A 72,089-nucleotide genomic window follows, 5' to 3' on the forward strand; every position below is an offset into this window, starting at 1 on the left:
GCTTACCCGAGCTCTCTCCATTAGTCATAGTCCTATGAACTTGCAAATCAAGGAGGAATCCTTAATATATTGTGTTCAATCCTTTAATATTCAATATCTAACTTCGAGTTTAGGGTTTTTTGACAATTCTTTGGGTAGGCATCTACCTTGGTTATGGTTATACTAGCAGGCCCCCATGGGAGTTTTGTCTCCACCTCCATAACCAATTATTCAACATGTGCTTCTGAGTCTGATGGTGATTGACGAGGTGTGGTTGATGCATTATCGTTGGTGGCACTATCTCTTGAGACAACATCTCAATAGAAGGGAGTTGCGACCCATCCAAACAGCTGTGTCATTTTGACACTCAAGAAAAGGGTGACATGGAAGATTGTGTGAAATCCCTAAGAGGAACATGAAAGTGAAGAGGGAAGGCGTTGAAAGAGAATACCAACATGCATACATGCCAATATGCTTTCATTACATGATATATATTCTTTTGATTACTTTTTCAACAAATATTAATATAAAATTAAATATGTGCAAGTATGTTCATGTGAATGCAGGGTGGGATCTTAAGTATTATTGCAAATTTTGGTAGGAAAGAAAAATAAGGAGACTTATTTTCTTATATGTTTTGATAAAATAAAAGTCATGTCATTGAGGTTTTTATTGAAATTGTTGTTTGAATGTTTAAATTAGTGTAATTCTTCATGAAGAAAAATTAAAAATGTTTTTCAGTTTATATGCGTTGGTGTTTATTGCATTATTTAATTAGATAAGGATAGTGAAACCGATACATAACAAAGAAATTTAGTTTACGAGATTCATACCAAATTTTTTATACAAAATTCAAAATGTTTAATTATTCAACTTAACTTTCACCAAAAAATTATTATTATTATTATTATTATTATATATTTATATTTTATATTCCTTATTTTTTATTTAAAATAATATATATGAAACATTATATATATATATATATATAGATAGATATAGTTTAAATGGAAGTTTTATATTCCTTATTTTTTATTTAAAATAATACTTTTGATATGAAACATTGTATTTTTATTGATATTAATTTAATCCTTTTGTTATTGGTGACATGTATAATATTTTTTATTCTATTTTCAAAAGCACAAATTTAAATGATGTTGAGATTTTCTTTCTTCTTTTTTCTTAAATAGAATGAAGTTTGTAACACTTATGAATTCAAAATAAAAAAATCATTGCCATAAAATAAAATAACCCTTATTATGAACCATATAATTTTAGAACCTTTCAATGAATTCATTTTTGGCCTCGAGTTCAATAAAATATCAACATGAAAATTTAATAACACTTACTTTGTTTTCATTTTGTACTCAATGGAATATGTGTCATAAACTTACGCGGTTAACTGGATTCTAATCACATCATTTTGTAAGCCAAGTTATGATTGTGGTACTACTGTGCTAAAAAGCAATATTATGTGCACTTAATATCCTTTACGGGTGTTAGGTGGGCACTAACTATCCCGTGGTATAGTCATCATGAGGAGCTTCTCAAGGGTTCTATAGATCAGACACCTGGAACAATGCTTGTCATTAATCATGTAGGGTTACCATCCTATGGTCACAATTTCACAAAAGGTGATAAGGGAAAATTACCAGGATTTCCCTCAGATTATGTTGCTCATTTGAAAGGAAAATGAACCATGAGCACTCTACAACGAACTCTTCAGGTAAATCATTCTTTGTTTCATTACATGACTCATTCTGGTTTCTTCCGTGAGGTTGGCCACTTCAATATTAAGCGAGGGAAAGTTGGTGGAGTTTTGGTCTGGAAACTACATGGTTTAGAATTGCGAGAATCCATTCTATTCAATTCCACACATATTTGTGAGAGATTTCGTGTAAGATAAGTTAAAGTTTACATTTCAAAGTTGGATTTTTATCTCTCATCTATCTTTGCCAATTACGAGGGTTTCTTACGGTAAGGGTTGCAAATTTAAGGTTGTATAGGTCTGGTGAGGGTTCAACATTAGACAACTCCCCGGTGATGCAAAATGCCCAAGGCATACTCAATTTATTTCTTTTATTATGATTTTCGTATCCAAATGAATTAATTATTGTACCCACTTTATTTACAAGTTAACACTTAGGTAATACTTCTGAAAAACTAAATCGGTTTTCTTCAGACGTTTTCTTTTTGCAAGGGTTTTGATGTCGTGATGCCTTGAATTAAGGTTTCCTTTTGCTACAAGTACTTATGCATCTGAGCTTCTCTTTGATGGAGTAGGAAACCTGTTTATTGTTCTGTATGTATCTCAATTAGGTTGTGGCAGAAATTTCATAGGTATATTTATGTAATTTTCTCTTTTAAAGACGTTGGCTTCCTTTAGCAAAGTTGTTTTGGTGACTCGACCATGCGTTCGTATTTTTGTTCTTGGTTATTTCCCAACACATTTGGTACATCCCTAGTTATCATTATATGTAATTTGTTCTTAATTTTCAGAGAAGGGTTTGATATGTTCTTCCACTTAATGTATTTGAGAGGAGTTGGAATTAATTCAGATTTCAGTCTTTCTTTGTGTTGCATTCAAGTTTTATTTTCATGGGTGTATGGAAATATTTTCTTTGTGTATCTGGTTAGTCATAGATTCTAGATATTTTAGTTAATTTTATGTGTGACTCTAGAAAGGTATTCGCAATTCTATATTTAAGAATTTTTCTTTTGTCTTGACCAAAAATTTAAAATACCAAAGTTTGTTTAGTTGACGGGATTCACTTAGGATTGTACTCAGGTGGCCAGTTGTTTCTGACCTAGCCAGGGAACTAACCTAAAGAGAAATTCCATAGTTTTGTCTTCTTCAATCTTAGTAGAATACACACAACTATTTACAACCACCCATTTTCCCAAGAACAATAGGGTCTGACCCTTGTAGCATTTTTAACTTATTAGAAGGGAACAAACCCACCCATTAAATCCTAACCCTATGAATAAATTCTTGTGCTGAGTTTAGTTTATTCACAAATGTCCCAAATATCACCTTCTGTAGTTACTCAATTGCGAAATACATTCACATTCACTTATCTTATTTTATTAAGGTTACTATTTAGTATATATGCTAGAGCCCAACTCTCTTAATTCAACTGCATACATACGATTTAATAATGAACACACATAGAAATAAAACATCCTTACAGATACAGTGTGTTAAATACTTATCCGAAGTATTGGGTTATCTAAGAATCCATGAGGTAACCACGCCACCCAATCCGTGAGAAAGGTAATTACATCCTTTTCTCTCCCCCGAGTATCTTTGAACCAAAACAATTTCATTCCATCAGTACCCCAACAACGTCAATTCTTAGGCACTAGAAACCCTTAGGCTTGACCTGGAATTGCTTCCACTAGCCCTTGGTACAATTCAGGAATACCTCGTGGCACTGTCCTCCCTTCACCCCACACCGTCCTATGTAGGCATTCAATCTAATTATTATTTTCCTTTCCTCTTGTTGCCTTCGGCTCCATTCTGATTTCCTTCCTAGGCTTCCTCGTTTGAGATAATCGATTTTTTGTCAAATGAAAATAAGGTAACTTATTTTGTAATTGTCTTGTAAAAGTTGTTGTTGTTGTTTTTTTTTTTTAAGGTTCCCTCTATGAATTCCAAGATTACCTTCACTATTATTTTCATATAAGTATATGTTTTAGAAATAAGCATAAGCATAATTTAGTTATCAAAAATTCACATTAGGCTTCCACTTAGCCTTTAAATCTTTTGTTTTGAGAAATAAAAAAATTAAATTCAAGTAACTCATAGATTCAAACTCTCTAGAGGGATGTTACATCTTCCCCCCAGAGCATAACATCATCCCCAGTGTTATCTTGTCACTTGAATAAATCAGGATAATCTTCCTACATAAAATGCTCATCCTCCCAAGTAGCCTTTTCAAGGCTAAAGTGCTTCCACTACACTTTAACCTGGGTGATGGCTCGCCTCCGTAACATTGTTTCTCTCTGCTCAAGAATAAGTTGAGGCTCTACCAAACACTCTCCATTCGGCTCGACCTATCACATAAACAATCATCATAGTTAGCTCATATTAATCATCTTATCATTACTACTTATACATTACTGATTTTCCTTTATTTTAAACATTACGTGGATATCTTTCTAATGAATAAGATGTCTAAGATCATATACATATTTCTTCAGTGATGAAACATAAAATACATTATGAACTCTTATGTGACTACGAAATGCTAAATGATATGCTATTGGTACAATTCTCTCTATTACTTGAAAAGGGCCACAAAATTGAGGGGCAAGTCTTTCACTGCTACCCCATCTTAAGGTACTTTACCTTAGCTTAATTCATACATATACATGATCCCTGACGCTAAAATCTAAATAAGTTCTTTTCTTACCAGCATAAGTCTTCTTCCTATCTTGGGAAAATCTTCAATTTTATCGGAATATTTTCATTGTTTGCTTCATCTCCATCAACATATGCAGTCCTAGTATTATTCTACCTTCAGGACTATTCTAGTTAATATGCGTTTTTCATTTCCTCCCATACAACACCTCGAATGGGCTCATCTTGAAAAATTCATGATAGCTATTATTATATGAAAATTCAATGAGATGTAAATATTCTTCCCACTTGTTAGATTGTTGCATAACATACATTCTTACCATATATTCTAGTACTTGGTTCACACGTTCAGTCTTCCCATCCATTTGAGGATGGTGTGTTGTGCTGAACTGAACCTCACGTGCCAATCCCGTTAATCTGAACTGAACCTGAGGTCCCAATCCTGTGAAGAGAGTCTTCTAGAACGTTGAGGTGAATTTTACATCTCTCGCAGATATAACTATTTTAGGTACCCAATGTCATTGAAACACTTCCTTCATAAAAATATCAACAATTTGTGTTGTTTTATAGGTAGATCGTACTGGAATAAAATGAGTTGTTTTACTAAGTTTGTCAAAAATCACCATGACTGAATCATTGTGCCTCTTGGATATGGGTAGTCTTTTTATAAAATCGAGCGTGATGAGTTCCCATTTCCATTCATGTATAGGTAGTGGATGGAGAAGGCCGACGGGGTGTTGATGCTCAACTTTTACTTTCTAACACTCTAAACACTTCGTTAAATATTCAACAATGTCTCTTCTCATTCCTAGACAAAATTAATTCTTTTTAATAGCTGATCATTTTTTTTTGGTAACAAGGATGGGCGATGTATGGACTTCTATGAAATTCATCTAGAATCAACTGCCTAAATGAAATATGGTTGGGAACATATATCCTTCCCTTAAAAGTTAACAACTGATCTTCATCAATACCATATTTAGGATTATTTTCATAATTGTTAGTCTAATGGGCTTGCTGCCATAGGAATTCATATTTTAGGTCCCTTTGGCCTACCTCTTTAATCTGTTCTAAAAATTTAAATTCCATTTGATTATATAATTAAGTTCATATAGACAATTCAACCACCCGCTTAGTGCATCTGCAACACAGTTTTCTCTTCCCTTTAGATACTTGATGTAAAATTCGAATTCTCTAAGGAGTGCATCTCACCTCACTTTACAAACATTCAGATTGGGTTGCCTAAAATAACTTGTTAGACTATTATGATCTATCATCAATAAAATATCTTTCCTAATAAGTAATGTCGCCAAACGTTCAATGCATGAATTACAATAGTTAATTCCAAATATGCATAATACCTCTATTCATGCTCATTCAACTTCTGTGACTCATATGCTATCACTTCCCCCTCTTGCATCAACACTGCTCCTATCCCTTCTTGACATCAGTCCGTGCAGACTACAAATTCTTTATTCGAGTCAACAATTTTTAATACGGGGGTAGTGGTTAGTAAATTCTTTAGGTGCTCAAAAATTTGCCAACATTCATTATTCCACTTGAAAACTCTCGATTTCTTTAGCAAGGAAGTGATAGGGTAGGAAATTCAGGAAAATCCCTCAATAAAATAGTGGTAGTACCCCACCAGACCCATGAAGGATCTGAAGGATCATATGTCTGTGACATTTTTGGGCACAGGTGAGTCCATGATGGTTTTGATGTTTTTAGGATCAACAATTATACCTTCAACTGAAATGACATTCCCTAAGTATTAGATTTGATCCTTATAAAAACCACATTTTCTAAATTTAGCATACAATTAATGTTCTAGTAAAACTTGAAGTGCTATTTTTAGATGTTCCTTATGCTCCTCAACATTTCTGGAATAAACTAGAATGTCATCTATGAATATTAGGGCAAGCTTATCCAGAAATAGGTGAAAGATACCATGCGATGAACTCATAAGTGTTGTTGGTGCGTTGGTCAGTCCAAAGGGTAAGACCACAAACTCATGATGTCCGTAACAAGTTCTACACATTGTCTTACAAATTTCCTCCTCTTTTACCCTAATCTTATGGTAACCAAATCGTAAACCAATCTTAGAGAAAGTCATGGTGCCTTTGACTTGATAAAAAGGATCGTCCATTCGGGGAAACATGTACTTATTATTTATAGTTAATTTATTAAGTTGCATGTAATCAATATAGAGTCTCAAAGTGCCATATTTTTTTCTTACAAAAAACATCAGATCTCCCCAAGGTGACACACTTGGACGAATGTACTCTTTTTCGAGCATCTCCTGTAAAAGAATTTTGAGCTTCATTAATTCAGGTATGCTCATACAATATGGATCCTTTGACACATGGGCTACTCCAGGAATCAACTCAATTCTAAAATCACTTTCCCTCCTCGGGGGCAGTCTTGGGATAGACTTGGGAAACACATCAACAAAATCTTGAATTACTAGTATCTTATCTAAGGTAGTTTTTTTCATCTTTGGAATTAGAATATCCTACTTGAACAACATATGTCATTAAGCCTTTGCTAACACATTTCTATAATTGAGAGGCAGTAATGGGACGTAGTTTTACCAGCTTTTTAACACCCTAGATTTCTCGTCTACAGCACCTTTTGCGAGGTAGCTGATAGGACGATAAACATATGTTATGATCTCTGCATCTAGAACTATTGCACAAACCACTGATTTGGTATGACCACTGTTAATAGGATGTTAGTTGCTCTAAAATGCCCAATATTGAGGAGCTATGATAAAACACAACTTCTAAAAGGTCCTAGCAATGTTGTTTTAATTTTTCAATGTGTATATGGAGGTTTAGGCCGAATCAACAAAATCATACATAGTCTCTTGGTTCTATGATTGCATCAATTTTTTCTTGATTAATATGATGGACTTTACATTTTTATAATGCAAGTTTGGGGGGCTAACAATTGGATTGGTTGTCAGAAATAAAGTTTAGTTCATGAGGTAAGTAGATCAAGGACAACATTTTGATGAATTTGAGCATGTATTGAAGATTTCATTACTCATATGGCAACTCTACTAATGAGCAAAGCCTATTTCTTATAAATTTAAGTGTTATCTTCCTAGGGGTGACATAAGAAGATCATCATCCTGTGAAAACTTCTCTAAAGTTTAAACCACTTCTTTAAAAGTTGAAACCACTTCTTCTGCGAAGAAATGAATATGCACATGAGTTAAAGTGGCAATGACCTTACCTAAATTAAATGGTGTATATAACGTTCCACTAACAATGAAACAACCACAAACATTGTCAAAAAAGTGACCAACACTCTTCTGTTGAATATTTTCTTGCCAAAGTCAAGATATTCCTCCTGTCTATCTATTTCATGGGCCATGGTCTACTAATAGCATGCATCATGATAGATCCATAAGTCAAACATACAATGTTGAAAGTCTAGTTGTAGGAAAAGAACTATATTGAAGAAGAAGCTTATCAACAATAAGTTTGCAATCATTAGATGCAAAGGATGACAACAATAAAACACCAAAAATCAAGATCAAATAGACTGCCAAAAATTGCTCTAGAAATTCCAAGCTCAGGCATCCATCATTAAGTCCAAACCACTAGATGAAATGCAAACATACACATAAAGAAAACTTTACGGCATTGGTCACTAATGTCTAAACCGTTGAGGCCATACCCCACACAGTAGCACCCTTAGTGAAGTGTAGACATGAACACAAATTTGCTTGATTCAATGATTTAGGGTTTTTACAAATTTTGATGCCTCACCCTATGCCATCAGTTTGATGGAAAATTGGAGATAGATATGAAAAGAATGTGCGTAAATGAATTAAAGCAATATTAAAGGCATGGTGGATGACTCCAACACATCAACCATCATGGAGTGTCAGGGAGGCCTTGTTGCATTACATGCAGAGAGATTGCAGGGTCTTTCCAGAAGAGAATTTATACCAGATTGCATACCACCCACAGGTGTAAAACATCCAACAAAAGGCAGGATTTCGGCACTTTTCAACAAACACCATTACACAAAGTCTAAAAAATAGTCATTTCTTGAATGAATTAATAATAGGCCATCGATTTCCAACCAAGAAGAATCTGCTTGTTTGTAAGTGCTTATGAAAGTCTCTTTCAGAAGGAGGATTATTAGTTGTGGCAAATGTTTCTTTCAAGATAATATTGTCATATAATTTCATTTCCAACACCTACCTTAGAGCAACAATTTCAAAGAAGGAATTAAAGAATCATATATCCCTTCTTTATTTAATTAGATGTTGGAAATGCTATAATAATTATGTTGAAAAAGCTAATAGCCCTCCTTATCAAAGGGATTTTGATACCCACTTATCCACCATCATATTTTGCAATGGTCATTGGAAATTTATTATCTAATTCCTTGTAAACTGGGGTTGATCATTGTTTCTTCCCTCCTATGTGAATTATTGTTGTTTGACTAGAAAGATGAGGGTCGAATTCCATTGATTCTTATTCCTTTTGGGTTGAACCTTTTGATTTTTTAGAAGATGATCTTATGGATTGAAGCCATGATGAGCGCCATGTATGTTAGGGAGAGGAAAAAATAGGGTGCTCAACTCCCACTCACAACCACCTTCAAACCTATTAAAGTAAACAATTGCGGCTCCTCAACGGTAACATTCCACCCACACTGAATGTAGAACCTATGAGATCCAAAGAAATAGGAGGGTCAATGGCAGAATGGACTTCTTTCTATAGAGTAGTGAGGATCTTTAGAGTGCCCAAAAATACATGCTTGTCTATTGAATCTATATGTGGCTGGTGAGTAAACTTTCCCATCTCTGCCTCGTTCACTTAGCAAACTGCTAGCGTACAGTAGGCCATTTGTCCATACAACAATTCATGCATGGATGAAGAGAGAAGCTGCTCAACAAAGGAAAAATAGCTTTGGATGTGGAGAAGCTATGGGTTCAGGAAAAATAACAGTGTTGGGCCCTCGTTTGGGGGGAGAGGGGATACATGTGAGTAGAAACACACTTCTTTCCTCGTTTGGGGGGAGAGGGGATAAATGTGAGTAGAACCACACTTCTTTCCTCACGATTCCATTACCCCTGTTGCTATTGCAAGATGAAACTACCCACCTGTATTGAAATGCTCCTGGACCAACCTAGTTATTGATATGGTCCAACCACTAATAATATACACACAATATACATGCAGTATTGTTTCTCGCAAAGAGAACCACAATTGTTTTACCACAATATTCTTTCTTGAAATGAGAAACATGATTATTTCACTACAATATTCTTTCTTGCAATGAGAAACACGATTGTTTTACCACATTATTATTTCTTGCAATCAGCAGCACGATTGTTTTACCGCAATATGCTTTCTCGCAAACCAGGATATTAAAACAAGCAAAGGATTAAGGTGTGGTGAAAATATGAGTGTGCACTTAGGGTTCTGCCAATTCCAATACTGTCACCAAAATCAAAATAACTGATATTGCCAATATTGTCATCAAAATCAAAATAATAACTAATATCTGGGAACTTCCCTCCCTTTTTAACATATTTCTGCGAGGGAGCCTACTCCAACGTGAGCCTTTCCAACATTTAATATCTAAATAAGATAGTTGCTCCCAAATTAAAATAGTCTATAAAATTTGATTTTAATTTTTTCACTATATATTTACTTATTTTAACAATAATGTAATTTTATGATATATCATATATTTTTACCATTCTTGAGAAATAAAAAGAAAATAAAATCCTTGAATTCATTGCAATAAAAAGAAACTAAAAGCTTTGAATTCATTGCAATAATAATAATGTTAGTGTAGCCATAGGCATCCATACAATAGAAAAATCATATGTGGAGAAAGAATTGGTTTCGACTCTAAAAAACGTGCACCTTTGTAACATATGGAATTGGTCTCCACTCTAAAACATGTGCACCTTTGTAACATATCCCACACTGATCATGCCAATCACGCTAATTTAATTTTATGTATAATTTTTATTAATGCACATTGGGCAAAGTTCGTTAATTCAAGGACTATGGGTCATCGTTAATGATATAATGCAATAAAGCACTGGTCATTAATTCGATGGTGCATTACCTAACCCATGCAAATGCAATAAAGCACTGGTTAATGTTTATTGTTATGGTGCATTATCGAACCCATGCACTCTTATTTGAATTAATATAGCAGGAGGGTTTTACTCTTACCACTGAATTCAATCCTAATATGCTGGTTAATGTTTATTGTTATGGTGCATTACCGAACCCGTGCATTGTTATTTGAATTAATATTGCACGAGGGTTTTACTATTACCATCGAATTCAATCCTAATATGGTGCTTAATGTTTATTGTTATGGTGCATTACCGAACCCATGCATTGTTATTTGAATTAATATTGTAGGAGGGTTTTACTCTTACCACTGAATAATCCTAATATGTTGGTTAATGTTTATTTTTATGGTGCATTACCGAACACATGCATTGTTATTTGAATTAATACTGCAGGAGGGTTTTAATCTTACAACCAATTCAATCCTAATATGCTGGTTAATGTATATTGTTATGATTTATATATATGTTACCTGGGTCACAATAAATGAATGCTAACACCAAGGCCAGTTTACATCAACCAAACCCTCCAAATATCCCAGCTATCATTCATTTGGAGCCCTTGGGAAACCCACCTGGAGATTGACGGTGTAGAAGGAATTTGCAGATCCTACGGTGAGGAGGCAAGCGGGTAGTTAGCGTAACCGCCGCCTCACTGTTGCGGCCTCCTCCTCTGATCATTTGCAACACACTGCTAGAACCATGGCTCTCCGGACCTGCAACACACTGCCAAAATGATGGCTCTCCGGTGCTGCAACACTTGTGCCAGAACCATGGCTCTCCGGACCTGTAACACACTGCCAGAACCACCACGGCTCTCCAGATCTGCAACACTTGTGCCAAAGCCATTGCTCTCTAGACCTGCAACAAACTGCCATAACCACCATGGCTCTCCTACAATGCTTGTGCCAGAACCATAGCTCTTCGGACCTCCAACACACTGCCAGAACCACCATGGCTCTCCAGAGCTGTAAAACTTGTGCCAGAACCATGGCTCTCCAGACCTGCAACACAGTGCCAGAACCACCATGGATCTCCAGAGCTGCAACACTTGTGCCAGAACCATGGCTCTCTCGACGTGCGACACACTGCCAGAACCACCATGGCTCTCTAGAGCTGCTCACTTGTGCCAGAACCATGGCTCTCCGGACCTGCAACACAGTGCTAGAAACACCATGGCTCTCCAGAGCTGCAACACTTGTGCCAGAACCATGGCTCTCCGAGCCTGCAACACATTGCTAGAACGATGCTACAAATAATAAGAATCTAGTCTTACTGTTTACTCAGGGTTTTCATGTACTTAGGAGGAAGGGTGTAAATGCCAGTGCTATTAGGGTCTCCAATCACTGATTAGCATTATGGTTACAGGGGCGCAGTAGTACTGTTTTTCTATAGTATTTTATCCTCTGGCCAGGCAGCACTACAGGTTGCATCACTAATCATTCAATTTGTAGTTACAACTTTGATATTTTCCATATCAGTACAGTACTTGTGTCGTTCGCATTTGTTTACGAGATAAATCCTTTGCTAGGCCAGGCTACCAGTGCGACTAGCGGCTTATTAGTGACCATATCCAAGTATACTCCTTAATCACAGAAAGGAAACTGATATCTCAGTTAATTCGTTAGGGTTTTTAAAATTCCTTATCTTTGAAAACGATGGTAATCAATTTTCTTGGCTTAGTTACAGGTGGGTTTCACATAGCTGTCCACTTCACGCTATTGCTGCTTGACTTCTCCGGAATTTGGTACTCACCAAGCTGGAGTTCGTAGCCTTCACAGACCCAGGTTCCAACTGCATATTTTTCTGTTGTTAGCTATGATTTTGGGTTATGGATGTTGGTTAGCATTTTAAACCCAGCCTGCACATGACAGGGTAGTTGTATTTATTCTTTGGTGGATGCCTTTTTCTAAATTTAGAACTAAATTTAGGCTAGAATATATCATACCCTAGTACCTTGGTCGGAGGATAACTCTAGTTTCCTCGAGGAGTTACTACCCAATTTGCCTTCTATTCCCCATGAACTCTCAATTTTCCCCTTATTCATCACATGATCAGCCTTTCCTTTAATATTAAGTTTAATCAAACAACATTTCTATTTAGTTGATTCTATTTCTATTTACCTGATTCTATTTCTATTTCTATTTACCTGATTCACTATTTACCTGATTTTATTTCTATTTCTATTTACCTGATTCTATTTCTATTCTATTTACCTGATTCAGTACTCTAAACATAACTTGTTTATATAATAAACAGGAAGACCAACATAATTATAATTAGTAGAAGTCGACATAACAAATCATCGTCTTGGGATCTTCAAAAATAAATAAGTAGAAGTAGATATAATCATAGTTTTTGGATGTTGAGAAATATAACGAACTAAAGGAAATATGTAGACAATATGAACAAACACAAAGTAGTTGAAGTAAGAGAAGTAAAGAATTGCGTATGTAGCCATGATAGATTTCACAGGTGGCCTATCAAAGCGTGAAGAGAAGGATGGTCCAAACAAACCAAAGCTTTGAATTCATTGCAATACTGTTGAATTTGTAATTTCAACGCAAGCGAACAATGCCCGAAACCGTTCAACAAACCCGCCTGAAATATTTCGCACCAGCTTTCCAGCGAAGGGATATTCCGGTGACCAACCCCGATAAAATTTCGAGTTGACGCGTGGCTCTCCCCATACGCCAGCCAACGTAATATTTCGGGAGGTAAAGTTCAACCCAAAATTGGCTTCCGAAATTGATCTCCGTCGTCCGATCTGCTCCCGCGCTCTCCGCCGTCGATCGCCTGAAGATGCATACGAGCCAGCATTTAAATGCTTTGCGTGGAGTAAAAACGAGTTTGGTTGACCGCCGAATTGTCAGTGAATGAATTGACCGTCCTGTCTGCAAAGGGAATTAAATCGAAATTAAACCTGGTTCGTAAGTTTGGCAGAACATTAAATTTCAACCACACGGCGGTATGGGCACATATATTATATGTGTTATGCTTTATAAATGCGTTGACCATTTTTCATTTTTAAGTGTATTACAATGAAAATAAAAAACGTGTGGAAGTGCGTAGAAAATGGAATACGTGAAGCACATATGAGTGTGTAAAAATATGTAAAGAGCATATATATATATGTGTGTGTGTGTGTGTGTGTGTGTGTGTGTGTGTGTGTGTGTGTGTGTGTGTGTGTGTAATGCAAAAAATGCATAGGTATGGTTACGCACAACAGTGCTAATTGCAGGTGCGACAGCAGAAGCAGAGATATTGCACAGCAGTGCAAGATAACAAAAAGAACAGGGGCAGAGTAAAAAGAAAGAGGGCAATACGCAGATCATGGAATTTGTAACCATAGCAGAGTGTGGTTGAATGTAAATGGAGAGAACCCAGCAGCGAATGAAGCAAGGAATTAATTTTTGCACAGCAGTGCATATAGATATATAAAAACAGGGAGGAGTGCATGTGTTTTGAGTAAGTTTTTTTTATGTATTGGATTTGCATTGAAATGCAAAAGAAAAGAGCGCACAGGTATTTTTGAAATTGTGAATGTAATGTAAAAGTTTACTGCATATGTAAAAATTTGTTTTACAGCAGTATGTGTAAAAATAGTTTTACACCAGTAAAGTAAAAAAGGGGTTTTACAGCAGTAAACCCAGCACAGTGAATTCTCAGGAGGAGACAGAGTAGTTTTTGTTGGTTGAAATGTTTTGGTAAATCCCTCTGAGTAAAAGAGGATGAATGTTGCTTCAGGCATTTTATATTTTAATGAATAGAAATGTTTTTATGGTTGTGTAATACTCTGTTCTGAGAATTTTATTAAAAGCTTCCCTGTGCACAAAAGATCCTGGAAAGGTAGAAACAGAGCATTGCCTCTGTGTGGTGTTTTTTTGTTTGGTTTTTGGTATTTTCCCATGAAAAATACCCAACAGTGGTATCAGATCTAGTCCAGGCTCTTTGATGGTGACAGAGCTGATTCAGGCTCTTTAAAAGTGTCAAAGAAGCTGAAGGAAAGATTCTTGTTGCAGCAGAGAAAGCTTCTCCAGCAGTGTGAAGTTTCAGCCAAAGGGATTCAGGTATTTCTCAAGTTTTTGAGTTATTATTGAAGACAGTCAGTTGTTTTAAAAAAAAACACAGTCAAGTATTTAAAGCCTAGTTAAGAATGGCAAGGTCAAAGAAGAAAGCCTCCAAGCCTGCTAAAAATGTGTCTCCCTCTTCTACTAAAATAGAAGACAATCTATTTGAAAGTATTCTATTTGAGGCTTCAAAGTTTAATGGAGATTTTGATATGTGGGAAATAAAAATGAGGGCTATCTTACAGTCTCAAGGGATTGAAATCTGGGAATCAGTGATTGATGATAGCAAGAAGGATAAAGAATCCAAGGAGTATAGTGCACAAGCAGCAAAAATAATCTTGGATGGACTGCCTGATTCTATAAAGAAGAAATTAGGAAAATATTCATCAGCAAAGGATATATGGGATAGACTTCATGACCTTCATGCAAAGGGAGCACTGACCATGACCATCAGTGAAGAAGAAAATTCTGAACCCATCATAGAAGCTGAATGTGAGAAGGTTGACCTCATCAAGCTTCAAGTAAAAGAAAGGGATGAAGAGCTCGTCAAGCTTAAGAAGGAGCTTGATCAATGCAAGAGGAAACATCATGAAGAAGTCATATCCATGACAAATCAGCTGAATGAAGCAAAGAAGCAGGAAGACGCCTTGTCAATTCAACTTGAACAAAGGCACAAGAGAGTGAGCAAGCTTGTAGAAGAGATTGAACAGTACAAGGTAGAGGTCTCCTCCGTTAAGTCCGAACTACAAGAAGCCAGGAAGCAGGCACAAGGAGCTGAAAAGAAAATGAAGAGCAGTCAAGCAAAAGATGAAGAAATCTCCAAAATGAAGTCAGATATCATCTCCCTCAAAATAGTAGCAGCTGAAGCTACTCGTAGCAAAGAAGAGACTGAGGAACAACTTACAAAGAAAAATAATGAGTGTGAAAGATTAGAAGAAGAGATTGTTCTCCTCAGGAAAAATGTTGAAGGGATGAACAAAATCATGAAGAGCTCTCAAGCCTTGGATGACATGCTCAGCTATCACAGATCTCCATCTGATAAATCAGGACTTGGGTATGTAGGTGAACCCTCAAACAAGGATGAAGATGCTTTAAGCAAAGGAGATGTGAAGAAGCCAGAAAGAAGTTGTGAAGATCCTAGTTCCAGCGAAGGCAAGGAGAAAAATGAAGGCTACAATAGAAGAAATCCTGCTCCAAGAAGAAAACCAGCTCCAAGAAGAAATGTAGCTGATGTCAAAGAGGCAAGATGCAATGGTTATCATCAAAGGATCTCAAGGCATCAAGGCTTCAGAAGTACATCAAGGAAACCTCCATCTCTCAGGTACCAAAGTTCATTTTATGGTTATTGTTACTCTTGTTCAAACTTTGGTCATATGGCAAAAGACTATAGAGCATTTCATGGAGATAGATGTTGTAGTCTCCGACAATCTCCAAGCAACAATTTTGCAAGAAGAAATCATGAATTCTTATTCATGAAAAATGTAGAATGTTTCAAGTGTCATAACATTGGGCATATGGCACGTGACTGTAACTTAAGATGGGCTGCTATGCAAGCTAGACCCACACAAAAGAAGAAAGTTACACAAGTATGGAAAATGAAGGAAATGCAACCTGAAACCCCCCTAAACTGCCCAGCTGATCTAAGTCTCTTTTGAGAAAACCTTGTTGAAAGAAGATAAAGCATACACTAAAGGGGAGCTTGTAATTTTTTTTGCTGAACTGTATTAACAGTCACTCTTTGATGAAGACCTTTTCATAAGGGAAAGATATGAAGTTAAATCTGCCATAGAAGCAGAGAAGAAAAGTATGCAAAGCAAGAAGACCCTCACAGCAGTGGGAAGACAGAACATAAAACAGCAGTTTGGAAATTTTTTTTGGAGCACATGCATTGAAATGCATAGCAATGGAATGTAGTTTTCCTTTTATGTAATATGAGAGAATATACTCACAGCAGAGTGAGTATAATACACAACAGATGGAAATGTTTTGTATTGGGAATGAAAATGCAAAGCAGTGAGAAGAAAATGAGAAGAAGGCAAAACGCAGCAGAGCGTAAATGCCCAGTGGCTGAGAATGCAATGAAATTTTTCACACAGCAGTGAAAAATGTAATATTTTTTTTGTATGCAATGCAACATGCACAGAAATGGCTAAAGAAAAACAGGGGCAGCGTATATTTTTAATGCACATGGGATGAATGAGAATGTGTATGGCAGCAGAAAAACGAAAGGAATTGCACAGCAGTGCATTGTGTAAATAAAAAATGAAGACAAAGACTGTGTGAAGCAAGGGAGTAAAAAGGAACAGGGGCAACCACAATGCAAATTGCACAGGCAACGCAGCAGCAAGTAAAAACCCAGGGGAGACAAAGTCTGTGGTTATGGGTATGGACAGCAGTGCATAAGGAAAGGCAGCAGCGTGATGGCAAGAAGGAGAAGCACAGTAGTGCGAAGAAAATGAAACCAGAACTAAGAGAGAATGAAGAAATGTGTTTTTACTCAGCAATGCAAATAAGAAAATGCAGCAGCATGAAGTTTTTTGTTGAAGAAATGAAAGGTAATGGACAACAGCAGATGTAAAAGAATTTTTTTCTTTATAGCAGTAAATGTAAGTATAGTGAATGTGTTGTTCATTGAATTGAAACGCAACATATGCAACAGCAGTGAATGTAAGAAATGTTTACACACAGCAGTGTAAATTTGTAAGGTGGGACAGAGTAATTGTTCCAGAAAAGACAAAGTATTCTGTCTTTGAAGAATGCACAGCAATGCAAAGTTTGCAAAGAAATGTAAGTAAAGTGCAGCAACACAACAGCAAGTGTAGACACAGCAGTGTGGGGTAGACGCAGCAAAGAAGATGGCACAACAGTGCAATGAATGTTTTGTTTTGAAACTGCATCTAAAGCAGTGTTTGGCAGTAATCCCTCCGTGAGAGGAAGTGAAGTTCTTAGTGAATCCCTCTGTTAAAGAGGAAGGTGCTTTTCAGCACAGTGTCATGGTAAATCCCTCTGTCAAGAGGAAGATGCTTTTTAGCATACACATGGTAAATCCCTCTATCAAGAGGATGATGCTTTTCAGCATAGTCACAGGTGAATCCCTCTGTCAAGAGGAAGGTGCTCTTCAGCACATTGTTATGGTGAATCCCTCTGTCATGAGGAAGGTGCTCTTAAGCACAGTTTCAGGTGAATCCCTCTGTTAAGAGGAAGACTATTTTAATTGATTGTGGAACTACATCAGAAGCAGTTGGTGAATCCCTCTATGTGAGGAAGATGTCTTTGTAACAGCAGTGTTGGTGAATCCCTCGATGTGAGGAAGTGTTTGGGTATGTTTGAATGCCCAGCAGTTGAAATTAAAGGGGAGTGTTGAATTTGTAATTTCAACGCAGGCGAACAACGCCCGAAACCGTTCAGCAAACCCGCCTGAAATATTTCGCACCAGCTTTCCGGCGAAGGGATATTCCGGCGATCAACCCCGATAAAATTTCGAGTTGACGCGTGGCTCTCCCCATACGTCAGCCAACGTAATATTTCGGGAGGTAAAGTTCAACCCAAAATTGGCTTTCGAAATTGATCTTTGCCGTCCGATCTGCTCCCGCGCTCTCCGCCGTCGATCGCCTGAAGATGCATACGAGCCAGCATTTAAATGCTTTGCGTGGAGTAAAAACGAGTTTGGTTGACCGCTGAATTGTCAGTGAATGAATTGACCGTCCTGTCTGCAAAGGAAATTAAATGAAAATTAAACCTGGTTCATAAGTGTTTGGCAGAACATTAAATTTCAACCACACGGCGGTATGGGCACATATATTATATGTGTTATGCTTTATAAATGCGTTGACCATTTTTCATTTTTAAGTGTATTACAATGAAAATAAAAAATACGTGTGGAAGTGCGTAGAAAATGGAATACGTGAAGCACATATGAGTGTGTAAAAATATGTAAAGTATATATATATGTGTAATGCAAAAAATGCATAGGTATTGTTACGCACAACAGTGCTAATTGCAGGTGCGACAGCAGAAGCAGAGATATTGCACAGCAGTGCAAGATAACAAAAAGAACAGGGGCAGAGTAAAAAGAAAGAGGGAAATACGCAGATCATGGAATTTGTAACCATAGTAGAGTGTAGTTGAATGTAAATGGAGAGAACCCAACAGCGAATGAAGCAAGGAATTAATTTTTGCACAGCAGTGCATATAGATATATAAAAACAGGGAGGAGTGCATGTGTTTTGAGTAAGTTTTTTTTATGTATTGGATTTGCATTGAAATGCAAAAGAAAAGAGCGCACAGGTATTTTTGAAATTGTGAATGTAATGTAAGAGTTTACTGCATATGTAAAAATTTGTTTTACAGCAGTATGTGTAAAAATAGTTTTACACCAGTAAAGTAAAAAGGGGTTTTATAGCAGTAAACCCAGCACAGTGAATTCTTAGGAGGAGACAGAGTAGTTTTTGTTGGTTGAAATGTTTTGGTAAATCCCTCTGAGTAAAAGAGGATGAGTGTTGCTTCAGGCATTTTATATTTTAATGAATAGAAATGTTTTTATGGCTGTGTAATACTCTGTTCTGAGAATTTTATTAAAAGCTTCCCTGTGCACAAAAGATCCTGGAAAGGTAGAAACAGAGCATTGCCTCTGTGTGGTGTTTGTTTGTTTGGTTTTTGGTATTTTCCCATGAAAAATACCCAACAAATACTAATAATGTCAAAGCTCTGAATTCATTGCAATAATAATAATGTCAAAGCTCTGTCAAAACTCTGAATTCATTGCAATAATAATAAGCCATAGGTATATAGAAAGAACTGGTCTCCACTCTAATTAAAACATCATGTGCACCTTCAATTCAGGGTGAGCTTTTTCGGAGCAGTGCATTATTATTTACAGTTTTACTTCATGAGTCCGGAGAACTTCAAATATGAATAAACATAACGATTTACAGTTACATTATAAATGGCGGCCACCTCAAACCAAAGAAAGAATTAAGCACTATTAGCGTGCACAATTGAATTTAACCAACCAATTCCAATTCGGCCCGTTTCATTTTGTTTGAAAAGACTATGCAGGAACATTTCATCGCTGAAAAAAGCATTCTAAAGAATGGGGCTGGGGCCGCCGATGGAGTCTATTGATTCTTTTACTATGGCTATGGAGGCGCCGCCGATGGAGTCTGTTGATTCTTTTACTATGGAGGCTCCCGCGGGACAAGCCAATTCTCCAATATAGCACGGCTGTCTCTTCGTGATCTTTTGTAGACCAACAATAATGTCACGACCTCCAGTACTATGAGTAGTACTAGAGCGAGTGACACACTAATGACTACCGTCCGAAATTTGAATGCATTCTTGAGGCAGGATTTTATTGCATTGTTGCAGAGTCCAGAATTAAAGAAAGCCGCCAGACCAAATTTCTTGACGTCAGCGTCATTGGCTCTTCCCGAGAAGTTATTGTAAGAAATATTCAGAAATTGCAACTTGTGGCCAACATCAATTGTGAATGGCCCAGAGAGATTATTACAGGAAAGATCGAGATAGAGTAAGGAACTAATTCGAGCTAGAGAATCAATAGTTCCATTCAAATTATAGTGGGATAGATCCAGGTATTTAAGCCTGCTTGAATTCTTCTTTCTTGACAGCACTAGTGGTGAAGTAATTGAAAGCAAATTATTTCCAGCCAGAGAAATCTTGGTGACGCTCTACAAAGTGGGCAGTTGAGCAAGTACCTTGTTACCCATAATCTTTTTGTGGGATAGGTCAACAACCTTAAGCTTTCGAAAACTTTCAAGATTCAGCGTGTTGTAGAATGTACGGAATCTGTTATAAGACACATTCACCGTATGTAACGCTGTAACGCTCGCCAAATTTAGGGATGTGAGCGTTGTCATCTTCAATAGGTCGTCTCCTAAACGCCCCGAGAGAGAATTGTGTGAGAGGTCGAGCATTTTAAGATGGGGTAATTTAGAGAGCACCCACCAGTTCACCACTCCTGACAACTTCCGTGAATCATAGTTACCAAGTTCGAATTCAATTCGATTCGATACGTTAAAAATTCGAATCAAAAATATTTAATTCCAAAAAAATTCGACAATACACATCCTAAATTTTTTTTTTTAAACAATATTTTTATTCATTTTTTTCTGAATTTATTTTAAATTAAAAATCACACAAAACTTCTATATCTTTCAGACCTTACTTTTAAAATATATTCCTAATTCAAACAGTTATTTATCTAAAATATTCATAATAGTAAATACAAATACATTTAACAAATATATAATAATCTACCAAATTTATCACTCTTTTTTTCCAGTCTAACAAATTCTTTCTTTACCTATTTTCTAGACTCTTAAATGGTAAATTGGTAAACTTTCACATTTTACTATGATTTCTAGATTTTCCCATTCCTGATTGAATTTTAAACTTGTAAATTTCCCATTTCAATATGCTTTTTAATGTTCTTTCCTTAGGCGTGGACGCCATACAAGTCCCAAGCTTCATAAATTAAATCGGATGCCACAGCCTTCGAAAAACAAGTAATGATGCAGAGTCTTTCTGATTTTAGCAAAGGTTTATATGAAGGTGGAGATTTACTTCTGGAAGATCTCACAACAATCCCCTCATCATGTGGGCTTGTGATCCAATCAGACCTGTTAACAACATCTTCAAATTTACAAGCTGTGGCCAGTGCCATCACTCTGTCCCTGGGAGGTCTTGAGCATTGCCTACCCATTCACCTCCCCAGTGCATTCCCCTATTGGACTTGGTACGCTGAGTACATTCCCCTATTGAGCTTGGTACGCTGAGTGACAGAATGGGAGAAAGCGCTGCACTGGTCCACCTCTTTTCTGAATCTCTCCGAAAGCATCTCTCCAAAAGCATTTCTCCAGGAAATCCCGGATCTAAGGTGAAAGCCATGCAGTATCTCAGACAGCTCCTCCGTGCATCCATGATGTCAACCTGCTGATAGTTCTTATTGAATGAGCATCCATGATCTCAACCCGCTCATAGTTCTTATTGAATGAACAATCGTCCGTCTGGGTAAACTATGTAATCTTTATCAATTAAACCCGAGAAACGAATCGAATTTGGACGAATAATACGGTATTCGTACCGAATCCACAAATTATCGTACTTTTTCATCCGATTCGGGCAAATTTGGTAACTATTCCGCGAATTTAATTTAATTTCTCGGATACTACTGCCACACCTCCTCGCGCTCCCGCAAACGTCCGAGACATTCAATCCTGACACACTCTAAAAAGCCATTTGGATGATGTCAATGTCTGAATCTTTCGCCGAGACGTTGAATTTAGAGTCCATTTTTATGATTTGGATGTCGGAATCGTTGGCCGAGGCGCGTCCACGAAGATTAGACAAGAGAATCATCAGTAACAACCAAAGGGAAAACCTTGCAATTTCCATTGAATATTGCAAAACTTTAAATACAGCCATTCCTTAGCTTTCGGATGTAAAGGTTGTTCTGCAAACAGCATCAACATGATCAGGATTATTTATTTATTTATTTATTTATTTGTGTGCAATTAAAGAAAGATGTTGACAAAAAATAATGGTGCCTACGCCTACCTCACTATTCTTTCTCACAAACAGTAACACGATTGTTTCACCGCAGTAGTATTCTTTCTCGCAAACAGGATTATTAAACAACCACAAGAACAGTAACAGGATTATTAAAATAGCCACAGGAACAGTGGTATTCTTCTCGCAAACAGGATTGTACAGCACAAGAGGTTTATCAAAACAGGAACGAAAATTTGAGTCCACGCTTAGGGTTCTGCCAATGCCAATACTGTCATCTCCTAACTTCCCTCCCTTTTTAAAATATTTCAGCTTAGCGAGCTACCCGTTCCAATTGTGGGCCCGCCACCAACGTTTAACATATTTCAGCCCAGCCAGCTAGCCGTTCCAATTGTGGGCCCACCACCAACGTCTGGTCAAACTTATTAAGGATGGTCAAACTAACCTATTTTACTAACGTTTAATATCTATAAAATTTCATTGTAATTTTTTCATCGTATATTTACTTATTTTAACAATAATGTAATTTTTTTTTTATTTTCCTAAAGTTTAATAGTTATAAAATTTCATTGTAATTTTTTCACTGTATATTTACTTGTTTCAATTTCTCCAATAACATATTCTTGTTTTTATTAATCATATATATATATATATATATATATATATATATATATATATATATATATATATATATATATATAGTTTTAATGTTTTTTTTTTATCGTTAATACTATGCTATTTCTATTATTTACATTAACAAGAGAAAACAGTTACAGCCAAGAGTTCATGTCGCCAGAGGCCAAGGATGGCATTCTGGATTGATAGTGCTCACAAAAAACTACCCGCGCAGGGGCAACCTCATCGACACTGAACGCCCACGCAGGGGCAACACCATTGAGACCAAATACCCATGCAAGGGCACCATGACTGAGACGGGTTACCCACGCAGGGGCCTTAGACCTTTGGGGAACAGAAAAAGCAAAATTATCTATCCCACGCAGGGGCAAAAGAGATAAAAGGAATTTCTTCATCGATATCCCTCGCGAGGGCGTAGTCAAACACAGAACTACGTAATTATCAAGCCAAACAAAGACATTCACAACATACATTGAGCACTTGTGATAAGAGTAACAGTTCACAAAAAAACCTGAGCATTGTCTGAGGGCAGGAGCTTGATTGAGCGGACGCCTATTCGTCCGACTCTTCTTCATAAATCCAGTACTCGCCTTCCGGGGGAGGTCCCCAATCAACCTTGGCCTTGCCTGAAGCATACACCGGTTGAGTCGATGGTGGAATGACCTCCGGCTCAGGTTGTACCTCTGCCCTTCCCTCAGCAGCCCTGGAGCTTTCAGCAAGATGAACTTGGGCGCGGGGTTGCTCCCCAACCTCCTCTTTCGGTTCCTCCAGGAATAGGACCGAGACATGAGCATTAATGTTAAAATTGCCCTGGGCGCTGTTGAAGGAGAATACCGTTGTTCCAAATGCAGGTAGTGGGGTAGAGCGCGAATCTGGAGTCCTGGCGTCCATAAACTGGTTCGACTGAATGGGGTGTGCTTCAGCCACTTGGTGGCACAGACAACGGCAACAACTTGAGGGTGGATTGGCAACCAGGGGGCGTGAAGTTCCACCTCTTCCAGAGCCTCGACGGCTAATGATCCGCTGTCTTGGCCGAACCATGCTTTCCTTAATGTCCGATGAGCGTAACAGAGCAGGGGAGAAGGATATGGAGGGTGTGAAACCGCCTTCACCCACCCTTGCAGCCTTGTGTCCACCTCCAATTGCCGAAGGGAGCTCTTGAGCCTGAGCTCGGAGAACTGACGTCCAGAAACCCAATTCCAGAATTCGAACTTGATCCGATGCATAACATTCCATATTCTTATCATATTTATGCTGCGCTGGTCTGCCTCGATCCTGGTATGCCATAACTCCCCTCTGAAACAGTTAATGGAGCTCAGACCCGGCAATGAATTGCCGTCCTCTCGCGCCTCTGCTCTCACGCTTGCCATCCAGGGTGGCGGAGTGCAGTTAATAACCCTTCCATACTTGAGGCCGCCCATGGTTACCAGGTGGCGTACCCTCCTTCTCATTCGTGTCACCCGCATCCGGGTAGGCATTATCACTTTGGATCAGCTTATCTAATTCCTGAGCTTGAGCATTGTCTGTGATAATGGTCAGGGTTCCTGTAAGGAGAATATGATCATTATCTGCCCCTATGTTGGCGACAAGGTCGGCGACCTTGTTGCCTTCTCTTTTTGTGTGAGAAAAGGAGATTGCCCTGTTGCTGCGAAGGGCTTGTTCAATGGCTTCTAATCTGGCTGCCAGTCTCCAACTGTTTGAGATTTTTTTCACTTGAGAGCCATTCTGCATTCTTTTAGCCATGTTTATAAGAATCTGGGAATCTCCTTCCACGATCAAGGGCTGTAGATTGAGGTTTCCAGCTAAAAGGAGTCCTTGCCATAATCCTTCAATTTCCGCCGAGTTATTGGTGTCCCAGCCCAAGGATCCCAAGTATATCTGCAAGGGTGTACCTTCATGATTCCTGAGGATGCCTCCAAAGCCTGCCTTCCCCGGGTTACCTTTGGAGGCTCCATCAAAGTTGAGCTTGTAAGAGTACTTAGGGGGGGCGCTCCAAGTATCTTTGATTGTACCGCTGCTTGTGGAAGTACTGTTCCTGTGTTGGGTTTGAGGAATGATCAATTGCCAGTTTCTTAGAATACCTTTTTCATTATCTAGAGAAGGAAGATCTTCCGTTGTCCAGGAGTGGAGTATCAACGTCTCATTCAGGTTCCCACATAGTTTGGTCCAAACCTCTTCGATCCTAGAGCTCTGATTTTTGAATATCCGCTTGTTCCTTTCTTTCCAAATACTCCAGGAAATGAGACCAGGGAAACGGTTCCACAAACAATTGAGGAGTTCGCTCTTATAAGGGTTCTGCGGCCAGTGCCTTAGGGAGTCAGTAATATCGTTCTTTGTTCTGCATCTTTTTTGACATCTGAAGCCCACTTTTTCCCATAGTTGATTGGCTAGAGGGCAGGAGTCCAAAAGGTGTTGAAGAGTTTCCTCATTTTGACAACAATTGGGGCATAACGATGGTCCATGGAAATTCCTTCTTCTTAATTTATCCCAAGTAAGGATTCTTTTGTGACTGACCAGCCACAGGAAGTAGGAGATTTTGGGCCATGAGCCAAAACCCCATATTTTGCTCCATATAGGATCAGATGGGATATTATTGTTACAGATTATCTTGTGAACTTCTGAAGTGGAGAAGTCGCCTTTTGGTCAGTATCCCCATCTCAAGATGTCGTTGCCTTCGTCATATCAGATTCTTCTTTTATCCAACTCCTTCTCCAAATCCCCTGTATCCTGCAAGTTTGTGGTGATATCCCAATGATTTCCTTGTTTCCATTTCCTGAATCCATGTTCCATCTCTTGCCCCCAGTAGTAATGGATCTTTTCTTGCTGCTGCTCCTGCCTGACATGATCCAGTGGTAATTGGAGGGTGTGGATGAGCTTTGGCATCTGATTCCATGCATCTGTCCAAAATCTTGTTGTTTGGCCATTCCTAACCTCCCAAAAGCTGTGTTGCTGTATTAAGTGGTAGTGCTGTTTGGCCGCATTCCATATTAGCGAGCCTTTTTCCATGGGAGTAAACCGGATGAGCTCCTCCTGGGGTCTGTTATTGGCATATTTAGCTGTCCAGATTCTTGCCCAAGGCTTTTCCGGATTAGTGATCCAGTGCCACCAAATTTTGGCACTCATGATGGCGTTACTATGCTCTGGGTCCCTCAGCCCAATACCCCCTTTCTCCTTTGGATGGCATACTATAGGCCATTTGACCAATGCCCATTTCCGATTAGTTGCCGACCCTCCCCAGAGAAAGCTGCGTTGAAGCTGCCTGATTCTCTTTAGGACCCATTTGGGTGCCGCAAGGATTGAGAATAGGTACAGAGGCATTGCCTGAAGGACTGATTTAATGAGCACAACCCTGCTGGCTAGGTTGAGAGATCTGTGTGTCCAAAGGTTGAGACGAGATTCCATTTTCTCTATGAGGGTACGCCAAGCGGAATGCTTTAGAGCTGAGGCCGTGAGAGGGGCGCCAAGGTATTTTGAGGGAAGGGAGGCGGCAGGGAATCCGAGGATGCGAGTGACAGCTGATTTGACAGGGGGAGGCGTATGAAAAAAGAATATCTGCGATTTGGCACAATTTACATCCGTGCCAGAGGCTTCAGCAAAGTCATTGAGCAGGGATTTGAGGCAAGTGGCTTCCTGGGCTGAAGGATAACCAAAAAGAATGGTATCATCAACGAATTGCTGGTGGGAAGTGGCAGGGGAGTTATGAACTGAAAGACCCTTGAGTTGTTGAGATTGAAGAGCTTGTTTGATGTGACGTCCTAGCCCTTCTGGCATGAGAACGAATAGGAAGGGAGATAGGGGATCCCCTTGCCTGATTCCTCTTGATGGTTTGAAGGGCCTTGAAGGGATGCCATTCACCAGGATGGAGAACTGAGTGGAGTTTATTAGGCTCATGACCCAGCGGATCCACATGGAACTGAAACCAAAAGCTTTTAACATTTGTTGTATGAAGGTCCAGCTGAGTTTATCGAAAGCTTTAGAAAGATCTAGTTTAAGAAGCATACCTGCTTGCTTTGAATGTTTGAGGGAGTGTATGATCTCGTACGTGAGGAGAATGCCGTCCATGATTTTTCTGCCCTCCACATAGCCTGACTGTTCCTGAGATATGAGCAGCGGTAGCAAAGGCTTCAGCCGATTAGCCACTACTTTAGAAACGACCTTGTATATCACATTACAAAGTGCAATCGGCCTATATTTGTCAGGCGTAATAGCGTCCTCCTCCTTGGGGATTAGGGCTATAAAGGTTGTGTTGAGAGAGGGCAGCATCTAGTGGAGGGCTCTCGATTCTTCCACAATTTGCCATACCTCTTGTTTAATCAGCTCCCAAAAGGTATGAAAGAATGTGGAGGTAAATCCGTCTGGTCCAGGTGCCTTTCCTTCTTTCAGCTGGAACATCGCTTCATCCACCTCCTGAGGTAGTATTGGGCGGAGGAGAATCTCATTGTGTTCTTCCTTGATGATTCTAGGCACATTGTTAGTAATTTTTTCAATTGCTAGCCTTCTGTCTCCCTCCGGCTCTTGAAGGATCTGGTTGAAGTGATTGCGAAATTCTTCCTCTGTTTCCTCATGCTTTTCTATTTTCTCTCCTCCTTGCTTCTGGATAAACGAGATGTTATTGTGCATTCTTCTTTGAATGGTGGTTCTGTGGAAGAATTTGGTATTGCGTTCTCCTTCCTTCAACCATCTTATTCGGGACTTTTGTTTCCAATAAACTTCCTCATGCTTCTGCCTTTCCTGAAGTTGTCTGTGGATGCGTCGTTCCTGTTCGAGGGTCCCTTCAGTGTGTCCCTCTGTAGTTATCTTCTGATGGAGGTCCGTTAATTCCCGATTGAGATCTTGCTGAGCTTTGAAGATATCTCCAAAGGTTTCTCTGTTCCATCGCTTTAAGTGGCCTTTAAGGTACCGGAGCTTCTGTTGGAATTGGTACATCTTAGACCCTTCTGGAGGAGTGAAGGAAGTCCATGTGGTTTTGACGAAGTCTTTGAACTCAGGGTGCGTGAGCCAGAATCCTTCGAAGCGGAAGGGTCTTCGCGTTTGATCACCGGGTCGCTGCCATTGAAGAGCAATTGACCAATGGTCCGAGCCAGTATGCTGAAGTATTGCGGCTGTAAAGTCTCCTCCCATGTGAATCGCATTATCTGAGATAAGGATGCGATCTAGTTTGGATTCGATTTGGTGTTTTCCAGCTCTGCGGTTGCTCCATGTGAACGTTCCATTGCAGAAAGGCACATCTAAGAGGGAGGTGTTTTGAATGAAATCCTTGAAGTGGGTGGTTTCTTGTTCCAGCCTGTTTCTCCCCCCTATCTTCTCTTCTATCTTGGTGATCATGTTAAATTCCCCTCCAATTATCTAGAGTGGGTGCCTTCTGTCGTTGTTCAGTGCCTCGATGGTGTCTAGAAGTGCTATTTTGCTTCCTGTGTCCTGTGGGAAGTATACATTTGAGAGATTGCCATGAACGTTCGTGCCCAAAATATGGAAGGTTTCCTGTATCAGGTGGTGATAGGCATGGAAATCTGAGAGGTCTATTGCTTGAGTATTCCATGCAATAGCTAACCCCCCTGACGCTCCTGATGCATCTACCGCAACTGAGCGGCAACCTGGCCAAGCCTTTGTGAGGATACTGCCTAAAGTAGTACTATTACATTTGGTTTCCTGGAGGAAGCATATTTGCGGCTTCTCCATTTTAATCATGTTTTTCAGCATTCTAAGTTTCCCTCGGCTATTGAGCCCCCTTAAATTCCATTAGACCAGCTTCATAGTTCAACTATTTGCAGTGGGTTTGTAATACTTTGTCAATTTCGCATACCTGCCTGAGTCTAACAGGAGTTTCCCAATCTCGATGGTTCTCTGTAGATCTGTTTTCCTTCCTCTCTTTTTGGTTTCCTTTGGGGGTTGGCTTCCATCCCACTGGCTTCCTGGCTGAATCCCTAGTTGTTGCTGCTGATAAGCTCTTGAAATGACTACCTCCAGCTTATTGAGTTGGGATTCAGATATGCTGTCATATGCCTTTGTTTTGCATGCTAGCTCCAGTTCTAGAATGTCCAGGCCATGCAGGTCTATGCTTTCAGGTTCTTCTTCCATTTGTTGCACCTGACTGCCCTCTTCCTCATTTAGCTTTGAGCTAGAGGGAGGGTCTAGCTTTCCATCCACATCCATTTCCTTGTCTTTCTCTGCCTGTTCCTCCCTATCTCCGGATGGGAAGTCATGGGTGATCTCGGGGTAATGGCGTTTAGGGGGGAGGTTGGGGGAGGAGGGGGGCGGAGGAAGATGGCTGGGAGGGGTGGGAATCAGAGATCGGGGGAAGATCTTTGGAGGACTGAGCTAGGACTTCGAAACTATTCTTAGAAGCTTGGCCGCTAGTTCCATTTTGCTGGGGCTTTTGCCCATTAGAGGGTTTCTTATGTGCTCGCTTTCGGCTAGGGGCTTTAGTAAAGCCATCTTGGGTGGTTGAGAACGAAGGGTCCTGAGACGTGGCTTTGGCATTCAAGGGACAATCATGGAATAGGTGCCCAAGAGCGTGGCATCTCCTGCAGTGGAAGGGCACATGCTCATAGTCCAAGGGTTGGATCCACTCTTCATCCTAGTAGGAGAGAGTTACTGATTCTCGTAATGCTTCATTCAGCCTCATGAAGACACATATGCGAGCATATGAGATGAATCTGTGCATTTTGGTCTCTTCTGCTGTCCTGATGTATTCCCCTAATCCATTTCCAATCTTCCTGAGTGTATCCTCGTCCCAGTATTCGTCTGGAAGTCCATACATTTGGATCCAAACTGGTGCCCAGGTGAGGTCTTTTTTATCCAGGTTGAATCTTGGTATCCAGTCTCTCATGTACAAACCCGCTGCGTTGAAGAAATGAGGCCCTGTTCCCAACACCCTGAGTTTGTCCTCCATGCAGTAAAAAATTGCTGTGAAGAAGCCCTTCGTCCCTAGCTGCAGGGTGACGTCTCCTTTCGGCTTCCATTTGGCAGCAATCCACCCATATAGGGCTCTTTCCGTTGGCCAAAACCCTATGAACTTCCCTATGATGGCGTAATCTCTCATGAACTCAATTCTAGCATCTATATGGTGCCCTGGTAGTTCTATTCTTGGCCTTTCTGTGGCTACTGGTTTACAGGTAGTTGAGGTTACCTTTGGCGCTTCCTCCGAGTTTTTCCCCTTGTCCTGAGTGACGCTAGCATGGCTTTGTCGTCCTCCTGATTTCTTGTTTTCTTGCTGTGGCCTATTTCCTTTGTTCAGGATCTCCCTGTCAATCGAACCAAACAGGAAAGCCTGTTCCGGGTCATGCTGCATTGGGGAGGGCTCTAATGCCCCCCCCTGCGGCTGTTCCATAGTGCCGGTCTAATGTTTTGTTGTTGCACTTTTCGCCCAGGGATACAATCTGGCTTGAGGGCAGAGCCTGCGCTACACAGTCTGCGTCGTCACAGCGTACAGCAAAACCCTAATCGCTTCAGTCGTCCGCTCCTCAGGTCTATGTTATATAGTTTTAATGTTAAGTGGAATGGAAGTTTCTTTTTAATAGTGTGAGAAACTTTTTAGTTTTTGTATTTCAATTCCTCCAATAGCATATTCCTAAAACAGAGTTAGCATTTGCATATCTTCTTAATATAGGATTAGTTTGTACTTTCTCTTCTCACGTTTTTGATAGAAACTTATGAACTCCTTCAACTAAAATGCATTAGATTATATATAGTATAAATATTTAGTAGAAAAGACTTCAGTAGGATTGAAACAATGATAAGTATTCACATCATATAGCGATCTTGAAAGATGGATTATTTTAAATTAATTTTAAATTATATATTTGATTTTTATTAACAAATAATTTATTTAATACTTAATTCACAATTTGTTTACCATGGTGATTCTTATCAATGTTTACCATATGTTACTAATTATGCTTAGTATGGGAGAGATGTTGCCATGTGCAAGGAAACATTAGATCAAAAAATAAAAATAAAAAAAAAATAAATCTGGATCTAATAAGAAAAATAATAAAAATAATAAATCTATCACAATGATTCCTCTTGAGTTGAGGGTTGCTAAGATGACTTTCCTATATTTAAGAAAAATAATAAAACTATGACAATGCTTCCCCTTGACTTGAGGGTTGTTATGACAAGCCTCAACTAGAATGTTATTGCATAGTTTAGTACCATTGAGGGTTTTTTGGAAGAAATTAAATCCAATATGAGAGTGAGGTAAAGGTGTTCCTTGTCCCTTACAATTTTTGCCATATACATTGATAAGCTAGAAAATTGTTCGGAAGATGCAAGTCGTATTGGGCTCATGCTTGTAAACAAGCCTCAAAATAAACTCCATGAAAAAAAATTGATTGCATCGATGTTGAATTCATTCATTTACACAAAAGTAAGGTAGGTACGAGTCAACTTTGTCTTAGTAACTTATTAACGGAAAAGTAAAACTATCAATTAACTAATATGGTACAAAATAATCTCGAATGAAACATTCCTCCCTTAATTAATTTCAAGGGACATTTGACATGCAATTTAACATTATGAATTTTCAAACTTTCCACGTCCTAGTACTTTGGTAAAAATATCTTCGATCTTCTCTAAAGTAGGAAAATGTGTAAGATGAATGCCTTCGGCCTCTACATAATGTCAAATCAAGTAATATTTGGTGTTGACATGTCTGCTTCGGTCACGAAATTTAGGATTCTTGGCTAATTGAATTGCAAAAGAGTTGTCAATGAATAAAGGAGACGAAGTATTTTATTTCTTCTGCAAATATTCAACTATTTTGCGAAGCTAAATTATTTCTTTTGTAGCTTGAGTTGTTGCAACATACTTGACTTAAGTGGTAGAATTAACAGGAACATATTGCGTTCATGATCTGCAAGTGATAGTTGTTGATTCAAGGATCATCAAACAACCAAAAGTTGACAGCCCATGCTCCTTATCTCCATCAAAATCTGAATTTGAATAACCAATGTAATTGTAGTCTGAAACTTTGGAATATTTGATGCCATATGACTGACTGCTTTCTAAATATTTGAGCACTCATTTTGCTTGTTGTCATCCAATGGCCTTCAAGGGTTGTAATGTTGAGTTGGTAGCGATCATTTAAGCGCTATATTTTTGGAAGGAGGTTTGTCCTTATGAGTGATCACAATGGATTGAGGTACTTATTTTATCAACCTAATCTAAATTCCAGTGAAGCTAGATGGTTAGTTACTCTCGGTGAGTTTAAATTCAAGATTAGGTACGTTAAGGGAAAAGATAACAGGATTGAAAATGCTTTTAGTAGAAGAGCATAGGTGAATTACATTGCAAAAGTGAGTTCTTATGGGACAAACTTGTAGGAGCGGATCTTGCAGCTAGTACACTAGGATGACAAGTACCAACAACTTAAGCATAGGTTACAACAACATGATACACGTAATAGGGATGAGAAGTATCATCTCAAATGGCTTGGTAAAATTAAGAAACAAGATTTATGTGTCGGATGATGGCGAGATTAAGAATCTTATCTTGAGGGAATTTCATGTTAAGCTATATTCAAGTCACCCGAGATATCAAAATACATTGACAACAATTTAGAAATTCTATCATTGACCAAACTTGAAGAAATAAATGGTTGAGTTTGTTGCGAGATGTTTGGATTTCCAGTAGGTAAAAGTAGAGTGTAAGAATCTAGGTGATTTATTGTAGCCAATTATGATTGCATAATCGAGGGAGGTCACTTCCATGGATTTCATTACAGGTTTTCTGAGGACATTAAAGCAACATAATTCCATCATGGTTATGATTGACAAGTTAAGTAAGGTAGCTCACTTCATTTCAATTAAGTCTATGAATTCGGCAAGTGAGGTAGCTCATATTTTCATGAGGTAGATAATGAGATTTCATGGTGTTCCTAAGAAGATTTTATTTTATAGAGATGCCAATTTCACTTCCAGGTTTCGGAAGGAGTTGTTTCCAGGCCTAGGGATAGAGTTAGCCTTTATAACAAATTATCATTCATAGATAGATGGATAGACATAGAGGGTTTATGGGATTCTTGAGGACATGTTGAGGATGTATGTTATGCATCAACATAAGAAGTGGGAAGAGCATATTCCACTAGTATATTTTGCTTATAACAATGGATATCAAGAGTCCTTGAGGATGAGTCCATTTGAGACAATTTATGGATACAGTTTTAGTTGGAGTGATTAAGTGAACAAGGTATGGATTGGACTGGACATGTTGGAAAAAATCGAACAAGAAATGCAAGTTATCAAGAAGAATCTAAATGCAGCACAGGATAAGTAGAAGAGTCATGTAGATCAACTAATCAAAATCGAGATAGGAGCAAAAATTTTCTAAAAAATCAAAGTGCTCATAATCGCTCAAAACTTGAACGACCACGTCTCAGCGATATGATCCCAAGATAGCTTGTTTCACTCAAAACAGAGCTCGTATGAGAAAGATAGAGACTTTTGTCCGCTTTCACAAACAGAGAAAATTTTGGGTACAGGGTTGATTGGAACGTTGACTTGGCATCCGTACAGCCCAGTCAGCAAAAATAATATTCCAAGGAATAGTCCCAAAATATTCCCATAGGTGGCTCTATCAAGTTGTGACAAACGTCAGCATGTACTTGGTCAAAGGAATTTGTGAGGACCAATGAGAGGCTGACATGTGACAAGCCTAGGGGCCGCCACGTGCCCTCTCAAAGGTCATGTAAACATATTTGGAAGGTCTTCAGAATCGAACCACGACCTCACCCAGACAAGCACCGTGCTTTACCGCTATACCAAAACTGTTTTTCTTAACCAACTATGGGCACGATTTTCATTTAAAGAGTTAAAATGTGGCAGTTGGGTAAAGAGTGGGCCAACCCCTACCGCATGTGACCAACACCGTAACTGGAGGTCGATACTTATTGCTAACCATGCGCTTAATGTGACAAGTGGAGTTTAACGGTAATTAAACCATCATTATCACTTAATTAAGTGCAGATTTAGTTGGTGGCAGTTTTGGCAGGTCCAACAAATCCAACATTGCTCCATTTTTGGCAGGTTTAACTGGAGTCTCTACAGATTTGGTGGCATTTTCCTAGGGAAAACTGAAGAGCCGCAGCTTCTTCAAAATTCGACCAATTTTGGCTAAAAAAGAGTCATTCCTAGATGATTTGGATTCTCTAAGTACAATGGAATAGGTTGTGGAGGCATAAGGCACTTATGTACGTGATTTTTCTATATTGAAGTTTAAGAAAACCTAGGGCCACCAAGAGAGGAAGTCAAGGCTAGATCAACTAAAGTCTAATTACAGAGCTTGAGTAGTCATTTTTTGGGTTTTTCTGTCTTCTAAATCCAATGGAGAAGGTTGCAAAGCCATTGGAGCACTGAATGTGCATGTAATTAGAGAATTGACCAATAATCCGAAGAGGGCCTAGCCATTGGAGTAGGTCCAAAGAGATGTAGCCCAAAAGGGGTGAAATCCTTTATCATCTTTTTGTTATGAGTTGCTACTTATCTACAATTTACTTGTTATATATGCTTTTTAAAGAACTAATTAACCTCATAAATTTCTCATAAAAGGCACTCAACACTTGACACATAATTCCTCACATTTTTTGTTAATTTGAGATGATACTAAACACATTTTTTTTAAATACTGATGAGGGATCTTGCATATAATTAGCAAATTTTCCCAACATTTAGATAAAGTAGGTATCAAAGAATTGTTAGCTCATTTTAACCCTGAGATGGTTTTCCAAGGTTAGTTAGAAAATTAGTTATTGGTTTTGTAGTTGTGCAAGGAGAATTTAACTGTGTGCAAATTTATGCGCGTAAGCTGAAGAAGGGAGATGGTTTGAGATGCTTCTTTGGTGAGAAACGTTTTGAATATTTGTGAAGATTTTTGATGCATTACAGGTGTGATGGAAGCTTCAACAAGTGATGTTTCTAATCCATCTTCCTTAGCAAGACTCTTTGATTTAGAGATGTTGCAAGAGCTTATCATCATGAGAGATATGGTGCAAGAGATGAATGAAGATACGAAGGAGAACACTATATTTGAAGAGGAGTTGATGACCATGAAGGAGGAGAAGAAAGAGCTTCTTGAAAATATGCATGACATGGAGATTCAAATTCATGATGCCAAGGAAAACCTAGCCAAGTATGTTAATGAAAATGAGGTATGCAATTCAAGTTTATATTCAATTTCCTCTCAAAATGAATGTTTTGGTGCTTTTGACAAACACACTAGAGGAATAGGGTCCAAATTATTGATGAAGATGGGTTATGAAGGTAAACGGTTAGGCAAAAATGCAAAAGGCATAGTTGAGCCAATTGTTGTTGAGGAAAGGCCCGGGTATTTGGGTCTTGGTTATGACAACATGATGGAGAATGCTCCAAAGTCAAGGAGGCACATGAAGGTGTTCCAAGAAGGACTTTAATTACATGTTCATTACCTCAAGCTTGTGAAGTTTGTGTTCACAAGGAATGCAAAGTTTTTATACCCACTTTTCAAGAAGATGCTCATCAGCGTGAGGATGTTGAAAGCTCTAAGGTAATTGAAACCATTGTTGGTATTCCAAAGAGAGCCAATACCTCATCAAATTCACCTCTTCAAGAAGGAAACAAAGGTGAATGTGCAAGGTATAAATCTACCTTTAATCAAGTTTCTTTTGATTATGATAAACATGGTAAATCTTCACATAGGATTTGGAGAACATTTACATGTTCCTTTTTTGGGTTGAATAACAATATTGTTTTGAGGTGTTGGAAGATGATAGACATACAGATGAAACTTTCAAAACAAAAGAGACAAAAATCCAAAGGTCTATTGGATGATGGAAACCATGTTGAAAAGAAGATGCAATTATTTTGCACTCATTACCATAAGCAGGGTCTTCTTGTAGACAAATGTTGGACTTTGCATCCAACAAGTCATCCATGACATTTGAAGAAGGTGGAGATAGATTTTGGCAAGAATGGAAAAGGGAATTCCATAATTGATGTGGGTCAGGATGATACACATGATGAATTGCAGCTGAAAGAAGCGCCATTGAAATGATTTGGAAAGAGATGGTTAGATTTCTTAACCAATTAAGGCCTTCCATTTATTTTGATAATTGATGCAAATTTTTCCTTATTGATGCATTTCCTTGTTATTTGGATGCATTTATTTTCTCCTGAAAGTATGTTGCATATTGCATGAAGCAAGATGTTGGAAAAGTAGAGTTATGTTGACTCAGATGCAGAAAAGATGGAAATTTGCAAATAAAAATTTGCATGCATGTTGCATTCTTGAACTTGCATGTTTATGCCAGGAAGGTGTTCAAAAGTGGAGTATGTTGACTCACTTTATTGCAACCAATTTGGTTATTCCAGCTCTTCAAGTACTCATACATACCAATGGGATTCTTGTACTTGTGATTGTACTTGTGAGAGTTGAGAATTATTATGCATGCATGAGAGTTTGTGTCTGTGAACAATGGAATTTTTAATAGTTTCATTGTGCTTGAACATGCGTGAGTGATTGACTTGTGTTGGTTGATTGCTTTGTTAACATGTATGTTGTCAACTTGAGAATGTTGATCATTTGCACATGCATGAGTGTCAACTTATGTGGTCGATTGATTGTTACATGTATGTTATATCGACTTGGAAGATTTGATTTTGTCTTCAAAGATGAAAGGGAGATTTGACAAATTGTTTCATGAGAATGTAGAATTCTTCTTGTAAATCATTAAGTTGTTGTACATGTTTTTGCTGGACTTGAAAGTCAGTTGTTTGAAGAAGCATGTTTTGTTGACTTGTGTTTAGTAGATGGTTTATACACCAAGATGTAAGAGTACATGGGGATGTCCACATGATGTAACATTTGTTTCTTTGAAGAAACAAAAGGAAGAGTTCATCAAGTTATATTCTTGCATGAGTGTTTTTCAAGGTTAATGGTGTTTCTTGTGACAAGATGTCGCAGGATTTTGGAAGGTCCACGCTTGAGCAAGAGGCCCATGATTAGCCTTCATTCTCAAATAATGACATGAGTAGCATGTGAATACTGGAGGATGATCGAATCAAGAAGCGAAAGTGGACAAAATTGCCAACAAAAATTTCACCCATTGTAGACCATTTGATGTGTTGACACTAAGAAGTGAAAGAGATGGTGGATGCATTCTTCTAGATGTGGAATTTGGAACCCTGGAGGTAAAAGAATGGTCATTTATTTTCTTGTTATTATTGATATTGTAACTCATTGTTGTATTTCACTCAGATGGTGTTATAGACATTTTTGTGCCTAACAGCATAGAGCATGAAATGTCAATAATATGAGGGATCCAAAGTCCCTAAACATGTTGTTCTTACCCTTAGAGGAACAAGGTCAGCAAACCACAGCACTGAAAATCAGTTCTCCACCTGAAAACACTTAAAAACAAGCTATTTCTGGATCATGTCAGCTGCTCTACTAAGCATCTGCGCTGAATGTCAACTGCTCCACTTTGTACCTGCGCTGAATGTCAAATCTAATGAAGGCTACCTGCGCTGGGCGAGATTGGCCAAGTGGCACAGTCATTCTGCAAGGTGTCAATTGCCTAGGAAGCTTCCAAACTGACACTTGGGTCAAGGAATTCGCCTTGTGATGAGTAAGAGGGTCTTGATCTCCAAGTGGAAGCAAGAATCTCCAAGTGGACTCAAGAACTGAAGAATAACTGAAGTGGGAGAGGACACTAGTCAGCTTCATGCCAGTCTCAAGATGACTCATCCTTTCTCCAAAACCCTATATATAGATCTCTCTCATGAGGTCTAGGGAGGCTGGAATTTTGTGCAAGTAAGGAAGTGTTGTTGGTTTGAGTATAGAACTATTGGGTGATTTGCTTGAAGGAGGTGAAGAGGAGATTTCTTTCTGCTGGGAGGTGTTGCTGGATTGGGCCTATTATGGTTGTAACTCTCTCAGAACTTTGCTTCTTCTATTAATAAAGTATTTGAGGTTCTTCTATATGCATGTGTCTCTATGGTAAATTGATGCGTGTATATTTGATTTATGCTAATCCCTGAATCGATTATGGATGTATGCTTCTTGTAGTTTCCTTTTCTTGTGCTTTTACAGGATCTTTGTGTAGCTGGGCTGGTGAAAGAGCAAGGAGCTAGGAGCAAGCAGCAAAGAGGGAAGATTGGATCAACCATTAGCGCAAGATAACGGTTAGTAGATCCTCTTTCTCTTCTCTCTCTCATCTCATAAAGAAGTAATCTTGAATAGCTTTGCATTCAGTTGTTGTTGAGGTACTATCACCCTTAGAGTGGGATAGGGTCATTCCGTATTGGATACTTTTCCCAACAACAAATTGGCGACTCCGCTGGGGATCGTATCTTGTTGGTTGTTTGTGTTTTTGCTATTCATTTCATAAACAAAGGGAGTACCGAATCGAACTGTATTTGGATCTTTCAAATACAAAGTAGAGGGCAGCTACTCTAGCTCAGTTTCTGGGCAAGTTTATGATTTGAAGAGCTGATCCACAAGGACTCTAATAAGCTCTTAGTGATAGCTTTTCATCCTCCTTTCCATCCCTTAGTGTGTCCTTGACTGATAGCTTCTGATTTGAGCAAAAACTGTGAATTTTTGAGCAATCTGTGACCCGGAAACCAAGAGAAACGAAAGTTTCGTTCTTCAGTGCAGGCTGTACAAAGGCTGTCTGCATTTTAGCGCAGTTCCCGAAGGGGCTACCTGCGCTGAAGGTCAAACAGGCAGTGTTCCACCTGCGCTGGACCAGTCTTGCCTTGAGCTACTGGGGTTTCCTGTTGTTTCTTGCCTTGTTTTCACTCTTGTTTTGCTGTTTGTTACCAGTCAATGTGCCTATCTGAAACCAACTTTCCTTGTCACTATTCCGCCTCGGTTGTATAAAGAAACTGTGTTTGTTCTTTTGTATTTCTTGTGTCATTTACAGTTTCCCATAACGAAAGTGAACTAGTCTTGTTGTGGCCTCTTAGATCTAGACCTGTGATTAGGTGTCATTTTGATCTTAAGAGTTAGTTTGTTTGTTGTTCATAGCTGATTGATCTGCCGCTTTCGTCATATGGTTTGAATTTATATATTTCTAGTGTCGAAACAAGTAAATCTTAAGGTGTCTTTTGATTTTGGACAAACTTGTTTGCTTTCGCTTGAAATTGAATTCAAAGTTATACAACAGCTTTCTTTTTTCATTTCACCAACATTAAGAAAGAGAAAAGAAATACTTGCATTGTGCATGTGCATTATGACAGTTTGCATGTTGATTTAGGGAAAATGCATTAGTGTGTGCTCTATGATCTGTGTGAAAAGGTGTTATCTTTCTTTTCCCTCAGTAGTTAAGGTTTTCAAAGTTGAAAGATTGAAAAGCGTGCTTATCATCTTAGACTGCATTCAGGAGTGTTACTATACATCTCGTGGTGATCCATAAAGGCAAACTGCTAAACAAGATCAACCTTAAAATAAATTGAATTTACATAACAACGCATTGAAACATAATGCAAACACATAGAGGTCTAAGCTAGAGACGTGTTCCGGCGTCGTTAAACGTGATATCTTAGCGTTGAGTGGTTGGGTGATTCCTCCATGGTGAAGCGATAAGTATCAATACGGACTTGTGCTCCCACGTACCGTCGCGTATATATTGGGAGACCCCTATAGGATCAAAGCCCTTATCCATAGGAAACAGTGTCGGCCGCCCTACTGATCGCAATGCAGTGAACACAGCATTCACGAAGATCGACCACTCGTACCGTAAAACGTATTCTGTGGTTTTGCGAAAGGTTTGGCACACCCTCTGCCTAGAACTCCAGAGCAGTTTCTTTTGGCCTTTTTCAAACTCTATAACTGAAAAAGTCCATCTGAGCATTTGTCACTTCGGGCTCGTTAAAACATCGAAGGAGACTAGAGTCATCTTTAGCTTTTTCTCGACTCTTAAAAAGTGAAAAAGCAAGTTGTGTCTAAGCGTCGTTATAAAATTTATTTTAAACGGAACATAATCACCTCCTATTCCTGCGTTGATCTTTAAGTTGAGAACATGGAGCGCCCCAACCAAGGAATTCCACATGATGGAAATCCTAGTCCTTTCTCCTCTTGGGGAGAAGTTGGTGCGCCCCACATGGCCACATTGTCGCTTCCAGGACTGACAATTGGCCTGCCTATTTGGCTATTCTCAACTAATGTAGTTCAGAACACCATGGTTCCTGAGCAGTCGAGTCAACAGTTAGATGAGTCTAGAGCCTCCCACCAGCCTTCTACTTCCTCTAACCCTTCCTCCAATCCTTCATCTTCGAAAGGTAGAGCCGGAAAAAGCCAAGCTCCCATGGAGAAGAAGGAAAAGAAGAAGAAAGAGAAGAAGAAGAAGGAGCCTAAGGCGACTGGGGGCAAGCAAAAGACATCTAACAAAAACCCACACATAGCACAGACCGGGCCTAAATCGCCATGTGTCATATGTAGAGGCGACCACTTCCATAGGGAGTGTCCCTGTATTACCCGGATACTAAGGGACTGGTCCCCTCGGTTGCACAATTCGGGAGCATCAACCTCTGATAGCCAGGTTGAGTGCTTACCGTCAACCAGCGAAAGTGAAGGTTCAAGACAAAAGGGAGGAGCTAAATTCCCCTGTAGACTGTGTGAAGGCGATCACGCCATCCACCATTGTCCCTTCTTAGACGAAGCGAAGAGAGTTTTGGAATATCGTCCGGTTTCACCGTTGAGACTTCCTCCTGGATACGAAAAACTTGTGCCAAGTCCTTCGTTGGTTGAAAACACAGCTGGCCCGCTCAAGTGGTCAGCTGAAGCGTCAGTCATTGAAAATGAACCTACTGAATCCAGACCAGACGAAATTCTAAAGGTCGATACGGCAGTTGACCCGGTTCTTCCTTCAGAGGTTTCATCCTCAAATGACACCGTCACTGAAGATTCATCTTCAAATGACACCCTCACGGAAGAGAATAAGGATGACACCATCCAGATTCTTTTCATCAACACAGATTCTGATGAGCATCAGGGCAATGTGCCCATTCCTTTATCGTAGGAAGGAACATCGTCAGGATCGTATCCGGCCGTATATTCGGTCCCACCACCAAGCAACCTGGTTGTGTCCTTTGATTGGAACCAACTAGGCAGACCCCAGTTACCAGCCAGTATACCATTCAGAATCATAGTCCAAATTTATAGAATGGTGATGGCTGGAACTATCATTGATGAAGGGGCATCTGTGAGTATCCTTTCCTCTGTTGCTTGGAAAGCATTGGGTTCCCCGACGCTTTTGCCTGAGATAAGAAATCTCTCGGGCTTTGATAAAGGAACCAGTCGACCGTTAGGGATCCTCCCCAATGTGCCTGTTACATTGAAAGGGAAGACCGTTCAAATGAACGTGATGGTCGTCCAAGGACCCTTGGATTATAACCTACTCCTTGGACGGGACTATATATATTGCATGGGAGCTATAGTCTCCTCACTCTTTAGAGTAATGTGTTTTCCACACGAAGGAAGGGTGGTCAAGCTCGTAGACCAACTTTCATTTCCGGGATCACGCATCGCAAATAGTCAAATACCAATCCTCAATGGTCTATTTACTCAAGAAATGTCTCCACCCCCAGTCCTCCTTCCCGATGAGTGCGAGTGATTCGGAAAGATGGGACTGGAACCCAGGGGGCATGCATCCTGGTCTGCTTCGGGCAGAGGAAACCTTGGGTATAGGGTAGAATTTCCGCGAAAGAATATGACTAGTCCGTACCCCGTCCGTATTTGGAAGAGGGGTTGTTCTGGAATAAGGTTCTTTTGTCAAGGTTATGTGTTTGACGAGTTTTAGTCATTCACCATTGTCTACTATGGGAGACAGTGCCGAAGAAAGAGATTGATTTGCGGCAGCAAATAGAACCATCTTTGGGTAACCAGAAAGAGGTAAGCCTCTCTCGATTAAAACAAATGTTTTGGCGGAGGGTAAGTAGAGGTAACCTTGAAACTCTGTTTTATACCTGGGGGCATGCAACCTTTTGGAATGCAAGCAAGGGACGACTATTTATTTTTTAAATTTTTAGGTCCTCCCTTTAAACCTGTAGGTCTAACCCTTTAAACTCGTAGGATTAGCCGTTTCCAAACTTGCATGAAGAAAGGATGAGAGGGAGCATAGCTTTGGTAAGGCGCAAGCTCTATAAAAAATGGGATCTTTCAGGAGACATTCTTATCTTATGACTGGTATATCGAGCAGTTTTAGCATAAAGTTCATGCTCGTTAAAAAATAAACGCAAGTTCGAGCAGTTTTACCGCGGAATTTATGCTCGTTAAAAAATAGAAAAGCGTGAGCAAGGGTTCCCACCAGAGTTCAAGCTCATTAAAAAATGAACCTATCCCGGTAAATAACCATTGTGATCGTAAATTTATTAGCCATAAAAGCCTTGGTCGTGTTTGCACTTGCCACCTCCATTTCATTTGGCCGATCGTTCACCCCCATGTGATTGTTTACCCATTTTGAGGAACAGCTGCGAAGAGTGATTTCACTTAGCCATCCTTGTGACACTGCCGTGATTGGAAAATTCCAAACTGTACCTGGAATCTGCTGCTATCCCTGTTTATCACTCGTTCCTTAGAAGACGAGTCTTCTTTGAGATCTTTTCAATTGACTCATAAAATATGAAAAGTTTGCCGAGTTTTGGCCTTCCAGCTCGGTAAAAGTACCGGAAGAGCTATCCCTCCTCTAGATTTTAATCTTTTTGGACCTGAGGGATTATTACACAAAAATGTCGAGCGCTTGTTTTATTCGGCTCGTTAAAGTTATCAAAAATTCATCCCTTCTGTATTGTTTTATACTTTTTCAGACTTAAGGGATTAGATGACGAAAAAGGAATTTTGGAGTTAACTTTCTGTACCTTTTCAGACTCTCTAAAAATGAAAAGGACCGAGTTGTCTTTGTCGCTAGACTCGTTAAAATGACTAAATAGCAACAAACTTGTCTTTAGACAAGAACGAGTTTCCCTATCGCTAGGCTCGTTAAAACATAGCGATGGGCTTGCCCGAAGGGCAGGTTATAGAACAAGCATATGTTATCCTCCTCAAGCTTGACAGAAATAAAGAGGTACTGGTCAGAAATGACTGGGGAAAAATTGGGAGAACCTCAAAGCTTTAATGGTAGCAAGTCGCTCTTGAACATGACACTTTGTCCTCCGTATCACATCGGGTTGGGTTGTTTCATTCACCGGTCTCATCTCCATGGTCTTCGCCAAACCATCCGTATTTGGGGTAATGCTACTGATCCATCACATCAGTGTCGTTATATGTTCAAGAGATGTTGTTCAGAACGAGTCAACCGTGTTCCATCCACTGCCATACATTATCCTTCATCCACCCATGATCGCCACCCTGAATCATATCTCACAGATTGTTTTCACCTCCACTAAAATCATTAGCTCCGTTCCGTGTCACTGATGTGGGATTCATTAAGGCCCTCCTTTGACGGATCGCTTCTTGTCGACTTCAGCTCATTATCCAAGAAGTTGATCTAGGAACACCCCCCCCAGTACTTTGAAGCTTGCATGCCTCAATGGCAAGTTTCTCACTTCCGGCGATAGGTATACATCAATGACCTTCGACCAGAAGATTTTGCGTGGTGTTCGACGCCAAGTCCTTTATTCACACCACGTGAATTGTACTGCAGTAACTTGAGGGTCATTATCATTATCGGTGATTCCTCTCGCGCTTGTTAACGGTTTACATTATTGACCGGTAATCAAGCGATGTCTTTCCATGTTCGACTTCAGCGCAATTCTCACATGGATCGACTTGTACTTAGAGTGAAGATCGAACGAGTTTGAAGACCCCGGATCTAGTTTCATCCATCCGGGCTGCGATATATATTCAGGAAATATGAAGGCATTTGATATGTACATTATTGCAGCAGATGATCATCCTACTCAAAGGATGATAATTTCAGCAGAGAATTATCAGTCTATCATCAGACGGTCGTCTGTTATATGTACCAAAATGAATTTATAACGCTGAGCATGGGAATGCCCGCCTCAGCTAGATCATGAAAGCAGAATGAAAATTAATGTATTGTATTGTATTTTATTGCAGGGCACCTCTCAGCGATTGAATGAACTTCGGATCCTCCTGATAAAGCATTTCACCCGATAAACGACCTCATACTTTAGGGGGCAACTGCTATAGACATTTTTGTGCCTAACAGCATAGATCATGAAATGTCAATAATCTGAGGGATCCAAAGTCCCTAAACATGTTGTTCTTACCCTTAGAGGAACAAGGTCAGCAAACCACAGCACTGAAAATCAGTTCTCCACCTGAAAACACTTAAAAACAAGCTATTTCTGGATCATGTCAGCTGCTCTACTGAGCATCTGCGCTGAATGTCAACTGCTCCACTCTGTACCTATGCTGAATGTCAAATCTAATGAAGGCTACATGCGCTGGGCGAGATTGGCCAAGTGGCACAGTCATTCTGCAAGGTGTCAATTGCCCAGGAAGCTTCCAAACTGACACTTGGGTCAAGGAATTCGCCTTGTGATGAGTAAGAGGGTCTTGATCTCCAAGTGGAAGCAAGAATCTCCAAGTGGACTCAAGAACTGAAGAATAACTAAAGTGGGAGAGGACACTAATCAGCTTCATGCCAGTCTCAAGATGACTCATCCTTTCTCCAAAACCCTATATATAGATCTCTCTCATGAGGTCTAGGGAGGCTGGAATTTTGTGCAAGTAAGGAAGTGTTGTTGGTTTGAGTATAGAACTATTGGGTGATTTGCTTGAAGGAGTTGAAGAGGAGATTCCTTTCTGCTGGGAGGTGTTGCTGGATTGGGCCTATTATGGTTGTAACTCTCTCAGAACTTTGCTTCTTCTATTAATAAAGTATTTGAGGTTCTTCTATATGCATGTGTCTCTATGGTAAATTGATGCTTGTATATTTGATTTATGCTAATCCCTGAATCGATTATGGATGTATGCTTCTTGTAGTTTCCTTTTCTTATGCTTTTACAGATCTTTGTGTAGTTGGGCCAGTGAAAGAGCAAGGAGCTAGGAGCAAGCAGCAAAGAGGGAAGATTGGATCAACCATTAGCGCAAGATAACGGTTAGTAGATCCTCTTTCTCTTCTCTCTCTCATCTCATAAAGAAGTAATCTTGAATAGCTTTGCATTCAGTTGTTGCTGAGGTACTATCACCCTTAGAGTGGGATAGGGTCATTCCGTATTGGATACTTTTCCCAACAACAGATGGGATTAACTTGGAAAAGTGATTTCCAAAGAGAAGCTTGCATCGAATGCATGTGTTGCAAAGGAGGAACATGATTCTTAGTGGGAAGGCTATTAGTTAGCTTTCCAATCACTAAGAGATCACTTTGCTACAGAAGGGTGTTTAATCAGCAAGTAGCCAATAAGTGTTGGATTGGGTCAACAGTAAAAGGAGAACATTGGTTGAAGTGCCAAGCCATTTGCAAGGCAAGGCATGTCAGTGAAACAAAGTGGTTGTCATGGAGATTTTTCCAAGTAGAACCAGTTGATAAACATGGGAAGGAGAAGAGTATTACTCTCATCATATAACCAACTTTTGTGGGTCCAAACTCCTGTCAGTGGGAAGGAGTGATCGGAATCTGGATTAGGGGCAATTTTTTTTCTCAAAAGTCAAAGTGCTTAGAATCACTCAAATCTTGAGTGACCACGTCTGTCTTGGTGATATGATACTATTAGGCCCCTATACTAGTAATGTAACCCCATATTGTTATTAGTACAACCCACTTATTATATTGATGTACCCATGTAGTGCCCATATTGTTACTATTGTGCCCTATAGAAGCCCACCATTGTTATTATTGTGCCCTTACATTATTATTGTTATGTCGGCTCTGATTATGTTATGACCCCTTAGACTCCTATATATAGAAAGGAGGTCTTTTCATTTGTATCATCCAAGAATTGTTCATTTATGTAATGTAAAGGAGGTTGCCCCCTCGAAGACGCTGAATTCTAAGGTGTTGATTTATCTTTTCTATCTTTTCTTGAGCTGGTTTCATAACAGATACCAACAAAACTCGTTTCACTCAAAACGGAGCTCGTATGAGAAGGATAGAGACTTATTTCCGCTTTCACAAATAGGGAAAACATTAGGCACAGGGCTGACTGGGATGCTGACTAGGCATCTGTATAGCCCAGTCAATAAAAAGAATATCCCAAGGAATATTTCTTAGAATATTCCTGGAATATTCCCACAGGTGGTTTAATTAGGTTGTGAGAAATGTTGGCATGTAATTGTTCAAATGCATTTGGGAGGAGCAATGAGAGGTTGACACATGGAAAGGCCAGAGGCCATCATGTGCCCTCTCAAAGGTCATGTAAAATTATTTGGAAGGCTAGCAGAGTCAAACCCGCGACCTCGCCCACACAAGCGCCATTATTTACCGCTATACTACCACCATGTTTCTTAACCAATTATGGGAAATTTTTTCATTTAAAGAGTTAAAATGTGGTGGTTGGGGAAAGAGAGGGCCAGCCCCCTCTGCATGTGACCAACACTGTAACCGGAGGCCAGTGCTTATTGCTAATCGCGTACTTAATGTGCTAAGAGGAGTTTAACATTAATTAAACCATGATTATCAACTAATTAAGTGTGATTTAGTTGGCAGAAGTTTTGCCAGGTCTAACAAATCCGGCATTGATCCATTTTTGGTGGAGTTAGCTGGAGTTTCTCCAGATTCAGTGGAGTTTGCCTAGGGAAAACTGAAGAGACCATAACTTGTTCAAAATTCGATCAATTTTGGCTCATAAAGATTCATCCCTAGATGATTTGGATGCTCTGAACACAATGGAACATGTTTCATAGGTAGAAAGACACTTCCATATGTGTTTTTTCTACGTTGAAGTTTAAGGAAGCCTAAGGCCACCAGGAGAGGAGGTCAATCCTAGATGAGCTTAAGTCCAATTGCAGAGCCTAGATAGTGATTTTTTTGGTTTTTGGGTGTTCTGAATTCAATGGAGTAGGTTGCAAATCCATTGGAGCATTGCATGTGCATATAATCAAAGAATTGACCATTAATCCAAAGAGGGCCTAGCCATTGAAGCACATCCAAGGAGATGTAGCCCAGGAGGGGTGAACTCCTTTATCACCTTTGTGTTATGAGTTGTTGTGTTTTACTTCTCTGGAATTTATTTGTTTTATATGTGTTTTATACAACTAATTAACCTAATAAATTGCTCATAAAAGACACTCAACATTTGACACATAATTCCTCACATTTTGGTTAATTTGAGACAATACTAAACACATTTTTTTAATACTAATAAGGGAGCTTTCATAGCATTAACAAGTTTGCCCAAAATTCAGATCATCAACACAATGTATTTAAGGAGTTTTAGGTTGTGGAGCATGTGTACATGCACATCAAACCGAAGAGGAGATCCTTGAGGATTGGACCATGTGACAGGTTGGCGCCTCAATATTGTGGGCCTTTTGATATCCTTGAGAGGATTGGATTAGTGGCCGACTGACTTGCAATTCCTCTAATGGTGAAATTCCATGATGTTTTCCATGTTTCTTTGCTTAAAAGATACGTGAAGGATGGTGATCATTTGACTGACTAGTCTGTATTGCAAATAGAGCTAGAAGAAGAATTCCAGCTGGAAAATCAGTGCATTTTGCAATGAAAGATGCTCATGCTCCATAATTGAGAAATCAAGCAAGTGAAAGCGCAGTGGAAGCACTTTGGGCCTAATGAAGCTACATGGGAGATGGTTGATCAAATGCAGGCTATGTATCCTTCTCTATTTCTGGTTGAGCGGATGTATTCTGATATATGTGTTTGATGTTGTGTTTTCGTCATGTATATATATATATATATATATATATATATATATATATATATAGATGGTGTTCATGGTATGATGGTCATGGTCTTGGCGGTTTGATATGATTTAAATGTTGCATTGAGTTGTGTTATAAAGCTCCATGGGAAACATGTGTTTTGTTGGTTTATAAGTGTCATTGAACACCGAGGATGATGTTCCCCAAAGGGGAAGGTGTTTGTAACAACCCCTAGTTGATTTCATATGTAAATAAAAATAAGACCAAGGTCATAGGACACTTATTCCAAGCAGAATGTTGGGAGAAACATAATGATGGGTATCACTGGTGATTAATTAATGGCTATGGAAATTCATTTAATAGGGTAAGGTATGGAGGGAAAAGCCTCCATCAAGAGGAATAGTTGACCTCATTTAGCTAGCATATGTCCAACTTATTTGAGATCCTTTTTTACTTTTTCTGCCTTTGAATCTTCTTGGTTTTCGTTTGTGGCTTTGTGTATTCTCTAGAGTTGTGGGTTTGGATAGCTTGACTTGAAGAGCCTCATATTTGGAGAGGTTAGTTAATTTTGATCCCATATTTTTAGATAAGTTTGCTATAACATTTGAAACTTCTATTATGGGACCATTTTCAGGACCTTACTTTGTATTTGCTTTAATAGATTTGTAAAAGTGACCTCATTCACACCCATATCTTCTGTATCTCTTTTAGCTCCCTTTTGAGAAGATTGTTCCTCTTTTATAGTGTTATTATGTGGCTTCTCATAGCTTGGTTTTGGGGCCTTTATTTTTGTTGGGTTGTGATCTATAGTTGGGTCCACCAGGAAGGTTTATGAAATAAAGACATCTTCCATTTCTAAATCATCACAAAGTAACAAACTTGTAAGAGGATTTAGGAGCGTCTTTGGGCTGATGAGTTTCCTAGTGTCATGTGTTCCTTATGCAAGTGGTGACTTCCTCAAAGCTTTTTCCATCATTTTTATTTACCTAAGTTTGAGGATATTCATGCTCTATCAAGGGGAATTTGCAAATAGGTGGTCGTACTCGTGAGATCTCCGACAATGAAATGGGACCGTGTTCATAGTCTAGGGTTTGTTGATGCAACTTTTCATGAAATAGAGATTTGTGGAGGTTGACAAGCACTCCAGGATGTTCATATATATGAAAATGAAAGCATATGAGGTGCATTGACACCTCTTGGTTGCTTATGATATTTTTACAAGAATTACAATTGTGTTCCCTATACCCTCTAAGGCCTCTTCGTTCCAAAATTCCCAGTGGAGAGAGAAGTTTCAAATCCATACTGGAGCATCTAGAAATTCATCATTCTCCAAATTGTAGCACTCCTTCCATAATCATATGAGGAGGCATGCCTTATTGATGAAATAGGGTCCACTTTCAAAAACCCAATTATGTTATTCCATATTTTTGAATATAACCATGGAAAACTCTTGGCCTTGAGTTTTAGATCTATTTGGTCCTTGCGTTTCCATTTGTTTTGAATCTAGCTTACCAGAGCTCTCTCCATTAGTCATAGTCCTATGAACTTGCAAATCAAGGAGGAATCCTTAATGTATTGTGTTCAATCCTCTAATATTCAATATCTAACTTCGAGTTTAGGTTTTCTCGACAATTCTTTGGGTAGGCATCTACCCTGGTTATGGTTATACTAGTAGGCCCCCATGAGAGTTTTGTATCCACCACCATAACCAATTATTCAACATGTGCTTCTGAGTCTGATGGTGATTGACGAGGTGTAGTTGGTTCATTATCGTTGGTGGCACTATCTCTTGAGACAACATTTCGACAAAAGGGAGTCGTGATCCATCCAAACAACTGTGTCATTTTGACACTCGAGAGAAGGGTGACATGGAAGATTGTGTGAAATCCCTAAGAGGAACATGAAAATGAAGAGGGAAGGTGTTGAAAGAGAATACCAACATGCATACATGCCAATATGGTTTCATTATATGATATATATTCTTTTGATTAGTTTTTCAACAAATATTAATATAAAATTAAATATGTGCAAGTATGTTCATGTGAAATAATGAAGGGTGGGATCTTAAGTATTGTTTCAAATTTTGGTAGGAAAGAAAAAAAAGGAAACTTGTTTTCTTATATGTTTTCATGAAATAAAAGTAATGTCATTGAGGTTTTTATTGAAATTGTTTTTTGAATGTTTAAATTAGCGTAATTCTTCAAGAAGAAAAAATAAAAAATGTTTTTCAGTTTAGATTTGTTGGTGTCTGTTGTATTATTTAATTAGATAAGGATAGTGAAATAGACACATAACAAAGAAATTTAGTTTACGAGATTCATTCCAAATTTTATATACAAAATTCAAAATGTTTAATTATTCAACTTAACTTTCACAAAAAAAAATTATTATTATTATTATTATTATATATTATATATATATATATATATATATATATATATATATATACATATAGTTTAAATAGAAGTTTTATATTCCTTATTTTTTTTTTTTAAATAATAATTTTGATATGAAACATTGTATTTTTATTGATATTAATTTAATCCTTTTGTTATTGGTGACATGTATAATATTTTTTATTCTATTTTAAAAATCAAAAATTTAAATGATGTTGAGATTTTTTTCTTTTTTTTCTTTTTAAATAGAATGAAGTTTGTAACACTTATCAATTCTAAGTGAAAAAAAATAAAACAATCATTGCCATAAAATAAAATAACACTTATTATGAACCATATAATTTTAGAACCTTTCAATGAATTCATTTTTGTCCTCGAGTTCAATGAAATATCAACATGAGAATTTAATAACACTTACTTTTTTTTCATTGTGTACTCAATGGAATGTGTCGTAAATTTACGCAGTTAACTGGATTCTAATCACATCATTTTGTAAGCCAGGTTATGATTGTGGTACTACTGTGCTAAAAGTAATATTATGTTCACTTAATACCTTTTGTGGGTGTTGGGTGGGCATTAACTATCCCGTAGTTTAGTCATCACGAGGAGCTTCTCAAGGGTTCTATAGATTAGACACCTAAAACAATGTTTGTCATTGATTGTTGAGTTATCTAAGAATCCATGAGGTAACCATGCCACACAATCCGTGAGAAAGTTAATTACATCCTTTTCTCTCCCCCGAGAGTCTTTGAACCAAAACAATTTCATTCCATCAGTACCCCAACACAGTCAATTCTTAGGCACTAGAAACCCTTAGGCTTGAATTGGAATTGCTTCCACTGGCCCTTGGTTCAATTCAGGAATACCTCCTGGCAATGTCCTACCTTCACCCGACACTGTCCTATGTAGGTATTCAATCTACTTATTATTTTCCTTTCCTCCTTTTGCCTCCGGCTCGATTCTGATTTCCTTCCTAGGCTTCCCCCTTTGAGATAATCCGTTTTATGTCAAATGAAAATAAGGTAACTTATTTTGTAACTGTCTTGTAAAAGTTATTTTTTTTCTTTCAAGGTTCCCTTTGTGATTCCAAGATTACCTTCACTATTATTTGCATATAAGTATATGTTTTAGAAATAAGCATAAGCATAATTTATTTATCAAAAATTCACATTAGGCTTCCACTTAGCCTTTAAATCTTTTGTTTTGAGAAATAAAAAAATTAAATTCAAGTAACTAACAGATTCAAAATCTCTAGAGGGACATTACATCTTCCCCTCGAAGCATAACATCATCCCCCGTGTTATCTTGTCACTTGAATAAATCATGATAATCTTCCTCCATAAAATGCTCATCCTCCCAATTAGCCTCTTCAAGGCTAAAGTGCCTCCACTACACTTTAACCTGGGTGATGTCTCACCTCCGTAACATTGTTTCTCTCTACTCGAGAATAAGCTGAGGCTCTACCAGACACTGTCCATCCGGCTCGACCTATCACATAAACAATCATCATAGTTAGCTCATATTAATCATCTTATCATTACTACTTATACATCATTGATTTTCCTTTCTTTTAAACGTTACGTGGATATCTTTCCAATGAATAAGATGTCTAGGATCATATACATATTTCTTCAGAAATGAAACACAAAATACTTTATGAAATCTTATGTGACTAGGAAATGCTAAATGATATGCCATTGGTCCAATTCTCTCTATTATTTGAAAAGGGCCACAAAATCGAGGGGTAAGTCTTGCATTGCTACCCCATCTTAAGGTACTTTTCTTTAGCTTAATTCGTACATATACATGATGCCTAACTCTAAAATATAAATAAGTTATTTTCTTACCAACATAAGCCTTCTGCCTATCTTGCGAAGATCTTCAATTTTATCTTTAATTTTTTCATTGTTTGCTCCATCTCTATCAACATATCCAGTCCTAGTATTATTCTACCTTCAAGACTATTCTAGTTAATATGAATTTTTCATTTCCTCCCATACAACACCTCGAATGGGCTCATCTTTAACAATTCATGATAACTATTATTATATGCAAATTCAATGAGATGTAAATATTCTTCCAACTTGTTAGATTGTTTCATAACAAACATTATTACCATATATTCTAGTACTTGGTTCACACGTTTAGTCTTCCAATCCATTTGAGGATGGTGCATTGTGCTGAACTAAACCTAAGGTCTCAATCCCATGAAGAGAGTCTTCTAGAACGTTGAGGTGAATTTTACATCTCTAACAGATATAACTATTTTAGGTACCCAATGTAATTGAAACACTTACATCTATTGAATCTATATGTGGTTGGTGAGTAAACTTTCCCATATCTACCTCATTCGGGTAACAAACTACTAGCGTACAGTAGGCCATCTATCCATACAACTATTCATGCATGGACAAAGAGAGAAGCCACTCAAGAAAGGAAAAATAGCTTTGGATGTGGAGATGCTATGGGTTCAGGAAAAATAAAGTGTCGGGCCTTGGTTTGGGGGGGAGAGGGGATACATGTGAGTAGAATCCCTTCTTTCCTCATGATTCCATTACCCCTATTGCTATTGCAAGATGAACCTACCCACCTATATTGAAATGCTCCTAAACCAACCTAGTTATTGATATGGTCCAACCACTAATAATATACACACAATATACACGCAGTATTGTTTCTTGCAAAGAGCACCATGATTGATTTACCACAATATTCTTTCTTGCAATGAGCAACATGATTGTTTTACTGCAGTATTCTTTCTTACAATGAGAAACATGATTGTTTTACCGCAATATTCTTTCTTGAAATCAGCAACACGATTGTTTTACCACAATATTCTTTCTCGCAAACCGAGTTATTAAAACAGGCACAGGATTATTAAAACAGGAATAGGTGCGGTGAAAATATGAGTGTGCGCTTAGGGTTCTGCCAATGCCAATACTATCACCAAAATCAAAATAACTGATGTTGCCAATGCTATCATCAAAATAAACATAATAACTAATATCTGGGAACTTCCCTCCCTTTTTAACATATTTCTGCCTGCGAGCAAGCCTGCTCCCACATGAGCGTTTCCAATTCTGGGCATGCCACCAACCTCTAGTAAAACTTATGGTGGATGGTCAAACTAACTTATTTTAATAATACATTTACTAAGGTATACACTTAATATCTAAATAGGATAGTTTCTCCCAACGTCTATACATTTAATATCTAAATAGGCTAGTTTCTCCCAATGTCTATACATTTAATATCTAAATACGATTGTTGCTCCCAAACTGAAATATTCTATAAAACTTCATTTTTTTTTTTAACTATCTATTTACTTATTTTAACAATAATGTAGTTTTTCCTAATATATACTTATGTTTTTCCCAATCTTGAGAAATAAAAATAAAATAAAAGCCTTGAATTCATTTCAATAAAAAGAAAATAAAAGCTTTGACTTCATTGCAATAATAATAATGTCAGTGTAGCCATAGGCATCCATACAATAGAAAAATCAAATCTGGAGAAAAAATTGGTTTCGACTCTAAAACATGTGCACCTTTGTAGCATATGGAATTGGTATCCACTCTAAAACATGTGCACCTTTGTAACATATCCCACACTGATCATGCCAATCACACTAATTTAATTTTAGGTATAATTTTTATTAATGCAAATTGAGAAAAGTTCGTTAATTCGAGGACTACGAGTCATGGTTAATGATATAATGCAATAAATCAATGGTCATTAATTCGATGGTGCATTACTAAACCCATGCATTGTTATTTGAATTAATATCGCAGGAGGGTTTTACTCTTACCACCGAATTCAATCCTAATATGTTGGTTAATGTTTATTGTTACGGTGCATTATCGAACCCGTGTATTGTTATTTGAATTAATATTGCAGGAGGTTTTTACTCTTACCACCGAATTCAATCCTAATATGCTAGTTAATGTTTATTTTTATGGTGCATTACCGAACCCATGCATTTTTATTTGAATTAATATGGTAGGAGGGTTTTACTCTTACCACTGAATTCAATCCTAATATGCTAGTTAATGTTTATTATTATGGTGCATTATCGAACCCATGCATTGTTATTTGAATTAATATTACAAGAGGGTTTTAATATTACCACCGAATTCAATCCTAATATGCTGGTTAATGTTTATTGTTATGATTTATATATATGATACCTGGGTCACAATAAATGAATGCTAATACCAGGGGCAGTTTACATCAACCAAACCCTCCAGATATCCCAGCTGTCATTCATTTGGAGCCATTGGGAAACCCACCTGGAGATTGACGGTGTAGAAAGAATTTGCAGATCCTACGGTGAGGAGGCAAGCGGATAGTTAGCGTAACCACCGCCTCACTATTGCGGCCTCCTCCTTCGATCATTTGCAACACACTGCTAGAACCATGGCTCTCCGGACCTACAACACACTGCTAGAACGATGGCTCTCCAGAGCTGCAACATTTCTACCAGAACCGTGGCTCTCCAGACCTGCAACACACTTCCAGAACCACCATGTCTCTCCAGAGCTGCAACACTTGCGCAAAAACCATGGCTCTCCGGACCTGCAACACACTGCCAAAATCACCATGGCTCTCCAGAGCTGTAACACTTGTGCCAGAACCATGGCTCTCTGGACCTGCAACACACTGCCAGAACCACCATGGCTCTCTAGAGCTGCAACACTTGTGCCAGAACCATGGCTCTCTAGACCTGCAACACACTGCCAGAACCACCATGGCTCTCCAGAGCTGCAACACTTGTGCCAAAACCATGGCTCTCTGGACCTGCAACACACTGCCAGAACCACCATGGCTCTCGAGAATTGCAACACTTGTGCCATAGCCATGGCTCTTTGGACCTGCAACACACTGCCAGAACCACCATGTCTCTCCAGAGCTGCAACACTTGTGCCAGAACCATGGCTTTCTATACCTGCAACACACTGCCAGAACCACCATAGCTCTCCAGAGCTACAACACTTGTGCCAGAACCATGGCTCTCCGGACCTGCAACAAACTGCAAGAACCAGCATGGCTCTCGAGACTTGCAACACTTGTGCCAGAACCATGCCTCTCCAAACCTGCAACACACTGTCAGAACCACCATGGCTCTCCAGAGCTACAACACTCATGCCAGAACCATGGCTCTCCAGACCTACAACACATTGCCAGAGCCACCATGGCTCTCTAGAGCTGCAACACTTGTGCGAGAACCATGGCTCTCCAGACCTGCAACACGCTGCCAGAACCATGCTATAGATAATAAGAATCTAGTCTTAGTGTTTACTCAGGGTTTTCGTGTACTTAGGAGGAATGTTGTAAATGTCGGTGCTATTAGGGTCTCCAATCACTGATTGGAATTATGGTTACAGGGGCGCGGTAGGATTGTTTTGCTACAGTATTTTATCCTCTGGCCAGGCAGCACTACTCATTCAATTTGGAGTTACAACTTTGACCTTTTCCATCTCGACAGTACAGTACTTGTGCCGTTCGCATTTGTTTAGGGGATAAATCCTCTGCTAGGCCAGGCTACTAGTGCGGCTAGCGGCTTATTGGTGACCACTTCCAAGTATACTCCTCAAGCACAGAAAGGAAACTGATATCTCAGTTAATTTTTTAGGGTTTTTAAAATTCCTTATGTTTGAAAACGATGGTAATCAATTTTCTTGGCTTAGTTACAGGCGGGTTTCACATAGATGTTCACTTCACGCTATTGCTGCTCGACTTCTCCAGAATTTGGTACTCACCAAGCTGGAGTTCCTAGCCTTCACAGACCCAAGTTCCAACTGTGTATTTTTCTGTTGCTAGCTATGATTTCGGGTTATGGATGTTGGTTAGGGTTTTAAACCCTGCCTGCACATGACAGGGTAGTTGTATTTATTCTTTGGTGGATGCATTTTTCTAAATTTATAACTAAATTTATGCTAGAATATATCATACCCTAGTACCTTATAAGCTAGAATATATCATACCATAATAACTCTTCTAAATTTTCTGTAAGAAATGAATGTAATTCGTGTGTGTGTGTGAAATATAATCTTTTCCATTTTCCATTTGGTTACTGTTGTAACAACTTGCATCACTAATCATTCAATTTGGCAGCCTCGGATCGCTACCACCATGTAGCTTGGTAGGAGGCTAACCCTAGTTTCCTTGAGGAGTTACTACCCAATTTTCCCTCTGTTCTCCATGAACTCTCAATTTTCCCCCTTATTCATCACATGATCATTCTTTCCTTTAATATTAAGGTTCCTCAAACAACATTTCTATTTACCTGATTCTATTCTATTTACCTGATTCACTATTTACCTGATTCTATTTCTATTTATATTTACCTCATTCACTATTACCTAATTCTATTTTTGTTTACCTGATTCACTATTTACCTGATTCTATTTCTATTTCTATTTACTGATTCTATTTATGTTTCTATTTCTATTTACTGATTCTATTTTTGTTTCTATTTATATTTACCTAATTCTATTTCTATTCTATTTACCTGATTCAGTACTCTAAACATAACTTGTTTATATAACAAACAGGAAGACAAACATAATTATAATTAGTAGAAGTAGACCTAACAAATCATAGTTTTGGGATCTTCAAAAATAAATAAGTAGAAGTGAACATAATCATAGTTTTTGGATGTTGAGAAATATAAGGAACTAAAGGAAATATGTAGACAATATGAACAAACAAAAAGTAGTTGAAGTATGAGAAGTAAAGAATTGCGTATGCAGCCATGATAGATTTCACAGGTGGCCTATCAAATGTTGGGAATTTTCTGGTAAATTCCAAAACAAATAAACTGAACAGAGAACAATGCTCTGTATTTCTCCAGGATCTTAACACAAAAAAAAAAAAAAAAATCTGAGCAGACAGGGTTTTACACACTCATAAAAAATCTTTGTATCCATTAATAAGACAACCTGTTACAAAAGGTTCTTCCTCTTAATATAGGGATTCACCAAGAACTTCCAGTTCCATACAAAAAGATTACTCTGTCTCTTCTGGAAATTTTACACTACTGTGTGTAAAATTTCTTTACATTCACTGCTATAAAAAGGACAATCTTACATTTGCTGTTGTAAAGAAAAAAAATTTCTTTTACATTTGCTGCTTCCCATTACATTTTGTTTCTTCAAAAAAATATCTTCATGCTGCTACTTTTTTTTCATATTCACACTGCTCTGTGTTTTTACAATACATATGCCGTGCACACTAAAAACTACACCCGTGAATAAAATTAAAAACAATATAATTAAAATACTATTAGCCATGCCCATACTTCTGTGACTTAAACAAATAATAAAATTAAAACATTTACCTATATCTACCCCCCAAAGTACATTTACTTTAATTTCATTTAATTGCTTTATGGACAAAACCAACGGTCAACAAAACTTTACTTCACGTCACGTAATGGTGCACCAGGCCTGTGCACAACTTTGGCTTTAATCAACGGAAATCATCCATCCTTGCAATCGGATGAATATCTCTTGCCCAAACCAAACGAATAATATGTCCTGATGAAAAGGTGGTTTTGAAAAAGTATTGTGGACACGCGTCGAAAGGTGTACAGTATCAGAGCCCCTCGGAGGAAAACCACTGCCTCAGCAAAAGCGGTCGATGGGAGACTGGTGGTATTTTTTAATTAAATACGCACGGTAGTTTGAAATTAATATTTCAACACTCCCCTTTAATTTCAACTTCTGGGCGTTCAATCATACCCAAACATTTCCTCAAAAATTGGAAGCTTTTCTGTTCCAATGGCTTGGTCAGAATGTCTGCAACATGCGCTTGAGTCCTACAATGTTTTAAAACAATTTCTCCATTGCTTACCAATTCCGTGATGTAATGAAACCTTGTGTCAATGTGTTTCGTTCTCTTATGAAACACAACATTCTTGGATAATGCAATATCTGAACTATTATCACAAAAAATCACCGTTCCTTTTTCCTGCTCTTGGCCTCAGCTCCTTAACATTCTTCTCATCCAAATTGCTTGACATGTTGCTGCTGTAGCTGCCACATATTCTACCTCTGCTGTAGACAATGCTACAATAGGCTGTTTCTTAGAAGCCCATGAAATGGCTCCTGAACCCATGTGAAAGACATAACATGATGTGCTTTTCTGATCATCTACACTTCCAGCCCAATCACTATCAGTGTATCCAATTAAATCTGAACATTCTGAGACAGTATATAAAATGCCTAACCTTTTAGTACCTTTAACATACCTCAAAATTCTTTTTGCTCCCTGCCAATGTGCTTCTTTTGGCCTCTCCATGAATCTAGAAATTAAACTAACAGCAAACATTATATCTGGCCTAGTTGCTGTCAAATACATAAGGCTACCAACTATGCTCTTCTACAAACTAAGATCAAAATCCTTGCCGTTGTCCTCTTTGCTGAGTTTTAATCCCATCAATGTGGGAGTGATTACTGCCTTGTTGTCCTGCATGTTAAATCTTTCCAACACTTCATTAACATATTCTTCTTGTGAGATAAAAATCCCATTTTCATTTTGATCTACTTCTATTCCTAAGAAGTATCTCAGCAAACCCATGTAACACAACAATTAGTAATTTACCATCCTTTTCTTTGATGTAGAGGGTGGGTTGTCCCTCACACTTTTCAAATCCATTTTCCAGTAGATAGGAATCTATCCTACTGTACCATGCTCTTGGTGCTTGCTTCAGCCCATAAAGAGCTTTCTTCAATATGCACACTTTGTGCTCTTGGCCTTTGTTTTCATAGCCTAGAGGTTGCTCAATGTAAACCTCTTCCATTAACAATCCATTCAGGAATGCTGACTTCACATCCATTTGGTAAACTTTCCACTTGTTTTGTGTTGTTATGGACAACACTGCTCTCACTGTTTCCATTCTTGCAACCGGTGCAAAATTTTCCTCATAGTCTCTCCCATACTGCTGCTTATATCCTTTGACAACAAGTCTTGCCTTGTGTCTTTCTATTTTGCCTTCAGCATTGATCTTGGTTTTGTAGACCCATTTAACTCCAATGACTTCCTTTCCTTTTGGTAGTTCAACCAAATCCCAATGGCATTGATCTCCTCATTCATAGCTTCTAGCCATTTCCTATCCTTAATAGCATCTTCGAAATGAATAGGGTCATCAACATGACAATATAAAGGAAACAAAGAATTCATACCTTCATCATAAATGTCACTTAAATTTCTAAACTTCTTACCTCTTTCATTTGGTGCACAAGTGCTTGAAGACGCACTTGAATTTCCTCCTTGTGGTGTGCTTGGAGAAGCACTTTCATTTCTCCTCAAGGGTGTCTCTTGCTGCCCTTGTGTTGGCATTGCTATTTGGGGATGTATTTCAGCCATCTCCTCATCATCTTCATCATGTGACAAAAAGCTTTTAACATTTACTGTTTTCTCTATGCTTCAATCCCAAGCTTCCTCCTCAATGAATTGAACATCTCTGCTCACAAAAAATTACTTGGTAGATGGGATATACAACCTGTAAGATTTGGATTCCTCACTGTATCCAATGAAAATACATTTCTCCCCTTTGATATCCAACTTCCTCCTTAGCTGATCTGGAACGTGTGCATAAGCCACACAACCAAAAAGTTCATGTGGGTGACTCCTTGCTTTCTCCCACTCCATGCTTCTTCCGGCACTCTGTTCATGACTACTTTTGTAGGGCATCTATTCAAAATATATACTGCACAGTGTATAGCTTCAGCCCAATAATCATTTGGAAAATGCTTTGCGTTTAACATACTCCTCGCCATATCCATGATGGTCCTATTCTTTCTTTCAGCTACTCCATTTTGCTGCGGAGTGTACCTTAGGTAAATTATTTGTGTATTCCATTTTCTCTACAAAACCATAAGAATTCCTTGGAGATATACTCACCTCCTCTATCAGTTCTTAGAACTTTGATATGCAACCCGCTTTGGTTTTCCACAAGTGCTTTGAAATTCTGAAATTTTTCAAACACTTCACTTTTGTTCTTTAGAAAATAAGCCCAAGTTTTTCTAGTAAAATCATCAATGAATGTTAGAAAATATTGGCTTCCTGCTAGTGATGGAGTTTGCATTGGTCCACATAAGTCGGAGTGAACAATTTCTAAGGGTTCCTTTGCCCTTATACTTTTCCCTGATGGAAAACTGTATCTGTGTTGTTTCCCCAAGATACAGCCTTCACAAAGGCTGTCAAGTTTCTCTATCAATGGTAATCATCTTACCATTCCTTTCTACTCAACAAGTTAAGACCTCCAAAGTTGAGATGTCCAAATCTCAAGTTCCACAACCAATTTTCATCCTTTGGTTCGCTTTGGAAAGCCTCTTGGGTAACTGCTGCAATTACTTCTTTGTTTTTCAAATCTGCCTTTATTCTGAGAGGGAACATCCTGTTCCTCGTCATCTTCACTTCAGAAATACATCGTTTGCTGGGTGCTCTATCCATGATGGTTCATACATCATTCTCAAAGAAAACATTGTACTCCTTTTGAACAAGCTGTCCAATACTTAAGAGGTTACACTTCATTCTAGGAACATAATAGACATATGCTATGGTTTTCTTTTCACCTTTCTTTGTAAATATTTTTACTTCTCCTTTTCCCATAACAGAAATTTTACTATCAGTCCCAAGTGTGACTTGTTACTTCACACTCAGATCTAAAGCAGAAAATAGAGCTATGTTTCCTGTCATATGGTTACTACAATCGGAATCTAGAAACCATATATTATCACTGTTTGTCTCAGCCATGTTACAAGCTAACAACACATTATCTTGGTTGATATTTTCTCTAGTGAAATTTGCACTAGATCTACTACTCATATCATGCTGCTTCTTCCTACATTCATTTGCATAATGCCCATACTTTTTACAATAATAACATTGGACATTGGATTTTTCATACCTTTGTCCTTGAGCATGATGTTGTCCACTTTGTTGACTGTTGCCTTGGCCTTGGTTCTGATTTGGATTGTTGCCTCTTCCTTAAGCATTTGCTGAACTGTTCCTTCCACCTCTGTTTTGGCTTTTGCCTCTTCCTCTCTTTCTTCCTTTGCCTTGACCTCTTCCTCTTCCAAAGGACATCTGGGTCTTAAAGGCTTTCTCTAGAGATGAGCTTTCATTTCTACTCAACCTCTGCTCATGTGTTATCAGTGATGCATGAAGTTCATCAGCTGAAAATTTTATGAGATCCTTTGTCTCTTCTATGGTGGTGACAATCACATCGAACTTTGAGGGTAGGACCCTCAATAGTTTCTCCACAATCCTCCTTTCTTCAAGAGTTTCTCCATGAGATCTTATTTGTGTGACCAGACCAATCACATGTGTGAAGAATGAGTCAATATTGTCAGACTCCTTCATACATAGATTTTCAAAATCTCTCCTCAACAACTGTAGTTTTAATGTCTTCACTTTCTCCATGCCTTGATAGGTTGTCTTGAGAGTTTTCCATGCTTCTTTGGATGTCTTTTCTATTGCTATCCTTGGAAACACACTCTCATGCACTGCTTGATATAAAAATATGAGGGCTTTTGAATCATTCTTCTTATTACTCTTCAACAGATCTTTCTCTGCCTGAGTTAATCTATTAAACTCATCTTCATCTCCTGGTTCTTCAAACCCATATTCAACAAGTTCCCATAAATCTTGTGAGGCAAACAGGGCTCTCATGGTTATTGCCCAATAGTCATAATTTTTCCCATTAAATTGTGGGAGTTGAGTATTAAAAATACCCATGCTAGTGTTGGTGTTGGTATTGGAGCCAGCCATTCTTGCACTTTAACTAAGGTTCAAATATACTTGATTGTGTATTTAAAAATCATTGAGTGTCTTCAACAGCTACTCAGAAAAAAAACTTTGAGAAATACCTGAATCCTTTCTTGACTGTGTCTTCACTCTGCTGGAGAAGCTACTGTAGCAAAGAAAATCCTTCCCTTCAGCTTCTTTGACAGCTTCAAAGAGCCTGGACAAGCTTTGATACCACTGTTGGGAATTTTCTGGTAAATTCCAAAATAAATAAACTGAACAGAGAACAATGCTCTATATTTCTCCAGGATCTTAACACACACAAAAAAAATTCTGAGCAAACAGAGTTTTACACACTCATAAAAACTCTTTTTATTCATTAATAAGACAACTTGTTACAAAAGGTTCTTCCTCTTAATAGAGGGATTCACCAAGAACTTGCAGTTCCATACAAAAAGATTACTCTGTCTCTTCTGGAAATTTTACACTACTGTGTGTAAAATTTCTTTACATTCACTGCTGTAAAAAGGACAATCTTACATTTACTACTGTAAAGAAAAAAAAAATGTTTTTACATGTGTTGCTTCACATTACATTTCATTTCTTCAAAAAAATATCTTCATCCTGCTACATTTTTTTTTCATATTCACACTGCTGTGTGTTTTTACAATACATATGCAGTGCACACTAAAAACATAACAATATATTCGTTTTTACTTGTCCCATAAAAACTACACCTGTGAATAAAATTAAAAACAATATAATTAAAATACTATTAGCCATGCCCATACTTCCGTGGCTTAAACAAATAATAAAATTAAAACATTTACCTATATCTACCAACCGAAGTACATTTACATTAATTTCATTTAATTGCTTTATGGACAAAACCGGTGGTCAACAGAACTTTACTTCACGTCACGTAATGGTGCAGTAGGCCTGTGCACAACTTTGGCTTTAATCAACGGACATCATCCATCCTTGCAATCGAACGAATATCTCTTGCCAAACCAAAAAACAATACGTCCCGATGAATGAAAAGGTGGTTTTGAAAAAGTACTCTGGACATGCGTCAAAAGGTGTACAGTATCGGAGCCCCTCGAAGGAAAACCACTACCTCAGCAAAAGTGGTCCGATGGGAGACTGGTGGTTTTGCTGAATTAAATACGCACGGCAGTTTGAAATTAATATTTCAACATCAAAGTGTGGAGAGAAGGATGGTCCAAACAAACCAAAGCTCTAAATTCATTGCAATAATAATAATGTCAAAGCTCTGAATTCATTGAAATAATAATAAGCCATAAGTATACAACATTATCTATCTATACATATATGATTAGAAAATTCAAATATGCAGAAAGAACTGGTCTCCACTCTAATTAAAACATCATGTGCACCTTCAATTCAAGGTGAGCTTTTTCGGAGCAGTGCATTATTATTTACAGTTTTACTTCATGAGTCCGAAGAACTTCAAATATGAATAAACATAACGATTTACAGTTACATTATTAATGACGGCCACCTCAGAACAAAGAAAGAATTAAGCACTATTAGCGTCCACAATTGAATTTAACCAACCAATTCCAATTTCACCCGTTTCATTTTGTTTGAAAAGACTATACAGGAACATTTCATCGTTGAAAAAAGAATTCTAAAGAATGGGGCTGGGGCCGCCGATGGAGTCTGTTGATTCTTTTACTATGGAGGCACCACCCATGGAGTCTATTGATTCTTTTACTATGGCTATGGAGGCGCCGCCGATGGAGTATGTTGATTCTTTTACTATGGAGGCTCCCGCAGGACAAGCCAATTCTCCAATATAGCATGGTCGGCTCTTCGTGACCTTTTGTAGACCAACAATAATGTCATGACCGTAAGTACTACGAGTAGTACTAGAGCGAGTGACACACTAATGACTACCGTCCGGATTTTGAATGCATTCTTGGGGCAGGATTTTATTGCACTATTGCAGAGTCCAGAATTAAAGAAATCCACGGGACCAAATTTCTTGACGTCTGCAACTTGTGGCCAGAATCAATTGTGAAAGATCGAGATAGAGTAAGGAACTAATTCGAGCTAGAGAATCAATAGTTCCATTCAAATTACAATGGGATAGATCTAGGTATTTAAGCCTACTTGAATTCTTCTTTCTTGACAGCACTAGTGGTCAAGTAATTGAAAGCAAATTATTTCTAGCCAGAGAAATCTTGGTGAGGCTCTCCAAAGTGAGCAGTTGAGTAAGTACCTTGTTACCCATAATCTTGTTGTGGGATAGGTCGACAATCTTAAGTTTTCGAAAGCTTTCAAGATTCAGCGTGCTGTCGAATGTACGGAATCTGTTATACGACACATTCACCGTGTGTAACGCTGAGAATATTGGAAAGACGTTGAAGTTGAGGGTTCCTCCCAATGCGTTTCTCACCAAATTTAGGGATGTGAGCGTTGTCATCTTCCATAGGTCCTCTCTTAAACGCCCCGAGAGAGAATTGTGTGAGAGGTCAAGCATTTTAAGATGGGGTGATTTAGAGAGCACCCGCCAGTTCAGCACTCCTGACAGCTTTCGCAAATTTAATTTAGTTTCTCGGATACCACTGTCACACCTCCTCGCGCTCCCGCAAACATCCCAGACATTCAATCCAGACACACTCTGAAAAGCCATTTGGATGATGTCAATGTTTGAATCTTTCGCTGAGACATTGAATTCAGAGTCCATTTTTATGATTTGGATGTCGGAATCATTGGCCGAAGCGCATCGGGGAAGATTAGACAAGAGAATCATCAGTAACAGCCAAAGTGCAAGCCTTGCAATTTCCATTGAATATTGCAAAACTTTAAATACATTCGTTCCTTAGCTTTCGGATGTAAAGGTTGTTTCACAAACAGGATCAACATGATCAGGATTATTTATTTATTTGTGTGCAATTAAAGAAAGATGCTGACAAAAAATAATGGTGCCTACGCCTACCTCACTATTCTTTCTCACAAACAGGAACAGGATTGTTTCACCGCAGTAGTATTCTTTCTCGCAAACAGGATTATTAAAACAGGCACAGGAACAGTAGTATTCTTCTCGCAAACAGGATTGTACAGGCACAGGAGGATTATTAAAACAGGAACGAAAATTTGAGTCCGCGCTTAGGGTTCTGCCAATGCCAATACTGTCATCAAAATCAAAATAACTGATATTGCCAATACTGTCATCAAATAATAACTGATATCTCCTACCATCCCTCCCTATTTAACATATTTCAGCGTCAACCAGCTAGTAGTTCCAATTGTGGACCCGCCACCAACGTCTAGTCAAACTTATTGTGGATGGTCAAACTAACTTATTTTACTAACGTGTATAAAATTTCATTGTAATTTTTTCACTGTATATTTACTTATTTTAACAGTAATGTAATTTTTCTTGATATACAATTTTTTTTCATTATATATTTACTTATTTTAACAATAGTGTAACTTTTCTTATATACATTTTTTATGTTTTTTATAAACAATGCATGCCAATATAATCAATAACTATACAAATTTACATAATTTTTTATTGAAATAAATATATATAAATTTACAAATTTAATATTATATATATATATATATATATATATATATATATATATATATATATATAACGACTTATTCTCAAAATCAATCCGCCTCTTCTCACAATTTCCTTATAGTGTTTCAATTTCTCCAATATCATATTCCTGTTTTTATTTTATAAAATATATATATATATATAATTTTAATGTTAAGTGGAATGAAAGTTTCTTTTTAATAGTGTGAAAAACTTTTTAGTTTTTGTATTTCAATTCCTCCAATGGCATATTCCTAAAACAGAGTTAGCATTTTTATATCTTCTTAATACAAGATTAGTTCATACTTTCTTTTCTCAAGTTTTAGATAGAAGCTTATGAATTCATTATAAGATGGATTAGATTATATAAAATATATATATTTAGTAAAATAGACTTCAGTAGGATTGAAACAATGATAAGTATTCACATCATATAGCCATCTTGAAAGATGGATTATTTTAAATTAATTTCAAATTATATATTTGATCTTTTATTAACAAATAATTTATTTAATATTTAATTCACAATTTGTTTTGGTTTGATTTGTTTTGTTTTGTTTTTATTTTGTTTTTGTTTTGTTTTTTAGCTTTATTTATTTCATTTTTTTAACTATATTAATTTAATTGTTAAATGTTTAAGATTCATTTTTTATTTTTAGGTTGATAAGCATTTATTATTTTTGAAATAAGATGGAAGAGAGTGATATATTTAATAGTTGATTTTATTTTGGATGGTGGAGATATATATAATAGTTGTGTCTTCTTTTAATCTTTGTAATCCAATAATTTGTTAATTATGAGATTAGAGATGTTGATATAATTTTTAGGGGAGAGATTCCCGATGAATGGTGATTCTTATCAATGTTCACCATATGTTACTAATTATTCTTAGTATGGGAGAGATGTTGTCATGTGCAAGGAAGCATTAGATCAGAAAATAAAAATTATAAAAAATAAATCTGGATCTATTAAGAAAAATAATAAAAATAATAAATCTATAATAATGATTCCTCTTGAGTTGAGGGTTGGTAAGATGACTTTCCTATATTTAAGAAAAATAATAAATCTATGACAATGCTTCCCCTTGACTTGAGGGTTGTTATGACAAGCCTCAACTAGAATGTTATTGCATAGTTTATTACCATTGAGGGTTTGTTGGAAGAAATTATATCCAATATGAGAATGAGCTAAAGGTGTTCCTTGTCCCATAAAATTTTTGCCATATACATTCATAAGCTGGAAAGTGTTCGGAAGATGCAAGTTGTATTGGGCTCATGCTTGTAAACAAGCCTAAGAATAAACTCCATGAACAAAAATTGATTGCATCGATGTTGAATTCATTCATTTATACAAAAGTAAGGTAGGTACAAGTCAACTTTGTCTCAGTAACTTATTAACGGAAAAGTAAAACTCTCAATTAACTAATATGGTACAAAATAATCTCGAATGATTAGTTAACATTCCTCCCTTAATTAATTTCAAGGGACATTTGACATGCCAATTAACATTATGAAATTTCAAACTTTCCACGTCCTAGTGCTTTGGTAAAAATATCTTCGATCTCCTCTAAAATAGGAAAATGTGTAAGATGAATGGCTTTGGCCTCTACATAATGTTGAATCAAGTGATATTTGTGGCTTTGATCACGAAATTTAGGATTCTTGGCTAATTGAATTGCAAAAGAGTTGTCAATGAATAGAGGAGATGAAGTCTTTTGTTTCTTATGCAAATATTCAACTATTTTGCGAATCTAAATTATTTCTTTTGTAGTTTGAGTTGCTTCAACATACTTCACTTAAGTGGTAGAATTAATAGGAACATATTGCTTTCATTATCTGCAAGTGATAGTTGTTGATTTAATGTTCATCAAATAACCAAAAGTCGAGAGCCCATGCTCCTTATCTCCATCAAAATCCGAATTTGAATAACCAATGTAATTGTAGTCTGAAACTTTGGAATATTTGATGCCATGTGACTGAGTGCTTTCTAAATATTTGAGCACTCATTTTTCTTGTTGCGATCCAATGGCCTTCAAGGGTCGTAATGTTGAGTTGGTAGCGATCATTTATGCATTGAAGATGTGTAAGCACTATCTTTCTGGAAGGAGGTTTGTCCTTATGAGTGATTGAAATGCACTGAGGTACTTATCTTATCAACCTAATCTAAATTCTAGTGAAGCTAGATGGTTAGTTACTCTCAGTGAGTTTGACTTTGAGATTAGGTACATTAAGGGAAAAGATAACAGGATTGCAAATGATTTTAGTAGAAGAGAACATGTGAATTACATTGCAAAAGTGAGTTCTTATGGGACAAACTTGTAGGAGTGGATCTTGCAACTAGTACATTAGGATGACAAGTACCAACAGCTTAAGCATATCTTACAACAACATGATACACATAATAGGGATGAGAAGTATCATCTTAGATGGCTTGGTAAAATTAGGAAACAAGATTTATGTGTCGGATGATGGCGAGATTAAGAATCTTATCTTGAGGAATTTCATATTAAGTTGTATTCAAGTCACCCAAGATATCAAAATACATTGACAACAATTTAGAAATTCTATCATTGGCCGAACTTGAAGAAATAGGTGGTTGAGTTTGCTGCGAGATGTTTGGATTTCCAGCAGGTAAAAGTAGAGTGTAAGAATCCAGGTGATTTATTGCAGCCAATTATGATTCCATAATCGAAATGGGAGGTCACTTCCATGGATTTCATTACAGGTTTTCTGAGGACATTAAAGCAACATAATTCCATCATGGTTATGATTGACAAGATAAGTAAGGTAGCTCACTTCATTTCAATTAATTCTAGGAATTCGGCAAGTGAGGTAGCTCATATTTTCATGAGGGAGATAATGCGATTTCATGGTGTTCCTAAGAAGATTTTATTTTATAGAGATGCCAATTTCACTTCCAAGTTTCGGAAGGATTTGTTTCCAGGCCTGGGGATAGTGTTAACCTTTATAACAAATTATCATTCATAGATAGATGGATAGACATAGAGGGTTTATAGGATTCTTGAGGACATGTTGACGATGTATGTTATGCATCAACATAAGAAGTGGGAAGAGTATATTCCACTAGTATAGTTTGCTTATAACAATGGATATCAACAGTCCTTGAGGATGAGTCCATTTGAGACAATTTATGGATAGAGTTGTAATACTCATATCAGTTGGAGTGATTAAGTGAACAAGGTACGGATTGGACCGGACATGTTGGAAAAAATGGAACAAGAAATACAAGTTATCAAGAAGAATCTAAATGCAACATAGGATAAGTAGAAGAGTTATGTAGATCAACTAATCGAAATTGGGATTAGGGGCAAAAATTTGCTCGAAAATCAAAGTGCTCAGAATCGCTCAAAACTTGAACGACCATGTCTCAGTGATATGATCCCAACATAGCTTGTTTCACTCAAAACAAAGCTCGTATGAGAAAGATAGAGACTTTTGTCCGCTTTCACAAACAGAGAAAATTTTGGGTACAGGGCTGATTGGAATGTTGACTAGGCATCCATACAGCCTAGTCAACGAAAATAATATTCCAAGGAATATTCCCAAAATATTCCCATAGGTGGCTCTATCAAGTTGTGACAAAGGAATTTGTGAGGACCAATGAAAGGCTGACACGTGACAAGCCTAGGGGCCGCCACGTGCCCTCTCAAAGGTCATGTAAAAATATTTGGAAGGTCAGTGGAATCGAACCACAACCTCACCCACATAAGCACCGTGCTTTACCGCTATACCAAAACTGTGTTTCTTAACCAACTATGGGCGCGATTTTCTTTTAAAGAGTTAAAATGTGGCAGTTAGGTAAAGAGTGGGCCAACCCCTACCGCATGTGACCAACACCGTAACTAGAGGTCGATGCTTATTGGTAACGATGCGCTTAATGTTATAAGTGGAGTTTAACGGTAATTAAACCATCATTATCACTTAATTAAGTGCAGATTTTGTTGGCAACAGTTTTGGCAGGTCTGACAAATCCAACATTGCTCCATTTTTGGTGGGTTTAGCTGTTGTCTCTATAGATTTGGTGGCATTTTCCTAGAGAAAACTGAATAGCCACAACTTCTTCAAAATTCGACCAATTTTGGCTAAAAAAGAGTCATTCCTAGATGATTTGGATTCTCTAAACACAATGGAATATGTTGCGGAGGCACAAGGCACTTATGTACGTGATTTTGCTTCGTTGAAGTTTAAGAAAACCTATGGCCACCAACGGAGGAGGTCAAGCCTAGATCAACTGAAGCCCAATTGTAGATCTTGGGTAGTCATTTTTTGGGTTTTTCAGTCTTCTGAATCCAATGGAGAAGGTTGCAAAGCCATTGGAGCACTGAAGGTGCATGTAATTAGAGAATTGACCAATAATCCAAAGAAGGCCTAGCCATTGGAGCAGGTCCAAGGAGATGTAGCCCAAGAGGGGTGAAATCCTTTATCATCTTTGTGTTATGAGTTGCTATGTTTTACTTATCTACAATTTACTTGTTATGTATGTTTTTTAAACAACTAATTAACCTCATAAATTTCTCATAAAAGACACTCAACACTTGACACATAATTCCTCACATTTTTTGTTAATTTGAGATGATACTGAACACATTTTTTTTAATACTGATGAGGGATCTTGCATAGAATTAACAAGTTTTCCCAACATTCAGATAAAGTTGGTATCAAAGCATTGTAAGCTCATTTTAACCCTGAGATGGTTTTCCAAGGTTAGTTAGAAAATTAGTTATTGTTTTTGTATTTGTGCAAGGAGAATTTAACTGTGTGTAAATTTATGTGTGTAAGCTGAAGAAGGGAGATGGTCTGAGATGCTTCTTTGGTGAGAAACGTTTTGAAGATTTCTGAAGATTTTTGATGCATTACAAGTGTGATGGCAGCTTCAACAAGTGATGTTTCTAATCCATCTTCCTTAGCAAGACTCTTTGATTTAGAGATGTTGCAAGAGCTTATCATCATGAGAGATATGGTGCAAGAGATGAATGAAGATAGGAAGGAGAACACTATATTTGAAGAGGAGTTGATGGCCATGAAGGAGGAGAAGCAAGAGCTTCTTGAAAATATGCATGACATGGAGATTCAACTCCATGATGCCAAGGAAACCCTAGCAAAGTATGTTAATGAAAATGAGGTATGCAATTCAAGTTTATATTCAATTTCCTCTCAAATTGAATGTTTTGGTGCTTTTGACAAACACACTAGAGGAATAGGGTCCAAATATTAATGAAGATGGGATATGAAGGTAAAGCATTAGGCAAACATGGACAAGGCATAGTTGAGCCAATTGTTGTTGAGGAAAGGCCTGGGTATTTGGGTCTTGGTTATGGACAACATGATGGAGAATGCTCCAAAGTCAAGGAGGCACATGAAGGTGTTCCAAGAAGGAATTTAATTACATGTTCATTACCTCAAGCTTGTGAAGTTTGTGTTCACGAGGAATGCAAAGCTTTTATACCCACTTTGCAAGAAGATGCTCACAAGCGTGCAACTAGTGGAAATGGAAAACAAAAGGATGTTGAAAGCTCTAAGGTCATTGAAACCATTGTTGGTATTTTGAAGAGAGCCACTACCTCATCAAATTCACCTCTTCAAGAAGGCAACAAAGGTGAATGTGCAAGGTATAGATCTGCATTTAATCAAGTTTCTTTTGATTATGATAAACATGGTAAATCTTCACATAAGATTTGGAGAACATTTACATGTTCCTTTTCTGGGTTGAATAACCATATTGTTTCAAGGTGTTGGAAGATGATGGACATACACATGAAACTTTCAAAACAAAAGAGACAGAAATCCAAGGTCCATTTGATGATGGAAACCATGTTCAAAAGAAGATGCAATTATTTTGCACTCATTGCCATAAGCAGGGTCTTCTTGTAGACAAATGTTGGACTTTGCATCCAACAAGTCATCCATGACATTTGAAGAAGGTGGAGATAGATTTTGGCAAGAATGGAAAAGGAAATTCCATAATTGATGTGGGCCAGGATGATACACGTGATGAATTGCAGCTGAAAGAAGCACCATTGAAATGGTTTAGAAAGAGATGGTTAGATTTCTTAACCAATTAAGGCCTTCCATTTTTTTGGATAATTGATGCAAATTTTTCCTTATTGATGCATTTCCTTGTTATTTGGATGCATTTATTTTCTCCTGAAAGTATGTCGCATATTGCATGAGGCAATATGTTGTAAAAGTAGAGTTATGTTGACTCACTTAGATGCAGAAAATATGCAAATTTGCAACTACAAATTTGCATGCATGTTGCATTCTTGAACTTGCATGTTTACGCCAAGAAAGTGTTCGAAAGTGGAGTTTGTTGACTCACTATATTGCAACCAATTTGGTCATTTCAGCTCTTCAAGTACTCATAAATACCAATGGGATTCTTGTACTTGTGATTGTACTTGTGAGAGTTGAGAATTATTATGCATGCATGATATTTTGTGTGTGTGAATAATGGAATTTTTAATAGTTTCATTGTGCTTGAACATGCATGAGTGATTGACTTGTGTTGGTTGATTGCTTTGTTAACATGTATGTTGTCAACTTGAGAATGTTGATCATTTTCACATGCATGAGTGTTGACTTATGTAATTGTTACATGTATGTTACATTTACTTGGAAGATTTGATTTTGTTTAAAGAAGCATGTTTTGTTGACTTGTGTTTATTCGATAGTTATACACCAAGATGTAAGAGTACATGGGGATGTCCACATGATGTAACATTTGTTTCTTTGAAAAAATAAAAGGAAGAGTTCATCAAGTTATATTCTTGCATGAGTGTTTTTCAAGGTTAATGGTGTTTCTTGTGACAAGATGGCGTAGGATTTTGGAAGGTCCACGCTTGAGCAAGAAGCCCATAATTAGCCTTCATTCTCAAATAATGACA

The 72,089-nt window shown here is 38.0% G+C and overlaps 1 protein-coding gene across 1 annotated transcript; it reads right to left on the reverse strand.

Annotated features, from left to right (window-relative positions):
* Positions 1-26,956: 26,956 nt before the first annotated feature.
* LOC149251252 (uncharacterized) lies at positions 26,957-28,018 on the reverse strand. The gene is made up of 2 exons (XM_089453836.1): positions 27,404-28,018; positions 26,957-27,286 (listed from the first exon to the last, which is right to left on the reverse strand). The coding sequence occupies exons 1-2, from the start codon at positions 28,016-28,018 to the stop codon at positions 26,957-26,959; spliced, it is 945 nt and encodes a 314-aa protein (XP_089309962.1).
* Positions 28,019-72,089: the final 44,071 nt, after the last annotated feature.

The sequence above is a fragment of the Pinus tabuliformis genome, chromosome 7, assembly GCF_031772625.1.
Source record: "Pinus tabuliformis cultivar Carrire ecotype Pingquan chromosome 7, CPIR1, whole genome shotgun sequence".
NCBI lineage: Eukaryota > Viridiplantae > Streptophyta > Pinopsida > Pinales > Pinaceae > Pinus > Pinus tabuliformis.

What these genes read in the sequence shown, in the direction of transcription:
- LOC149251252 (XM_089453836.1), bottom strand. Translation starts at nt 28,018, where the DNA reads ATGATCACCAAGATAGAAGAGAAGATAGGGGGGAGAAACAGGCTGGAA. An exon ending in AAAGGCAGAAGCATGAGGAA is followed by an intron (nt 27,287 to 27,403) that starts GTTTATTGGAAA and finishes TCGTTTATCCAG; the next exon opens with AAGCAAGGAGGAGAGAAAAT.